We start from the raw sequence: 72,089 nt of genomic DNA, 5'->3' as shown, positions 1-72,089 counted from the left end.
GTCTGTGCCTCTCCTACCGATGAACAAGAAGTCATCCAGGTAGTGCATCACTTCCCCCACCCCAGCAGTCTGTTTTAGCGCATACTCCAGAAATGTACTACATTTTTCAAAATATGCACACAAAATTGAGCAACCCATAAGTAGGCATTTGTCATAATAGTAAGAGCCCAACACCTTGAAACCTAGCAAATGATAGCTCCCCTCGTTGATGGACAGTAACCTGAAGGCTGACTCAATGTCTGCTTTCTCCATCATTGCTCCTCTCCCCATGGCCTTCACCAGCTGAACCGCATCTTCAAAGGTGTTTTATATCTTTAGTAGTAATACGCAGGAGCCCGTGATATGCAATACATATTCTTTTAATTACATTTTCCAACTGGCCCCCTACATCCTAGATTTCCTTAAAACCCCTGTACATTCTTCTATGACATACTACTGTTCTTGACTACAATAGAAGCTATTAACAACATAACAACCCCCCCTTGCTTATCATTTGACTTATATAACTTATGCAAAAATACTTAACTTCACCATCTGAGCATATAGAATAGAATATTATTTAACTTTCTATTTACAGACTGTTGATCTGACATTTACATTTGTTCAATTAAGCGATCTGGCTTACGCACCACTCGATGAGGACGACCTCTCACAGACATGTTTCTTGAATCCCCTTCTCCACTACAGCCTAACTCACCAGCATGTGAAACATCAATTCCAGGACTTAAACCACCACAGCCTCCACCCACAAGTTCAGTTTCTTCTTCATTAGCTGGAAACTCTTCTGAACTCACAGAGACGTTATCCAATATAGAATTGTCAATCATCTTCCCATCAGGATTAGGTCCTGTTTCATTCTCAACATCAACATCAGTATCTTCTTGAAACATCCGCCTGAAGAATGATGCATTCCGTGTAATTTCACAGTTATCCTCATCAACTGCAGTAATCATGGGTCCTTTCACCCTTTTCACTTTCAGAACCACAGGTTTGTATCTTGAATCCAACTTAGTGTGCAGTCTTTGCCGTAGTAGCACAGACTCCCCTACCCCAATTTCATTGTCTTTAGCCTTCCTTTTATAATCAGTCCATTCTTTAACTTTCCTTCTCTTCATCTTGTCCCGTTCTCTTATCTCCTCATCTTCTTCCAGAGTATAATCACTCAACTGTGGGATACGAGTTCGAGGTTTATATTGTATCATTAGTTCTGACGGCGAACACCCAGTCATTTCATGCTGGGTGTTCCGAAAACTCCTAAGCATTTGTGACACTGCTTGTGTCATTGACATATTATCCACAATAGCCCTCTGTCTTGTTCTTTTCAAATTGAGCATAAACTTCTCCACCATACCATTTGCTTGCGGCCAAAGTGGAGTAATCTCTTGATGTTTAAATCCTAAGTATGCTGCAAGTTTCTCAAACTGATGTCCTTGAAATGGTGGACCATTATCCGTTTTGACAATCTTAGGAATACCCCACTCACTGAATAGTCCATCCAAAACACCAGCTACATGATGGAAAGCAGTTGACACCACATGTTTTACCCGCGGAAATCGGGAATATTCATCCAATGCCACCAACAAGTATCCTCCTTCTTCCAGGGGTCCATAAAAATCGAGGGCCACTCTACTCCATGGTCCATCAGGTAATGGTACAATTTGAAGAGGAACAGTACTGCTATTAGAGGTAGACACCTGACATGCAAAACTATTTTTTACCATGTCTTCGATTATTACATCCATACACGGGAACCATACTTGATTTCTCAATACCTTTTTAGTATTTACTATTCCCCGATGCCAGCATTACTAGCATTTTCCTTAAGCTCTTTGGTGCAACCAGTCTGTTTCCTCTCAAGAGTAGTCCGTCAGTCGTTGATGTCAACTCTCCACTTATCCTTGCTAATCTTTGAAGATCTTTCATGTCCACCCCTCCTTCAGCATTTTGCTCCTTCGCCAACCACTTCCATTTGCCAGCCATGGTCAGATGTACTGCCGCTTGTATTGTTGAATCACTTTTACTTTTTTCCACAAACATTTCTCTTGATTCTGTTGGCAGTAGAGCATTAAAAGATAAATATGACACATAGTCTTCTGCCTCTGTTTGCATTTTATTATCAGATCCTTCCCTTGGATGTCGAGATAAATAGTCCACAGGATTAGCTTCTTTCCCTCGTTTATGTACAATGACATAATCACACTCTTGCAAGCGTATTCCCCACCTCTCAATGCGTGGAGGCATTCTAATCCTTGGTTTTCCGAATAGTGAGATCAAGGCTTGATGGTCTGTAATGAGTGTAAATCGTCTTCCAGTCACAAAATGATGACATTTTTCACAAGCCCATACAGCAGCTAAACTCTCTCTTTCCGCTTGCGAGTATGTCTGTTCAATTTTGTTCAATGCACGACTGGCATACATCACGACGTGTCTGGCATCTTCCTTTCCTGGTTCAACTTGCGTCAGAATCGCCCCCAACCCCACAGGACTGCCGTCCACCGTAACTTCAGTTTCCCATTCTGGGTTCAAATAAGCTAACTGCCGGCCACTAACAAGTTCCCTCTTGATCAATTCAAAACTCTCTTTGTAACTCTCATCCCACGCGAACACTGTCTCCTTTTTTAATAGTTGCCCAAGAGGGTCTGTCAGCATTTCAAAATCAGGAACATAACGAGCACAATATCCTGTCATCCCCAGAAATTATCTTAATTCAGTTACATCCTTTGGTGGCTCCAAATTAAGAACAGTATTCACTTTATCTGAGTCTGCTCTTATTCCCTTTTCTGAGAACACATGTCCAAAAAATCGTAAACTTTGATTGTTTACATCGCATTTGGATCCATTTAAAGTCAATACGCTATTTTGTAAAGCTGTACACACTTGCTCTAGTGCTTCATCATGGTGTCTTTGGGCCTCGTTACGAGTATGGAGGCAGCCATGCCCTTAATAAGGGCATGGCTGCCTCCATACGGGGTTCCAGTACCGGGTTCCTCCAATGAGGACTTACCGGGCCATTCCAACCTTGGAGGACCCAGTAAGTCCTCATTGGAAAAACCCATCCCCATTCCCATTGAGCCTGCATAGGGCTCAATGGGAATGGGGAGGGAGCTAATAACGGGCCCGTTAATAACGAGCCATTGATTAGCTCCCTGGTCCCCTTACGGGACCCGCTAAGGACGCCTGGTTTTACCATGCGTCCTTACCAGGTCCCGCAAGGGAACCTCGTAATAGGGCATCCCGTAATGAAGGATGCCGGTCCCGTACCGGCACCCTTCATTACGGGATCGCCAGCCTGGTAATGAGGCCCCTTGAGTAACTCCATACGCTAGTATATCATGGCTATAGTTAAATGCATTGTTCACAGGTGCAATGACTTTTCTTATTGCCTCTTGAAATATTACCGCTGCGGATCATATTCCAAAGCTTAATCGCTTATACCTAAACAGACCATCAGTTGTGAATGTATTTATGTATCTAGACTAAAGATCGGTTTCTAGTTGTTGATACCCTTGATTCAAATCAAGCTTCGTAAATCTAGTCGCTCGATTCAATCTAATGATCATGTCCTCAATATTAGGCCCTGGGTGTCTCTCTCTCTGTATGGCCATATTGAGAATCCTCATGTCTACACATAATCAAATACGTCCATCTGCATTTGGGACCACTACCAATGGAGTTACCCATGGTGTGGGACCACTCTCCACCTTTTCAATTATATTATTGTCGATAAGTTGTTGTAGCTCTTTAGAAACTTTCTCCCGAAGATGGAATCCTATTCTCCTTGGATGTTGAGGAACTGGCTGAATTTGTGGACCAATATGTAGGTGTATTGCATCTCCTTTCAATTTCCCCACTACTTTAAATAAATCAGGACATTTCTCTTTCAGTGTCTCTAGATCCATAGTTTCTTCTGTTATAGCTTTTATGTTATGACTTTGTGGTGGTGCACCCTTTATCATTTCCCTCTGATTATAGTTTACATTGATAAGCCTTAGCTTTGTTGCAGTCTTGCAACTAATAAGTCATCTCCCTTCCACGGAACTATCTATGACAAACATTTCAACAGGTATATGATTATTTTTGTGCACCAAGTCACATTTAAACTTTCCTTTCACAACCAATGGTTGCATTGCTCCCCACTGAGCAATGCAAGAATATATTAACTTGTGATGGTTGTAATAGGTATATTTGAGCTATCTCTTTATATGTTTTGTTGCTCATTACATTCACTGTAGCACCGGTATCCACCAAAAATGGTATATTCCGATCTCCTAGACTCACTGTTACTTTTATAGCCGTATTTCCATCTGACATATCATACATCAATCTTAGATATTCTTTGCTGTACATGTCAAATTCCAAATATTCATTACTCATACCCATATTCATGCTTTTCTCTTCTATTGGAGGATCTTCATACGGATCACTATATAACTCTTTTACTTGGTCTTGATTATGATATACTTGTGTTACTTGAGTTTGTTCAGGTTCTGTTTGTCTTGTGTTTTCTATTTGCAGAGCATCCATTGTCCTTACAAATCCTGGTTGAGAAACCGGTTGATTTGAGTTTGGTCTTATATTTTCATTCAACCTCTCCATGCTTGCTCTTGCATTAAACTTTTTTGACTGTCATTCCTTCGACCTGGAACCGTCTGCACATTTGATCTTTGTATAGGCGTCCATGATATCTTCTCTTGGCACATATTCTGAAAGTGATTTTCTTGACCACATCGTAGACACATGTGACCTAAGGCTGGACATTGACCTCGATGTGGAAATTCAAATCCACACCTGTAACATTGCCTTTCCCCAGGATTTCTGTGATTATTGTTCCAATAAGGTGTTGACCCCAATGACTCGTTTGAATATCTTCTTTGCCATTGTGCCCCCTGATTTTGATTCATAACGGCAATGGTGTCCAGTCTCTTAGGGTTTTCCACGTTAGCTGCTTGTGTGTCTACCCTCTCATAGATTCTTGCCAGCTCCAGTACCTCTTTCAACGGAAGGGACTTTTTAAGTAGGTGTTTCCTAAACTGGGATGACAAACAACCTTCAATGATCCTTAATCTGATTGCTTCATCATCATTAAAATGTGAGAAATCACAATATGTTGGCTTTCGCTGAAGACGTAAAGCAAATTGTGCTATGGTTTCATGTGGGCTTTGAGTGCATTGATTAAAAATGCAACACTCATAATCTCGCTTTGGTGGCACTATAATTCTTGTGTTTATTGCTGTCACCAGGAGCTGATAGGTCACTTTTTCTTCTGCTGGCTTAATGGCACTCTTCATTTCTGTTCCCACCAAGTTTATAAAAATGTTCAGTTTATTGACAGCATTTTGGTTACCAACTGCCCTTAGAAATTCTTCGAATTCATTAAGCTACTCTTGCCACCTTTGTCCTTGATCATCTTGTGACTCTAAATTGAAAGGATTGGGCTTTTGAAGATAATTGGTTGGGTCTGTTGATATGAACGGTGTTCCTAATATGGCCTGTGATGATGTGCTCATGTCTCCACTTGCATTTTCAGAAGATATATTTAATAGTTTCCTTTGTACAATGTTTGAAATGTTCTCTATGTATTTTATTGTTTCAGCTTTGTATTATATCTTTAATTTATCTATTGATGTCATGTAAATATTTGGTTTGTTTACTTTCGTTTCATTATGTTTCACCTTGCTCTTATTTAACTTGCATTTCCCTTTGTTTGTTTGTCTTTATATGAACTATGTGATCCAGTTCGTAATAGTCATTCAACGGTGCTGGGTTGTTATGACAACCTTCTCATATGCTTAACAGTATCCAATATGGTGACACGTTTTTTATGTTTTTCTAGGTTCTTTTTTCTAACGTACACTAGGCATCACCATACGCGCATGTTGCCTGTTGAATGGAGTGCTTGCACTTTTACTTTAAGTGAGTACATTTTCTACTATTCAAAAGATGCAGCCCTCCAAGCTTTGCCTGCCTTTGCTTATAGTCCCACTTTAATATTAAATGTCCTTTGTCAGCTTATTTATGATGAGCTAATCCATATAACATGCGTCTTACCGTTTCCATTTCATTTCTAATCCTTCAGTTTCTTATTCAATTTCTTTTTGCCGTTCATTCTCTGCCATTCCACCTTCTTATTTCCGTCACGCTCTACAGTCTTTACTTTTCGTAGGTTTCGTTTATCCTCGTCGCCATTGTTTATCTCTTTAGTAGTAATACGCAGGAGCCCGTGATATGCAATACATATTATTTCAATTACATTTTCCAACTGGCCCCCTACATTCTAGATTTCCTTAAACCCCTGTACATTCTACTATGACATACTAATGTTCTTGACTACAATAGGAGCTATTAACAACACAACAAAAGGAGGCGTAATTCACCCTACAGGTCTCCTCTGCTATGCTGTCATTCAGTGACAGACCTTCGGGGAATGAGGCAAAACTGCCCTGCTTCCTTCTTCGGAACCAAACCCAAGGGGGAGATCTAAAAGTTCTTCAAAGGTGGGGTAGCAAAAGGACCAGCCACCCTACCTAGCCCAATCTCTTGCACAATGTTCTGTTTCACTACCTCAATCATGTTCAGCAATGACTTTAGGTTGTCTGCTTCCCTGCATTCCGTTGCGGCCTTGTAAGGTATTAAAAATCCCCACCTGAAACCTTACCAAAGCAGCTTCGCATCCGTGGTATTATGGTATGTGTTCAGGAATGGGATCATTTTTGCAAGGAGTACAGGAGTGGGTAAAGAGGTATCAATTACGCTTAGCATTCTCTTTTGGTTTTGAGCTGCTGCTCTCTTTTCCCCCATCGCAAGAGGCCACGCTGTGACTGCCAGCACATTTGCCACATGCGTGTTTGAATTTGCAGATTTTGCAAAGGGGCAATAGCTTTGTTCAAACTTCCAGCGAGTTGCTAGCACCCCCTGTTGGTAACTGGGTCTACTATTCCAGGATGAGCGCCTGTGAAAGGATCCCCTCCAATCCCCATAGGACCATTTCTCTTTCCTATAGTAAGGCTTCACCCCCTGCGCTTTTTCCTTGCTTTCTTTAGCCAGCACCATCTTTTTGATGTAACACGTCACATCAACATTGTCCCATGACATAGCCGGCTAGATCTGCATTTTAAGCCTGAAACCCCTGCCATATTTTAGCCATGCTTCCCTACCATAGGTCAAATAAGCGGTATGGATGTACTGCTCATATGTGAATAGCGCCCCCGCATCCTGAGGGTACTTCTCTATCATAATGGATGCCAACATCTTGAAAGCCGCTAACCAATTGTGAATGTTCTCCACCTTCTTCACCCACTCCCTATCCTTCTTCTCTCTTTCTTTCTCTGACAACTGTCGCAGGTCCAGCCCCACCGGTTCCATATCGAGCAAGCAAAAAATATCAATGTATTCCTTCTGCCAAATGCTCTCCTTGTATGTGATAGGGGTATGCCACACTAAAGCACTCCCTGCCGCCCACACCGGAGCAAAGCCTGGCACCCCTCTCCTATACTGTTCCTCATTACCCAGACCCATACCTTGCCCCAGACTGTTGACATGTGTCCTGGTTGCCTACAGTGGCGGGCTGACCACCCATAGCAAACTGTCCTTAGGCAAGGTGTCAGGTTGACCCTGGCTCCCGGGACTCGTGACCCCTTCCATACCACACTGCTCCCTCCTCTGGACCTCCCGCTGTTGGTGTATTGCCTCATCATTTCTTCCCAACTGATTAAATGCATTGACATTCCCACACAATAATTGACCATTCACACCATTTCCCCATGCTTGCAAGCACTACATAACGATATCTTTGACTTGCTCAAAGCATGCAGGTCCCTCTGATGCTTCTGCCTCCATGATGGCTGCATGCGTGCTAAGTCCACTGCCGGTACACCTTTGAACCTCTGCAGGCAAAGCCGCCGGATTGGCAACAGGCCCCTGCTTTCTCCCCTTGCCTTTGTCTCCCCCGGCTGCTCTCTTTGTCTTGGCTACTTGGGTCTGCTGCATTTTTGCCTTCTCCTTTGCAGTCAAAGTCCTTCTTCTTTTGGACATGGCTCCTCCTCAATGGCCTCCAATTCCACTTCTTCAATGGCCAGTAGCTCCTACACGGCCTCCTCTTCAGTGTATGTGGGAAACAACAAAGGAGACTGTGACTTGTTGTTTGAGGGCCCAGCCACTTCACCGTCGAGCCATGTTGCCACTCTTTGCAGTCAATTCGCCCCATGCCTTGCTGCCACCACCTGAGCCATTTGAATAAATTGTTGCATGTCTTTTGCAGGGCAGCTCCCTGCAGGCATGCCCGACCCTTTAGTGGACATATTGTTTCTCCTGCTCAGTTCGTTTTCCATGTGCTGTAAAAGTGTGTTTGCTGCCCGTTGTTATTTCCCACCAGACTTCAGCTGCAAATGATTGTTCTTCCTTCCAACGCCTCCTTGCGGCGGCCAAAAAACCACACGCACCGCTCGGTAAGCTGCTGAACTCACGAGAAAACGAGAAAAGTCAATTGCAGGTTTAAAAACCCCTGATACTCCTCCCTGCCTTCCTTTACTGCTGCAGGCTTCTGGGTACAAAGCCGAGTTTACATAGTCTAACTAAAGGTGCCCCAAAACACTGCGGCCCTTTTAAAAGAAGCCTGCATGTACTTAACTGTTCACCGCCACGGCCCGGTATGCCCTTTCACATGTTCTCCTTGCTAGACGGCGGCCCGACCGGCACACACACTGTCTTTGCGGCTGCTGTACAATTCAATCCCTGCCGCAGGATGCAGATGCAGCGACGTGATACAAAGTAAGCAGTCGAGCTCTCTTGTTGAATTCACTGCGTGGTCTAGTCTTCCCTCGTGCTGCTCCCAACAGCCGTTGCGGCGCCCCCCGGCACATGCACCACGGGCTGGATGCTACACCGACTTGTGGTAGCCTCAACGCTGGTCCTCCATGCTAGCCTTCCTAGCTGCCGGATACCACACGAGGTGTCCGCCGCTCTGCCCTGCTACCTGGCCTACGCACCACACGCTGGCTGCTGTGGTGTCACGTGTCCCGAGACACAGGGTCACGTGACACGGGACAGAAAAGAGTAGAAATAAAGGTATCACCGGAACTGGCGTTTTAACGCCAGTCCGGGTTTAGGCATCCTAGAGTGTAGTCGTGTCTTATTTCACTGCGCCGCCCCCGCGCACCCCGTTATCAGCGCGAGCACCAGCGAGGCCTTCATCTCGCCCCGCACATCCGCCCGTGCCGGGCGGATGGATATCACACTGGCGACGAGGCGGTAAGTGGGTCGCGAGCCCCGACGACAACGGGAGCCGTCGCACCCACGGACCCGCGTCTGCAACATCGCGGAGCCGGCAGGCATTGACGCCGGCCCCACCCACCATCTGCGGAATCCACCCGCGGCGGCAGATAAGGGCCCCCAAGTACCTCAAGGCCCCAACCAAACCCCGGAAAGCGGCTTCAAGAGCCCAGGCAGCCGCATCCAGCAACAACCATCGCCCACGCTACGTGTGCTAGGCGAACCAACCGAATAACACGCGGCCGACTCAGCCATCACACGCGGCCTGCCCTGGTGAGAAACCGCACGTGGGGCCACGCGCTGCACACTCACCAGGCCTAACGGCCACAACACAGTAAACTGTAACACAGCGCCGCAACACCGAGAAACACAACATGTCCGACCCGACGTCCAGCCCATCAGAAGCCAGCGCCAGGTCCACGTCGAGGAGGAGCCTCACCGATGAACGCACTGACCCCTCGTTAACGACGTTCATGCCACCTTTCGACCCGTTCACTAACGGAGCAGCCATCAGATGGGAAATATGGTTACAACAGTTTGAGATGCACCTTGATGCGAGAGACATTACTATGCCCAAAAAGATGCGCACCTTTCTCCTCCTCAACATAGGATCAGCCGCCCTGCGCCTATTCAACGCCACGCCAAACAGAGGAAGCGATGCCAACTACGCTGCAGCAAAGGCCGCGCTTTCCAACTTGTTTAAACCAGACCTCAACCCAGACTACGAGCGTTTCCACTTCTGCATGGCAAGACAACGAGAAAAAGAGACAGTGGACAGGTTTCACGCTCGCCTTCGCGAAATGGCAGTAGGCTGCGAGTTTCCAGACGAGGAATTCGCCATCCGCCTCCAAATCATCAATGGTATCTCCTCTGAGAAGCTGAGGAGGGCGATACTCTCGGAGAAGAATGTACGGCTATCACGCATCCTCGAGATGGCGCGACTCCGCGAACAAACAGAGGACCAGGTAGCAGTAATGGAAGCAGCCATTCAGAGGCTACCGCTGGACAACCCTGGACCAACAGAAGACGTAGCAGCTATCTCCCGACACCAAAGCACCCGCCCGAAACAGAACCCGAGAATGCAACCACCACAAAGACGAGACCAAACTTGCAAATGGTGTGGAGGCCCATGGCACAAAGGGGAATCCTGTCCGGCGTGGGGGTCCACATGCAGAAAATGCAACCGCCTGAATCACTACGCCGCAGTCTGCCTAAATCCACCGAACAAGAACGACAGAGACGCAGACCCGCGGCCAACACAAGAACCACGAAGGAGATTCGCGCCCAAGGAATCCCGCCAGCCAACGCGGAGAGGGAAAGCCAGGGCAGTTGACGAATCACAAAGATCCCCAGCCACGAGCGACAGCGAGGAGAGCGACAGTGACTCATCCCCCGAAAGGCAAGGTAAAGAAAGAAGGAAAAAAGGGAATCGGCGTGTACACCGAGTGCACCTAATATCAGCAGTGGACCCACGGAAATCACGGCGGAAGAGGAGACCATCATGCACAATCCTCTCAAATGGAGACCCACTGAAAGTAATCATTGACACAGGTGCCACAGTAAATGTCATGCCCGTGACAGCGTTCAACAGACTCAACCCCAGACCCGAGCTCCTCAAGAAGAAAGTCAGGCTATACGCCTATGGATCAAAGAGACCCCTGCCTGTGCGAGGATCGTTCAAATCCGACTTTGCTCACAATAACGCCAGCTGCCGGGCCCGAATATACGTAGTAGACGCAGGGTGCAAAACCCTCCTAAGCTGCAAAACAGCCGAAAAGCTGGAGTTGATACACTTCGCATTCAGTGCGCAACATGATGAACTACACAACCTCTTGGGACGACACAAGAAACTATTCCAAGGCATCGGACGCCTAAAAGGGAGAACGGTCAAGCTACACATAGACCCCACTATCGAACCCAAGGCAGTACGACACAGGCGAATCCCCTTCCATCTGAGAGAGGCCGTAGAGAAGGAACTACTCAAGCTCGAAAACACGGGAATCATCGAGAAAACATCAGGACCAACCCCGTGGGTTTCACCGATGGTAGTAGCCCAGAAACCGAAACAACCAGGCGCAGTAAGAATATGTATCGACATGCGACTCCCCAACATAGCTATCGGCCGTGAACACCATGTCACTCTCACCATCGATGAGCTCATCGTGGACCTCACGGGAGCGACGATCTTCAGCAAGCGCGACCTCCGGTCCGGCTATCACCAGCTGAAATTGTCTAAATAATCCAGATACATCACAACATTTTCGTCCCATCTTGGCCTGATGAGATACAAGAGACTCAACTTCGGGATATCATCTGCGGCGGAAGTATTCCAGCATGAGATCCGAAAAGTCATCACAGGACTCGAGGGGGCCACCAACATCAGTGACGACATCCTCGTATATGCATCGAACAAAGACGACCACCACCAACGCCTAGCAGCGGTTCTAAAGAGACTCGAAGACGCCGGCCTGACCCTCAACGCAGAAAAATGCGAATTCAACAAAAAAGGAACTATGTTTCTTCGGATACATATTCAGTGCAGCAGGAGTATCCCCAGACCCGTCCAAGGTACAGGACATAAAAGAATTTGAACCACCACAATCCGCCTCGGAGGTGAGAAGTTTCATGGGAATGGCCACCTACTGTGCACGTTTCATTCCTGATCTCGCAAGTATCGCAAGCCCACTCAGAGATCTCACCAAGAAGGACCAGAAATGGGAGTGGACGGAGGTTTACCAACAGGCTTTTCAACAAATAAAAGACTCCCTGTCCACCTCCACCACCATGGCATTCTTTAACATAGACCGACAGACCGAGCTTCTCGTCGACGCCAACCCAGTTGGCGTAGGAGCCGTGCTGACCCAAACGGACAAAGACGGCACGATATTCCCAATCGCGTTTGCCAGCAGGGCCCTCACCAAGCCAGAAATGAACTACGCACATATCGAAAAGGAAGCTTTGGCCATTCTGTGGGGATGTCGCCATTTCAAAGTTTACCTGCTAGGAAAACAGGCAAAAGTCTTCACCGACCACAAGCCCCTAGTCCCGATATTCCGAGGCTCCGCCCCGCATCCTCCAGCCCGGATTGAAAAGTGGATGTTGCAGCTGCAACCTTATAACATCGAAGTAGAATACCGCCCAGGATCAGACCACCCGGCAGATTACCTGTCCCGCCATCCGCGGCCAGCTACAGACAAAGAACGGCGCCATGCAACAGAAACAGACGAACAAGTCTGTCACGTGATAGCGTGCGCCCGACCACGAGCCTTAACACTGCAAGAAGTGGTACAAGAAACAGCAGACGACACTGTCCTGAAACATACGGCCGCGGCCATACAATCAGGAAACTGGAAGACGTACCTCATGTCAATGTCTCACCGAACAACCACAGCCCAAGCCAAACTCAGAGCCCTGTTCGGTATCAGACATGAACTCTCTGTAGCTCCTGAAGGAGTAATACTGAAAGGACACCGGATCATATTGCCAGAATCCCTAGAGGACAGAGCGCTCAAGCTGGCCCACAGCGGACACCAAGGGATCGTCAAGTCAACCGCCTACCTAAAATCCCGAATGTGGATGCCAAACATGCACCAGAGGATAACTGAACTCGTAGAATCCTGCACAGCATGCCAAGCGTCACAGAGACCAGCAAACCCAGAACCAATCAGCTGCGCCCCACGAAGCCAAAAACGATGGGATGCCGTCAGTATGGATCACTGCACCATCGCAGGAGAAGGGTACCTGCTAGTGGTAATAGATGAGTTTAGCAGATACCCTGAAGTAGAGCATGTCGCCTCGACAAACGCAGAAACCACCATCCTCACATTGGAGAAAATGTTCGCCACACATGGCATTCCCAGGAAAATAAAAAGTGACAATGGACCATCGTTCACCAGTCAAGAGCTAGGTGAATTTTTCAAAGAGGTCAACGTCAAACATCAACGCATCACCCCAAGATGGCCTCAAGCCAATGGTGACGCAGAGCATTTCATGGGATCACTGAACAAAATTATCAGGATTGCCAAGGAACAAGGGCACCCCTGGTTGAAGGCTGTATATCGGTTTCTGAGGACACACCGACAAACCCCACACTCGGCCACGGGAGTCAGTCCAGCAGCCCTCATGTTCGGTGTACCCATCCAGGCAGAACTACCTGTACACCCCGACTGGACAGCGCCAGACCCGGACATCCTCGGAATGGAAGCAAGACGGGAAAGACACAATGAGCGAGAAAGCATTGCTCGACGAGCATATCACAGAGAAATAAACCCGGGTGACACTGTCCTCGTCAGGAACCGGGCACCACCGAAGAAAATGTCCCTCAACTTCGAAGCACGCCCGTGGACCGTCACGACCACCAACCATAGCATGATTACGGCAACCCGTGGAAAAGAAACTGTAACCAGGAACGTCTCCCACTTCAGAAAAGTGCCCCAAGAAATGTGGGAAGAACAACGGTCACCCCAGAGAGGAGAAGTAGCACACTCACCCCAAAGACCCACGCCACAGCAGAACGTAGAAGCGCCACAAGAAGAACAAGACGAAGTGGAGGCCGCCACTGAAGACGCGCCACAGGAAAGAAGCACCCGATACAGTCTGAGAGAAAAGCCCAGGCCATCGTCCCGCCTCCAGGGATATGTAGTGGACGAGATATGTCAAAGAAGACTGAATCAGAGACAGAGACATTCACCCATTCAGAAGTAAGACTCAATATAAATGTTGTTGTTAAGCCGGGGGAGTTTTGCCTCCAAGTTGGGGAGGAATGTGGTGTCACGTGTCCCGAGACACAGGGTCACGTGACACGGGACAGAAAAGAGTAGAAATAAAGGTATCACCGGAACTGGCGTTTTAACGCCAGTCCGGGTTTAGGCATCCTAGAGTGTAGTCGTGTCTTATTTCACTGCGCCGCCCCCGCGCACCCCGTTATCAGCGCGAGCACCAGCGAGGCCTTCATCTCGCCCCGCACATCCGCCCGTGCCCGGCGGATGGATATCACAGCTGCTACACCGTCCTGCAGCAGATCTCCAATGCTGATCTTCCACGCCCGACTTCTATCGCTGTAAAAGGCTGTTAGGGATGTTCCTGTTCCGTAGGGCGGCCTCCTGGCACATGCACTGTTTCCTCACAAAAATACTCCTGCTTTGCTGCTCCGATGTCTACTGGCAGAAAAAGTTGCTGGTGCCAGTCTGCAGCGCTGTATTTATCCCCCAATCCACGCCCCCTTTCTTTGTTACATTTTTACAGGCTTCATAGCCCGTTTGGCGGTCTTCCAGCCCCTTAGTGTCTTTTCCCGGGTTCCCCCCTGGCTTCCCGGGTTTCACACAAAACTCCTCCCCCTTACCCAGGGGGGAGGAAGGAGGACGCTGCCCTGTAATCTGGGCGCCTCCTTGCGGTTAACACCCCGTCGTCACCTCCATACTTGCTCCTGTGTTTAGGTTTTGGGCACACCGTACAAGGAGGTAAGTGAATGTCTGAGTTGCTCATGGGCATTCCTTCATTTACTCCAGTGCAATCTTTGTGAATGGGCTCCAGGTTTTATGTCGTCACAGGCAGGATGGTATGTGAATGCATCTCTTAAAAAAGGATCAGGCACAGGCACAGGCTTGTAAAGGAAGGGGTGGCATAGGGATAACACTAGCGCCTAGGGAAGGGGTATGTTACTGTGACAGGTAGGGAAATTAAATGTAGCTGGTAGGCTTTCCCTGCTGTCACTTAAGTACCCTTTCTCTGCCACTGTCCCCTTCCAAAATTATGTTCGCATGATTATCTCGTGGGCATGTTCAAGCAATAGGTACACATCAAAGGCTCTAAAGCTCCTTTATTGGGAAGACAATTACCTGCGGGCATAGCTCCAGCTTGGCGCGACGCCGCAGTGTGCAGGCCACCCTGACTAGAAAGAGCTGTGAGAGGCCTGCTTTGCTCCTGAAATGTGTTGTGGTTTGCATTCATTTGTGACGTGGTGGAGGTTTGATGCCTCGTTAATCCAGCATTGTGAGAAATAATACAGTGCTTCTATTACAGAACACAGTGCTTCTAGAAAGTATCTGGCAGCCAGAGCAGCCCCATCGCTTCACAGTCAAGGGATACCTAATGAGAAAGTTACAGGAGCCTGGTGGTGTAGGCGGGAAGCTGGTCGGCTGTCAGAGGATGGCATGGTCACACAATGACGCAGTAACACATTTACGGTATTTACACTATTTACACTGCAGTGCAGATGAGGAGTGGTTTGGGGGATCTATAGGAGGGATGATGCGACAGTATCTTCGGGGTACTTACAAGTTAGGACATGCCCTTTCAAGGTGATCTTGAACAGACACAATGTGGGCATGTGCTTTATTTCAGACCAATAAACTTTCAATCCTAGAACAAAAGCTTCTTGTAGAACATCCATCAAAACGAAAACTTCACACCACGACTAAAGGACAGCAGTACATTTTACCCCACTACAAGGGATAGCGATCACTACAGCACTTGATATAAAACAGGCACACAGTTCAAACGAAAAAAGCAAGAGCAAAAAAAAAAAGCACAATTATCTAAAGCCTTGGACATCTGGCACTCTTTCAATTACTTTGACAGCTGATATAACCAATTACAACTAAGCAACACAGGTAATGTTCACCTTTCAACAAATGAAAAGGCCGGGAAAATGGAAATGGAGGGAACAGGAAAACATCACTAGGGTGGATGTATATTCATACACATTTGCAGGGGCAAGTGGAGGGCCCACGTGGGCGGAAAGGGCGGACACCATCCCCGCTGTGAGTTTAAGGATTTTTTTGGGGAAAAAATAACAATTTGGTGCACGTCCTTGGTGCGAGCAGTGTGGCGCCCAGGAACTGAGCCCATATCATGCGGCTGGGAGGCGAAACAGCCACAGGACCACAGTAATAGGTTATCAGAGGCCACTAAAATGTCATGTGCAGATATTCTGAATGCATGACGTGTTTTGTTAAAGATGATTCGATTTAAAGGGTGCATGCGTTTTATAATTAGCCAGCAATGTAATCAGAACATATGTTCTGTTGGCAAATGCTTATTTGCGCTGCACACTTTCTTCATTTGTGAAAGACAAGTTGAAAGAAATGTGCATGTTTGATTTTAGGATATTTTCTCAGCCCCCGTGACATCACTTCCCAATGCTTGCCTCAGAGTCCCCGCTCTTTTATTTTAGGACTCCGGCCCTGTAACATTTATCATTTTACCATATGAAAGAATATGCGTGTTTTGCTCCATTGAACCATGCAAAATGGCAGCGTCAAATTTAAACAGCGTTTCTTTGTGATAGTATTTTCTTTGGAATAGGCTGAATACTTAGGGAATCTGTGGCTACATGCATGCGGGGGAATCACTGCCACTTCACGCTGAACAGCTGACAAGTCATCACTCATATCATGTCTACAGAAAAGCAGGGTTGCCGGGGATTAGAAAAAGCTGGCTTCAGCCTTCCAGACAAATCTCTTTCCATAATGCCTGCAGGCTGCCGGCGCGTTATAAACAAATACATAAATGAAAATAATTAAAAACGACCTGACTTTTGCAAATGTATTATTATCCTGCAGTTCATTCATGCTTGCTTTGGTTGAACGGCAGGAAACTACGACGAATGTGATTTATTTATTTATTTATTTATTTATTTATTTATTGGCTATTTGTATGGTGCCTATACACAAGTGTTTCCAGGGACCACAAGACAAGTTGGGGTGTGAGGGGTATTGGAAACAAGTTATAGGGTTATATTGGCCTTGTGACAATCCTACTGTGCAAGTGCAAGAACAAGTGGTAAGGGCAGGGAGAGGGGGACGAGGGAGAAGTGCAGGAGTGGGGTGCTCAAGGGATGGGGGTGTGCAAGTGCTGGGGGGCTGCGGATGCAAGAGCCAGGGAGAAGAGAGGGGGGGGAGGATGAGGGCAGTGGACAGGGGGGACCAGGTCAGGGCTAGTCTGGGGAAGGGAGGCCACGGGCAAGTGCTGGCAAAAGAAGCTGGGGGACTGGTAGGAGGGTGGTCTCGCCTCTGTGTGACTCTGAAGGAACCAGGCCCCAGTTGCAGCGGCAGAGGGAGCGTTAGCACTGGAAGGGGAGAGGGAAGGAAGAGGAGAAAGGGAATGTCTTTAGAAGTTTCTGGAATTGAAGAAGATCCAGATCAAGTCTGAGGTGGTAGGGAGGCAGTTCCAGAAGGAGGAACCAGCCAAGGAAAGGGATCTACTTCCCACTCTCTGCATGGAGAAACTTTTGCCCTGCAGAGAGTTGCAGCCAGAGGACCAAAGGACTCGGGCATGGAGGCATTTAGAGATTGTTACTCACTTTTTGCAGATAACTGTGGGCTTCCTTACCTGTATTCCAAAAGGTTAAAAGTAGACAGAAGGGCATATGCACCCACTTGCTACTGCACTGGGACAGTGGGCCTCATTCCAACAATTGCAGAATGTGTTTAATGGCGCTGGTAATGGTGCCGGCGCAGTTAAATGCATTCCGCACTATTACGAGGTTCTCTCGCGGGACCCGATGTGGACGTCTGGTTTTACCAGACGTCCAGAGCGGGTCCCGCGAGGGGACCAGGGAGCTAACAACGGGCCGGTCGTAATCGGCCCATTGTTCGCTCCCGCACCCATTCCCATTGAGCCCTGTGGGGGCTCAAATGAGAATGGGGAAGGTCAGGGCCCGGGTTCCCTGAAGGAGGAATTACCGGTCCCTCCAAACTCGGAATGGCCCGGTAATTCCCCATTCAGGGAACCCGGATCCGGACACGGTTTTGGAGGCAGCCATGCCCTTTATAAGGGCATGGCTGCCTCCAAAGTCGTGATGAGGCCCAGTGTGTTTAAAAATCATGAAGAGATATTGGGGGACTGCTGCATGTCCAGGGGATCAGTGGCTATGCCTCATGCCACTGCAAAATATGAAGCCAGTAAAATGAACACCTGTGTAGGACTCATGCAACGTCCCTGCGAAAATAAAAGGTATCTTCCCATAAACATATTGAAGCTGAGCCAACTAGGTGATGCATATGTCATTTGACATTTTAGTTCATTAGAATCCTTAAATTGTTTTTGACACTACATGTTTTGATCTCAGGGATCTTTTTCAAGGTTGGTTTGGTTTGTTAATCCTATGCAAATCTTTATGTGTTGTGGTGCAGTGTAAGAAAGCATCTAGATGCTCACGTCAGAAAAAGTGCAACCCACTAGGGAAAAAGGCCAAATACAGCTCTTGCAAGGATAACAAGGTTCATTGCCACACAAAAATGGAAAGTGCCAAAAAAGAACTCTGCTGCCATGGAACGTTCTGCCACAATCTGCACAAGCAGCACATTAAGAAGGTACATAGCATCAGCAGTGACATAATCACATAAAGTAGAAACCTGTGCAGCTGAATGGTGAGACCGTGTACACAGGACACCTGCTCCATAGGGGATGCCAGGCCGTTGATCCCAGCACCGTCTGTCCATCTTCTTCGACGGGTGCAAGGCTGCATTCATCATCGTTCACGAGGCGGCTAATTGGCAATTATGTAAAAAATAAACAGCACATCTCTAACTATGTAGCAGTTCACCTGGTACAAGCCGACGGGCCTGAGGGAAAAGGTCATACCAACTCACAAACTCCACTCGCTCACAGACAGACCGGCACCTCTCCAAGGTCTCCCAACCTCGTCGTGGGGTATAATTTTATCCCTCCACTTCTGGGTCACATGATTTGTGCTGCACCTCCCAGCGCAAATCATGTGACCCAGAAGTAAAGGCAAGAAAGCCCTGCTTTCGGATATTTCATTATCGATCGGAGGGTCTAACAGGTTTTTGATCAGTAGTCTGGGACAGGCTGGTACCTGGAATTCAGAGGTCCAAAGATCTAGGGCATTTGGGTGCTATAATTTAGAATTTGGACTGGTGGGGGACAGAGGCCTGTGCCCTCCTTCTCGTGGGATTGTATCATGCAAAGATGCTCAGCCCTCCTCCAGTGGCCTTGCAGGGCGTGAAGGCTGGCAACTTTGTAGACAGTGGGCCTCATTACGAGTCACCCGGTATGGAAATAACGGTGGCGGTAAACCCGCCGCCACCGTTGTTTCCATATCGGGTGATCTCGAGTCCTGGAGTCTGTCCTGGTGGGTTTAACACCACCCGCCTGCAGGCGGACGTGGAAACACCAGCACCATCAGGAGATGGTGCCGGTGTTTCCACTTCCCCATTCCCATTGAGTCCTATGGGACTCAATGGGAATGGGGATTTACCAAATTCCGCCTCTGGAATTCCCAGGTCACCGGGGTCGTAATGCCCCAGTAATTCTGGGAATCACGGATAGGGGAATGGTAATACGAGTTCGGCAATAACCTGCCGTAATTTCAGGCACGGTTACCGCCGGACTCGTAATGAGGCCCAATGAAGGGTTTATGGACCTCTGTAGCTCTGGTCTTTCTCATCAGTGCCCGGGATATAACCTCTCATTTTTGTGGTCTAGTCCTGGGATGCTGACTGCTGTGCTGCGTTTAAGCCTTGTGTTCCAATATGAATGCTAATATCTAAGATGGCTTCTATCCCCGTATGTGCACTACATCTATAAAGCATTCAATAATTGTGATCGTGTAGAAGCATTTGAAGGCACCCCCCCTGGTCTCGTAGATAATGGCCCGCAGTCTTTGCCTTATCCTGAAACACTTTGGGGTGTGGGAAGATTGCGTCCCCTTCTTAACAGCAGGTAGAAGCATTGTTGGTTCCAAAATACTGTGGACATAGTAATCTCGAAATTTCAGCAGATGTGCTTTAAATGCCATTCATTGTATGACAGTGATGATATATGTCTACTGACTCGTTGGTCACTCATGATGTGATAATCCGAAATGATGCCATATTCAGCATAGTCTCGTGTTAGGCAGTCATGACATATATCGCCAACATCATACACCGAATGGAATCTAAAGCACACCTGCTGAAATTGTAAGATTACTTTGTCCATGGTATTTTGGAATCAACGATGCTTCTACCTGAACCACAACACATACATGATTGCTGTAGGATTAACAAACCAAACCAACTTTGAAAAACATCCCTCAGGTCAAAACACGTGTCGGCAAAAACATCTTAAGGATTCTAATGAACTAAAATGTCTAATGACATATGCATCACCTAATTGGCTCAGCTTCAGTGTGTTTATGGGAAGATACCTTTTGTATTCACAGGGATTTTGCGCAAGTACTACACAGGTATTCATCTTTCAGGTATTTCCAAAGGGCCAGCACGGTACTGTGTTATAAGGAAATGTGAGCCTTGGAGACAAAGTCAGTGTTGATGGTAAAAAACCGTGAGCGGCTTGTTATTGGTGGAAAGCTGGGTGTGGAATCCATCAAGAGTCCCATACATTCGTTATATGTAGTAAAAATTCTACCTTTTTTGGGTTCCCTATTAAAACTGGACTTTCATTATGGTTCATGCAGACTGTATAATTTTTTGGAATGAGGGAGAAAAAGAAAACATTATGTTGAGGTATCAGCGGCCGCTGTATGGTTCTTAGTATATAATCATGATCACACTTACATTTAACTAATTCATCGAAAATATAATTCACACACGTGTGAAAAATAATGTAGAACCCATTTTCAACAATCGTGTGAAAGTGGCGTGAAATGAGTCATTGCTATCAAGGATTTCACATTGGTTCTGTTGACCAGCAATGGAAGCGAGCCCAGGGAGATTGCCAGATGACCAGTAAAGGTGAGGGGTCCACCGAGCCGATGAGCAGGATCTCTTTGTTGTCTGTTTAGGACAGGCCGATGCCTGTCTTTGGCCAGTGTTGAGATTGGCTCAGGTAGTATGCCAGAGAGTCCTGGTCCCCAGATACCTTATCCAGGCTAAGGTGACTTTAGAGGGCATCAACCTATATGTGAAAGCCATTCTCGTGTGTTTATCTGGAAAGCCAGAGGCCATGTGAATATTAAAGAGTCTTGGTGAGAGGACTCATCCTTGCAATACCCTGCAGGTGGTGTTGGCAGGTGAAGATGGGAGGTTTTCTAAGAGAGAACCTCAGCTTGACTTGATGTGTACATTCTTGGACATAGGACTGTCACTGAATGACTAATTACACTTATGCAGTACACCAACACCACTCTGGGTCTCTGGACACTGGACATCTAACTGCTTAGGAGAAGAGATGATGTTTCAATTTCCTGAGAAAAGACATAAAGGAAGAATAGGCTCTTAGAGTGTTGAAAATTATTCCAGATCTTTGCAGATTGAAATCTTAAACAACGGCTACCAATGGTAGAGATGCGTATTTGCAAAATCATAAGCAATAATTCAATGGCACTTCTAAGTGAGCTGGTATATATTTACCACACGTAGCTACAAGGTATTTGTGGTCGTATTGGCACTTAAAGGTGAGGCAAGCAATCTTAAAATAGATCTGATCTTAAATTTCCAACCAATGGATGGATCGTCAAGACTGAGATATATGCTTACATCCAGAGACTCCACAGAGCATACGTGCGGCAGCATTCTGCACACATTACAACCAGCCTATTCGACCTGCAGATAACCCTGCATAAAGGGCATTGGCATTGTTTACTCTAGAGTCAATTGATGCCCCAACCAGAATGGCTCTGTTACATTGACTAAAGGAGGGGGGAAAGGTGTTCGAACATTTTCAGGTGAGCGAAGCAACACCTCATTAGGGAGTTAAGTTCAGGCTTTAAGGCCATACATTCGTCGAAAAGGGTGCAAACCTTTTTTACAGTGTGTTTCAGTGGGAGAGTTTGATTCAAACAAGGGGGAACGGTTTAGGGTTGTGAGTTACTCGGTCTTCTGAAAAGAATAGTCTCTGTCTTACTGCTGTTAAGTTGGAGGAAGAAACAAGCCATTCAGTTAATAACAGAAGCAAGACATTCTTGGAGAACTAAGAGTTCCCCTTCCCTTCCCCTCAGCGTATTGTAAATCCGAGTATCATCCATGTATGGCAGTATCTTGACCTCAAATTGGTGTAAGAGATGGAACAGCCGGACAACATAGATTTTAAACCGGAAGGATGAGAGGGGAGAGGCCTGAGGAACACCACATGATGCCCCAGCAATGGAGGAGGAGCAGAAGCTGAAACTGAAAAGCAGCATGTTAATAATATCTGGTAATTGACCGTGGATTGAGAGACCAAGTGAGAGTGGTGCCTTCTATTCTGCTGATGTTTCAAGGTGATTGAGCAGCACTTTATGGACATTGGCAGGAAATCTAGCTGAGAAATCTACTCAGAACAATATTCACCCCTTTCTTTGGTCCAGAGCTGTTAAGAGCTCTTCCCTTGTGTTGAGCTTTGTCCCCTTGCATTGGCTTAAATCCTTAGTGGAAATCAATTAGCAATTTGATGTCAACCAGGTGGAAAGAGAGGTGGGATGTTTTCAGAGCCTCTGCAATGCAAAGTAGCACACAATGGGGGAAAATGTTCCTTAGGGCAAGGGTCAACTATCGGTTTCTTCAAGGAAAACATGATGATGGCTAGCCTCGATTTCTTGGGAAGATGGTCAGAGGCAAGGGGTGCATTAGTATGTTTTCTGAGAAGGCGGGCAAGCACAGTGAACTCTATTCACCCGTTCATCAGTTCTTTATAAATGTGTAAGAGTTTGCTGATGAAGTCTCTGCTTCTGGGCTGCAAGCCTGGATATGCATCTTTTTGGCACAGAGCAGGCTACCATCAAGCTTCAAGAGTGAATGAAATCTTCAAGGCAGATCTGCGGACTGTAGTGATTGATATATACATCTTTCAAGGGGCCTGCCTTTGTATTTTTCCAGTCGAAGATCTTCACTGAATAAATGGCTTTCTTTTGTTACTGGTGTGGTTGGGTTTGTGAGTCCTGAGGTGCCAATTTTTTAAGACCACTTATTACTATCATTTCTAAGTGAGCCGGGTCATCTCTTGAACGTGTTCTTAAGTTGCTATAAGTGCTTACATTAAGAGTTTGTGTTGATCTTGCTCATATTTCTGAAGAACACGATCAATCCTTGTTCAGAGTTTGAATTTTGTTGGCTGTGCTGATCATTATGTGTGGTAACGCTAAACATGTTCTGCTCACACCAGGATAGGCACTAGTCTATAGCCTGTAGAGCAAAAAGAATACATTGGTAAAGTTCAGAGTTCATGAGGGGTTTGCTTTGGTCATATATTGGGTAAACCACAATTTCTAGGCGGCTTTGAGTATTCCTGGATTGTAGATGTTTGTATGGCCATCAGCCATAACGGTCTTATCGGGCATGATGAAAGCCCGGTCAACTATATTCAATATTAACTGGGCAAAGCCAAGGATGTCTCTGATGGGAAAGTAGATTGACCTTCAGCTATGCCCTAACTCGTCCCAGATACCCAATGTGGCCAGTGGGTATGGCTTGCATCCATGCTCCGGACTCCACCTAGATGTCAAATGTGTCCACGGGGTTGCCGCCCACCATACCCTGTGCTAAATTTGCCCCGGAAATGGCTAGCTACCCAGCATGTCCCAACAACTTCTGGAAACCCCATATGCCCACTGGACACAACCTTCAGCTATGTCTCAAGCATAATGATCCTAATTCCAGGGTACGCTACGCATGACCTGTGAACTTTTGAAAACCAGCCCCAAAAATATCTCTATTTTTTCCCAACTTTTTATTTACAAGAATCTGGATGGGTTTCACCAAGGAAATTGGGCTAGTTACTAAATGTAAACTTCTCATCCAAGTTGGCTGTCAATTCGGTTCAGTGTGTTTTGTGCTGCCAGTGGTTAAAGATTCTCTATGAGAAATTGAATGGGAAAGGTTTTTGGCTCCCACCTTTTTGTAACTTCATCCCCCAAGATGGAGCTAAACAACTCTTTCTGAGTTAATTCCGATTGGCTATATATTTATTTGGAAAGTTTCATGCAGTTCTTTTAAGTGGTCTGAAGTTGAAGTGGAAGTGTTTTGTTTTGGATCCCCCATATATCTGTGCGTCTCTCGTGTGTGTCAAAAAATCTTTCAAAAAAGATTTAGAGGTTACTTTATAGTATGTTTGCATAAAGTTTGTTAAGTGCGACCAAAAGTAAAAATGCCTTTTCTTATGTGAGTGCAGCTTCCATCTAATTTTATCAGTGGGTGAAAAAACGTGCACCTTCCCACACGCAGAAACGCAGCGGCTAATATTCTCCTTAGTCATTCTCAATCCTTTCAAGAATTTTCTCAAAGATCCTTTCGTAAACTCTTTAGATTTTGGTAGATTTTTTTCTCTTTCACCTTCTGCTCACACCCCGCTCTTTTTTTCTTATTTAATGTAACGGGCTGGGTATACATAATGACAATAGGACTCCTAAGCTTGCCCTATGAATGCAAGTCTTGTTGAAGCTCAACAGAAGGCGACTGGAATATGTCAGGTGATGCACTTAAGTGAGTAGCATTCAAAACAGTTGGACAATTCGTAAAATTCGAAGCTAGTTTGAGGACTTTGCTGTAGTTTCTAGACCCAAAACCCTTTTAGGGGTCCCAAATATAGGATAATCATAACAGGAAGCTTTGTTCATTTTTTCCGGTCGATCCCAAATTCTCTTTAGAATGGGTATTCTGTGAAACAGAGTCCTTCACATTGTCATACAGCCTTAAGAGTGATTCTTAGACTAAATGTAAAGTCGCAATAGACGATGGGCCGACTGTGTTAACATTTGACTAAGAGTCCATCCTCTTTCTTGAAAATGGACTGTTGGGCGTAGCAAAGAAAGTCTCTGTTGGTGGCTCTTTTAATCTGACATTAGAAGGAATAATTTTAGCAGTGACTTCACCCCGCCACCCCCCGCTCACCTGAGTTATTAATTTTGCATGCAAGGGGGTTAGCACACATTTCTCGGCATAAGTGGAGAAAAGATTTGTCCAACACTATCGAGTATGATAGGTCAAGATAAGTGCATTAGAGACTATGGCCAAAGTAGGACAATGGATTATTAAGGCTGGCATCTGGGATTAGCCCAGAAAGGCTGTACTTTTAGCCTGCTTGTGTTTAGAAGTATTTTTATTTGGTTGTCCGACCCTCTTTTTTATTGGCACTTGAGGAGATTAGCTCCAACGGACTGTTGGGCAGTAGAGATTCTGCTACAATGGAGCTAGGAAGAGCCTCCGAGGATAACTATTTCTGTCTATTCGGAGAAAGAGCACTTTATAGGTTGTAATGTAAGGTTGCCATACTGTAGAATATGCAGAGGAAGTAACTGCTACCTGACGCTGCAAAGAGGCTCCTCCTAGTACAAGTTTATACAAGCAGCAAATTCACTAACTCTAGGGGTCACGTCTCTGATCTGCACACCTTAATCACTAAAGGCACCTCTATCTTTATCTCAACAGGTGAAAATAAGGTAATCCCAAAATTCCAAACAACATCGAATGATAGCCCTTTGGCTCCTGCTGCCAGCAAGTTATGCCATTTCCAGCACCCAGAATTCCAGGTTCTTAGTCCCAATAATTTAAATCTGTGGGTCAAACAGAATTAACTGGGGAATTCTCCTGCTTACTGACAGCGTCTCATGCAGAAGTCGGAGGCCCGGTCCACGCATAACTTAGTCTTATGAGGAAACATCTCTTACCAAAATAGTAACACAGAGATCTTTGATCTATACCACTCCACTCCACCAGAGAATCGTCACCCCCTCCAGCTCCACCACAGACTGCCGTAGGCTGTACTTTGGCGGTAGTTCACGCCGGCGCTTTGCACCAGGGAGGGCTTTTAAAGGACACCTTCAACAGGAACCTAAGCGCACACGCAGGCATCCAGGTACGATCACCAGCTCCAGGAGACTTCTGCACACGAATAATACTGCCACAGCCTGTACTTTTTCATGTACTTAGCACAAGACTTTGGAAAAAAGTACATGTAAAAGTGTGCATGGGAACCTTTTCTTGAGTCCCTTTGCCCAATAAATTTGATCCCACAAACTTCTCTATATATTTTACTGGGAACGTTTTGCACAGTTAAGTCCACATGTGCCAATAATAATCCTCCTAAAATTGCCTTTTCCTATGTGAGTCCAATTTAACCCTCAGTGCAGAGGTGCTAAGGCAGCCAAATCTTTTCCAATGTCTTATCAGTGGTCAGCTGCACAGTATCTGTCTTCTAAATTTCACATTTATAAAAGTCTAGTGAGACGATGAAAATATGTCAATTAAATGGCACTGTACGTCTTGGTTTTTGTTTAATGTAAATCATGTCATGCACAGTGTGTTGCAGGGGTATCCGCAGAAATGTTCACAGGAAGACAAATGAATGGAGAGATGATCACATCTTTTCCCCAACCTTTTTGGACCCTTTTTACAAATATGTATATGGGGTCGGGGAAGGGTGATCATTAAGGTGGGGGAAAGAGGTGGGTCTCCCCCGCATTATTAAAAAAAAAAGATGCAATCATTTCTCTTCCATTCGTTATTATCATGGACATCCTGTTGCAGGTGCTGCTTGAGGATGAGTTTCCTCAGATCACAGCCTCTTCCTCGTATATGTGGAGTGATGCTGTCTTGTCATGTCATGTCCGTCTCATTCCTTGCAGCGAATGGCTGGCAATGTGCTCTCCATGTGCACTGTGTGCATTACTGCTAATGTGAGTAACGTGGAAGCCCCCGACTACTTATCAATGTAATCTGCATACTACCTATTGGGAGTTAAGTTATTACGCGTTAGAAGTGGTATCAGGTCCCACTCATAACGTAGTCAGAGAAGCTTCCCACTGTCAAAGCACATGGCACTGAAATATCGTAAGCAACTAACGCAATAAGACAAGCACTTAGAGTGAGGAGCATAACTATGTGGCTCATTCCAAGTTTGACGGTATCCTGCTGGTAATTCCGGCGGGATACCAGCAAACTGCCCCTACAGTTTCCACCACCTGATATCCCGATATTACCCGGTATCGGACTCCATGGAGGGGATTGCTCTGGAATTCACACCAGTGCCGGCAGATTCCAGCATTTATTTGCCAGTGAGGGCGTAATTTACCGGCAGGTCAGGCCTGGTGGTTAGTAAGTGCCCCCACTGGCAAACTTGTGTTTTCCCGGTGCAGAAAAATTGCTGGTGCCAGCAGTAACAGCAGTTTTTCCAAAGCGGGGAACATATAATGACCCCCCTATGACTTCAGAACAAGTAGTTGAGAGGATCATGAAGCAACAGAACAAGCCTGGCAACCTGCAGCGGATAGCCGGGCGAGTGAAAGAATACAGGAGTAACCTCTTGAACTTAACCCTTTCCCTTCCTTACTCGGGGGTAAGGGGGTGTCTGCTGGGTCATTAGCAATCCTCTCCCAGACCCGAACCCACTCAACAGCCTATGGTCTTCACTGCATGGGTGTAGCACTGGCAACTGTTCTACATCTGTCCGCACTTACGTTCCCTCCTCCTTTGCAAAGTTCAAGTATCTCAGTATAACAGCCAATGAACATAGCAGCGTATAACATAACATAACCATGAGCTCCTGGGCCGCTGGGTCCCTGGTTGCATCCCTTACCGTTCTGAACACACTGCATGGCCATGTACTGTTTTGCCTTATGAATTGCACCTATTGTCCCCTTTATCTTTACCCCTCCCCCCCCTCCCCAGCTCCATCATGTAAATGTTCCATTTGCTTCTATCTAGGAATATGCTCCCAAGCACAGTTATCAGATACACACCATCTCCTTAACACCTGTACAATTTCTTGATCCTTTTTCCTAGCCCTGGACTCCGCCCCATGCTTCGAAGTGGATGTAGTGCAATTTGGTGCTGTACACATATTTATTTTATCGACATTTTGGAGAGCACAGCATTGCAACAGGTTGTTCAAAGCACTTGAAGGGAAAGAGGAAGAATGGCAGACTGATTGCGTGAGACTGTGCCTTCGCTTGAGGTCTGGCTGAATATTTAGGCTTTGAGGTTGAGGGAAACCAGAGCAGAGAACGAATGGAAGGAGGTTGGAGGCCTGCAACAGGAGGGCTTCTCTCGGCCGCAAACGTTACTCAAGCACTGGACCTCCAAAGAAAGTCTGCTTCATGTCTCTCATTGCCACACACAGAAGCAAAGGGGGGGATTTCTGTTCAGCCCCTAATTGGGAAGAAGGCAGAAGAGGAGCTAGAATCAGGGGAAAGGCAAGCTGCACGGCATGAGGGCACTGAAAGAAGCCGAGGAGCTCTTTGATCAGCGTTGGGGACCTAGATAATTAGACGCTGTGTGGCTATTCGCTTTTTTCACCAGATAGCAGGACTCAGGGGTTTCAAGAGACAATTATTTTCGGAGTTGTAAGAACCTAGAGACCACCTGCAACTTTGGTGAAGGAGAATATTGTGCTCCTGAAGAACGCAGCCATATGGAGAATACAAGATCTGTGAAGATGGGCAGGCAGTGGTTTTGAGAAGCTGAGGTAATGGCGGGAATGCCTAGCCATTGGTAGCTGTGCGGCACTCTCCAAAAAATGTGAGCCAATGGCAAAAGTGGGCCACCGGGAGAAATGAAGCCCACTGCAAGCGGACGGTTGCCACGAGGAGGGGCTAGGTCAGCGGTAATATTTTAACTCTCACAGGCGAATTGACATTTTAACTTCCCTGCTCCAGACAAAATAGATGCTGCTTATGGCATGTCAACATATAGAGTACACAGAGAATCCGTAAGGCATGCAGAGACACGGAGAGGGCTCAGGACATTTGCACTCCCTGAAAGCAGGCACAAGTCATCTTTGGAGGCACTATAAAAAGGCCAAAATAGCAACACACTGGAGACCATGGGAGGAGCAGCAGTGCAGTGCGGTGCATTACAGAAGATTCCGCCTTGAATAGGAGCAGCACTTCTGGAGGAGCAGCACAGCAGGCAGCCCAGCAGGCAGCCCAGCAGGCAGCCCAGCAGGCAGCCCAGCAACAGCCCCCATGAAGGAAGTTGGCCAAAGGCTGCAAAGGCCCAAGCTATCAGTGCATGATTTCCCAGTCCTGACCATAGAGCAAGGCGTTGCTGGGGGTGAGGGTGCTGAGGGGGCTATAGCCCCTTACCTTTTGGTTGTAGCCCAGATAGAAGTTCAAAGGCTACAACCCAAAGGCTACCTAGCCCGGAGCCCAGACAGTCCCGACATTAGCATAGCCCCAGATCTTTTCCAGCCCTAGCAACACCCCTGCATTTTTTAGAACAATTAGTATGAATTTCTACCAAACAGGGAGATTGATACCACCTATCTCTTCTGCAAAGCTTGCTGACCAGGCTGAACTGCTGTGGAACTGGACGATTCTGGGCACAGTGTCCCTTCCCTGCAGCATCACTCAGCCCTGTTTCTGTTCGATTTTAGACATGTTTCTGGATGACATGCTGCATCACATTGAGCAGACTATAACCTTGCCCATATCCAACTATTCCAAATGCTCTGAAGGCTAATTCTATGCCATTGCCACTTTCCTGAATGTTGTAGGTGCACTTCACTGCATCCATGTGTCCCTCCTACCACCTAAGCAGTGGCGTCGCTAGGGGAGTACGTGGGGGGCCTGGGCCTCTCCACTGAGATCCTTGGCCCGCCCTTTTTTTAGTTTGGTGTGCACAAAAGCTATCTGCAGGAGTGCTTATGATGTTACACATTGCCTTTTTATAGGCCCCCCCCACACTTTTGTCTGTGCCCCCCTACTTTTGTCTGTGGCCCCCTCTGTGCCCCTCCTAAATTTGATTACTGGCAACGCCACTGCACCCAAGGCATAAGCATCCAGATGGTGTATGATGCAGACCAACATGTCTGCGTCCTGCCGCTGGGTCACCCCATGACTCCGTGATCCTGAGAAATGGCTGCCTGCCACTGATTGCAGAGGGACCGAAGCAGTGCTGGGTGTGGCTCCCAGGTACACGTGTGGGTATCACACTGGCACAATAATGCGTGTCCGAAAGAAGGTCTAGCTGATTTTAAATAGCCCGCAGAAACGTTCACATACTTTTTACTGGAAATGAGGCATGATCCTTGTAAGTCTTCCTGTGCTGATGAGTTTAAACCTATGGGTGACGATAAACCAACTGCACCACAAAGTGGCCGATGGAAATTACAATTACAAGATGTCCAAACATTAACTAACATAGCCATCAGGCATGCCCGTTGGGGAACACAAAGTGTGCATAAACTCACATGGACAAAATCAAATATACTAAAGGCCTTCGGTACTCACAACCTCGATGACTCAGCCACTTTCTCCTTGCAGCAGAAGCTGGATAACCCACACAGCTCTGACTGACGACACCTGTACACTAGGGCCTGGCAGCAAGGTGTACAACACTCAAATTCAGCACCATTACTACTACACAGCATGCTTTAGGTGTGCTCAAGAACGATTTCATTTCTTACACTGGATATGAAGAGAACTACAAAACAAACCAATCAAAGTGTGCCACGTAGCAGTGGTGTGCTGCATATTGAAGCCCAGGGAAATGGGGCAGCCGGACAGCAAGCAGACAATGCTGACAAGGGCATGCAGAAGGATGAAGTCATTTACAACTTTTTCAACAAAGTCACATTTACAAATATTTTTTTTTTTTTTGCTGTCGCCAACACAAACCTGCCTCTGCTCCAAAACACCAATGATGGCATATTGTTTGCGCAAGAGATATCCCTTCCATAGCCCTCAAAAGTCCATGACCGCCAAAAGTAATTTTTTAATATCAATTTTGGTGGGGGTTCAAATGGTGAACTGTGGGGCTTAGCTTTTCCAGCCACTGTCACTGCGAGCCTGTCGCCTCCTGGGGCTCACTGAGGAATGCTGTGTGGAGGAGTGATGGGTGAAAAAGGAAGTGACGTTGATGTTGTCTTGCTGGGGCAACCCTGAACCCACCATGACTGATGGGGTTAAAGGCGCCTACTTATTTTTCTAATCTACTTGCTGTTGATAATCCCACAGAGGTAATTAGAGTGTATTAATGGGCCCAGACAGCGACTGGCCCTGTATCTGTATCCCATCTATCGTGAAGGATGTGAATTGGGAGTTGAGCTTCTTCAACATAGCAGATGATCCCACCAGGAGGATCTCTGTCTTGTCGTCATTGAGGAGGATATGTGTGTCATCGGCATAGTTAGTGTAGGATATGCCAGTCGAATCCAGGAGGTCGAAGAGGGGTTTGGTAAATATTTTACAGAGGGAGGGGGAGACACAAGAACCTTGTAGGAATCCACATGGAATAGGGATGGGTGCAGCGCTGGCAGTGTTTAAGAAGACTCTCATGGATGTTCCTTCCAGAAAGGAGGCTACCCATTTTGTGACTTCCTGGGAGAAGCTGGCAGCGGCCGTAAGGTGGTGGCACAATGTTTTATGATCCACCAAGTCAAAGGCAGCCGATAGATCAAGGAGGAGGAGGGGGACTGGCTTGCCCTCATCTTTGAAGAAGTCAAGCTGGTTTTTCAGATCTAGCAAAGCTGATTCTGTGATGTGACCTGGCCAGAAACCTGATATGTGCATATATAGGATGTGGTTGGTTTCAAGGAAGAGTTGAATTTCGTTGTAGACTGCCCTGTCCAGAATCGTTAGCAGAAACAGGACTGTTGTAATGGGGTGGTAATTGTTGGGTGTTGACAGGTCAAGTATGGGTCTTTATACTAGAGGGAGGACCCATGATTCTTTTAGGCTGTCGGGGACCAAGCTCAAAATGAAAGAGGCATTGATGATTCTTGTAATAAACAGGACTAGGGCTCCTGAGCAGTCTTTGATGATATTAGCTGGGCGGATATACCCTTTACATCTTGAGGGTTTTAGTCTTCTGAGAATGTTGGATGTGTCCACTTCCGAGACTTCTCTAAAGTGGAAGTGTGTGGTCTGTGGTTTAGTGGTGAGGGGGTGGGGAGTGGGTGTTGTGATTGAATCTGGTTTCCTCACTATTTTCTGCTGGAGGGAGATTGTTGTCATCCGCATAGCGTTCTGTATGTTTGTGCACCATGACTCATCTTTCGTAATAATGGATGGGGGGATAGATGGCGTTTCTAGCTCTCTATGAATTCTGAAGATTTCTTGAGATTTTGAGCTAGCTTTAGGTATCCTAATGTTATAGGCTGCCGATTTGACTGCAATGATGCCCTGCTTGTATTCTCTGGCGATCATGTTAAAGGAGGCTTTGGTATAGTTGGTAGGGGCCTTTCTCCAGAAGACTTCTGCCTGCCTTTTCTTTAAGCACAGGGCCTGGAGGTCGGGGGTGAACCAGGAGTTGATGTGCCCTGTCTGCCGGTTTGGCCCTCTGGGCAAGTAATAGGACAACCGTGTTTACTGCCTTGGCCAAGGTGTTCATGTAGATGTCTGCTAGGACCCTCGGGTCTGCTGAGCCTAGGTGCTCGGGTAGGAGTGGTGAGAGATGGGGGGAGATTGAGTATTTGGATATCTTCCGGGAGCTGCAAGACCAGGTGGGGGCAGGGCTGGTGGGGCAGGTGACTACCTTTTCACAGGGGGAAAAGTGAAGATCAGGATATGGTGATCTGACCATGGGCAGGGGGCGTTGGAGGAAAAAGTCATGTGGCTGTTCAGGACGGCTACCCAGTCCAGAGTTCTGCCCTTTTTGTGAGTCAGGGCTGTGACACAATGATTGAAGCCGAGGACAGAGTGCGTTAGCCTCAGCCGAGGTGGTGGTGTCCGAAGAGCCATTAAAACCTAGATTTAAGTTACCTAAAAGTATGGTTCTCGAGGTTGTCTTGATATTTTCTCCTACAGTACAAATTATGTCTTGCTCGAAGGAGGCATTGGGCCAGGAGGTCGGTAGATAATATGGATGGTAATGGAGTGAGCAGGGGAGGAAGAGAGCTTAACTGAGTGGAGCTCGCAATTCCCTTCCATTGATCTGTTAGAGAGTCTAATTTGCATGGAGAGTCTAATTTGCAGGGAGTCTGTAAAAATGAGTGCAACGCCTCCACCTGTGGAGTCAATTCTGTCACTTCTGAGGAGGTCAAAGCCATCAAATAGTGCTAGGGACAAGGCTTTGCCTGAGGCTTCACAGAGCAAGGTGTCTGTATGGCGAGCAGGTCCAAGTCTTGGCAGGTGATAAGATCATTTATGTCTACTGCGTGGGATGGGAGCGATCTAGTATTAATGAGGGCTCCTTTTAGGAGGGGGGAAGTGAGGCTACCTGTGGCGTGGTTATAGTGTCGGGGTGGGGGGCCTGGATCACCGTATTGTTGGGGATAGAGAAGTTGCATGCAGTGGCGCTGTTACCCATGGCCCTGGTGGGCTGTGCGCCAGTGTTCCTGTTAGTGGGTATGATGGTAGGCAGGCTGCAGTGGGGTACTACACTAGGCTGTAATTCTTCTTGTCTGCAGCTGGGGCCCCTGGTAGGCTGAGCAGGGGGGTGGCCTGCTTCTTGTTGGCCCACATTTCAGTGTACCCTTAATACTCTTTGTCAGCAATTCAGGCTTAGAGCGCGTTTATGTGCCTAAGCTAATGTTCCTCACTGAGGTGATGGCTGAGAGGCAGGTTGGGGTAATTCTAGCTACTCTCGTGCATAGCCTGCCGTTTTGTTTAAAAGTGATGGCTGGGAGCGTAGAACACACTAAAGTTGTCTTTCGGGTGACTGGCAATGGTGGCATCGCAAGGATGGAGTCTGCTATGAGTGTCATGAGTTTAGGCCCTGGAGTAGTTTGCTAGACAGGATTAGGACAGGGGTGGGGATCAGGTGATGGGGATAAGAGAGATTTAGAGTTGGAATGATTCAGGACTGGATAGGAGCATTCCAGTAGGCTGGTGCTGTGTCCGGTAGGGCAATGGTGGCTGCACTTGGGAGGCTTATCATTAACTGGTATCTGGGGGGCAGAGGAAGCCTCAGGGTGATGTGGTCGCTTCGTGCATATTTCTCAGTTGCTTGCAAAGGTTTATGAGACCGGAGGCGTTGACTGGTGGGGTGTGGGTCATGCGTCCGTCTGGGCCCTCAATGCCATGACCTAAGGCCAGTTTTGGAGTGGGGCGGTCATGCAACGCTGGGCCGCAGATCAGGTCCAGAGGAGGGACATTTCTAGCAGTGCAGGCCAACTTGGAGCTGCCATCTAGGTAGCTACAGGTCTTGAAGGCTTGGAGGCTCCATCAGAGCACCTCACTGTAGGACAGCAATGGTGCTGGGATGAGAGCTGCACTAGCAGTGTCAGGGTGACAGGGACACAGGGGTAAGGTGCATGAGGCTCCGGTAAGAAGGAAGGAGTCAGGAACAGGGCTGGGATATCCAAAGGGCAATGCAGTTGGATGTAACGTGGAGGATCGGTTACTATTGAGCCAGCTGTATAAGGCATTCATCAGGCTTACCTTTAAGAGGGCGTGGGTCTGCTCGGTCAGCATTCGGCTCGGTCCACGGCAGCAGGAAGCAGCGGAGAGCTGCAGAGAGTTAATAGGTCTTGTTTTTCTGCTTTTGTGGGCGGCCGGCTCCGCCATCCGGCTTCGGGGGACAATGGCCATTTGTGCATCCCTCGGCTAATCAGCTTTCCTGGGTGTTCTTGGTGCAACACAAAGGTAGCTGCTGCTACACGTGGCAGCCATCTTATCAGTTTTTTTTTTTCATGGTTGCAGGTGGGCTTCTCCATGCTTCCTGTGATCCTGGGTTCTCAAGGCGGACTGGTGTTATTTAAGATAACAAGACAAAATTACATATAGTGCTAATAAATCTAAAAAAAAAAAATATCATGGCTGTCTCTGAATAATTCCACATTGTGACATGTTTCAGTTCGCTTCTATTTGGAAAGTTCTTCAGGAGGAGTAATGAATCGAAAGAGCAAAAGACGGTGGTGGCCTAAAGCTAAAAAAAGGATATCTGTCACTCCTAAGGAAGACATTGTTTAAATGTATCAAATGTTTTAATGCAGTAAAATACCTGTGTAAGATACAGTGTCGATAAACGAAATATGTTGGTTTAATTGGGTGTCTCCTTAATCTTTCTTCTCAACTTTGCCTTCAAATAATGAGATATCTATAAGCCCCTTTGCCTTGGAATTGAGAGTTAACAATATTAAAAGCATCCTATGTAGAGAATTGCTTCCTGCCTTGATATGTGTATTAAAAGGGAGTTTCTTGGTTTTTTTGTTTGATAATGCCACATGCAGACAAAAATATGTTGTTCTATAAACTGAAAAAGGGGTGTGGGGTTTGATTGTATGTTTCAGTTATACATGCAGTGTTATGGCTTTTATTTAAAAAAATGCTTTCAATGCGGTGTATTGCCTTCCTTATGATATTGTTATTCGCCTGCAAATTACACTGTGCTTACTACATCTGCACTTTTAAAAAACTGCAAAGGTGAGTTAAACACTAGGGGCGTCATCATGAGTTGGGCGGTATCCTGGTGGTATTGCTGCGGTATATTACTGCCAGGATACCGCCGGGGCTAATAGCATTACCGCCAAACACCCGGCGCTAATAGCGCCGGATCAAGGGTTTGACAGAACAGGAATTCCCCATTCCCCATTGGGCCCAATGGGGAATTGTTGGCGTGACTACCGTCGGTGGTATTACCGCACGGTAATTGCACTGAAAATCGGCAAATTCGCTGCAGATTTACCCCCAGTTCATTACTGGGGGTAAAACCTGCCAAACCCGTGATTTGGCGAACCCTTAAATGTGTCGGTAATAGCAAAACAGACAAAAATGTAATCCAAAACATTCCTTTTACTACCCCTTTTCCATATTGCTTTGGGTGGTATATCTCCCTTGGTCTACCCCTTCAACAGGTGTATATTCCTAAGGCTCAGCTCTTCTCCCCAAGCATGCCCTCTCTTTTCAGAACTTGTCGATGACACATGGATATCATCAATCAAGATGGGCCTCATTACGAGGTCGGTGGTAACCCCGAAACACCGTTTCCGGCACCTGACTTCCCCGTGCCACACGGAAGTCCCGGCGGCGTGGGAAGTCAGGTGTTGGATTTGGTAAGTCCCCATTTCCATGGGGTCCCATAGGACTCCACAGGAATGGGGACTCGGAAGCACCGGCACCGTTACTATTGGTGCCAGAGCTTCCGAGACAACTCTGCCTGTGGCGGCCATTGCGCCCAGCAGGGTCAGAACTGCCAGGCACAACGGCGCTGCAGGCAGACCTGTACTGTGGTGGCCCAGAAACAAGGGTGCCGGTACACTTAACATCACTCTAGTTTCTGGACCACCACACTCGTTATGAGGCCCATAACAGTTTCAATCAAAACAATGAATATTTAGATCACCACACAGTATTATCACTGGATTAGACCATACTTCAAAAGACCTGTCTAGTAAGCCCATGGCTATCGACTGGAAATTTGACTCTGCCTCATCATCATTGTTATAATACAGATTAAATAAAACCACCCACCTTTGGCTACTAGGTCGTGATCCATTAACCCGTATTATTAGTATTTGTATGTGGGCATTGGGGTTAATCGTTGCCATCACACTAAATCCTCTTTCATTTTTAACAGCTGTCATCAGGCATGCCCTTTCAAAGCCTGATTTAAATAGATAGTATAACCATCTAATACTGGGGTCTTTCTCAACCAGGACTCTTGAAGGCATACAATGTCAAATAAATCACTATCCAAGTCACCTTTCCCAAACAAGTGACTAAACCCTGTAGTGTTCCAACTTCCTAGGGTAAAGTCGTTTAACTTGTCCGACTGAACCAGTTATGCTCTTCTTTTTTTCACAACTAGAGATTCAGCTAACTAATTCAGCTATCGTGCTCTTTGTTGTGTCACGTCTCCTGCTGGATCGCCACTCTTCTTTTAGTCACATGGCTGTTACCAGCTATACTAAAACGAGCGGTTGAGGCAACCTCTTCCTTTCTTCCTTCTTCCGCATCTTTTGATGATTTTCTCGACCTCGTCCGATGCTCATTAATGGGAGGTTTTGGTCCGCCAGGCAGTTCCATCAAAGTCAAAGCCCAGCAGTAATAGATACTTTGCCTCTGCTATCAGCGAGTGTTTGACTACATTAGATACCAAGTCAATAGCAACCTTGTCCAGCCGTTCCTCTTCCAAAAATGCTATCATCTGCAAGTCATTTGAGGATAGTAAACGCACTTTAGGAACATGATGGAGCAGTCTAAACACATTTTCAAGATTCAGTGTGAAGCTGTCATCAATTCGTAAAATTAGCTCCACCAGCAAACGATTTGTAATACGCCTGATTTCCTTGAATCTAGTTTGATTATTATTCCTTTAGGATGATTTTCATCCATACAGTTGTCGTGCCTTCAGGTGTTATCTCGCGTGTTCAAGTTCTGCCGCTTTTCATCCAAGGTTTTAAATGGGGGGATGAGGTCTGGGAATGACAGGTATCTTCTGATCTTTGCCACTTCAAACAGGAGGCCTGAAACGACCTACTGATTGGGTGAGCTTCAAAAATCTCCCTACCATTTAAACGTGGACCTACAGACCTCTCTGTGTGCCCCGGAGCATCCTTAGGTGCAACCCGTTCCCCCCTTCTTTCAGGCTTGGAATTATCATGAGGAAACTTGGTACTTCTGCAATTCACCGTCCCTTGTTTTAAGGTATTGATAGGTGGAGTAAGAGATGAAGCCTGGCTGTTTTAGTTTTCACAAACATGATGTAACAATTGGAATACATTACATTTATGGGCTGTTAATTATAAAAGATAAACAAACATTATGTGCATTCACGCAACTTTTCAATATCCTCATTCAAACCAGTTATTGGCTTTGGTGTTTGTGCCCTGTATAAAAGTGCTATTCATTCAAAGGTGTTTTCATCATGATTGTTATTAAGAAAGTGTGTTACCAAAGGTGCTGTGGTATTGCCTGTTCTGATAAAACTCCTATTTTCTGTGATACAAGATTTTTTTACCTGATGTGTGGTCATACTAATATGATGTATTCTGCAAGGAATAGAGAAGGTGCTTCCGCTAATACCTCCACACTTATGCCCCCCGTTGTTGCAGCCCTGGTACTTAGTTGCTTAGATTATTGCAACTCATTATATCTGGCCCAGCCAAAGGGCCTAGTCTAGTGGCTTCAGCGCCTACAGAACATGGCTGCTCCGGTGGCTACGGCTCCCTTTACGGGGCCCACATTTCGCTGGCGCTGCGCTCTTTACATTGGCTGCCTGTCACTCAGCGCATTTTTTTCAAGGCCCTCTGCTTGGTACATTGTGCCCTGCATGATCAAGGGGCTGAATATCTTCGCAACAAGTTTACTCGCTATCTTCCTGGGCGGCCATTGCGATCTGTTGCCGCAGGTCTACTTGTTGCTCCTTCATTTCGCTGTTCCTGCAATGGAGGCCGAGCTTTCTCAGTCGTCTCAGCTCGACTATGGAATAGTCTTCTGTAGACTTTCAAAACATTTTCAAATCATTTGGCTTTCAGGAACGCGCTAAAAACATATCTGTTTTGGCAGTGCTTTAAGTGGGGTAAGAAATTGAGGGGGGGGCCCTCGTTTGGAGGCGTGGCCTCCATTGTGGGCGTGGCCTAAAAGTGCACAAATCATAGTAAGGTGCGCAAACAAATATATAAATGTATTTGAGCATTTATATATTTGTTTGAGTACTACTATGGTTTGTGTATTTTTCAAGCCTTCTTTTATATTCATAGCAATGTTACATATTTCTATGTTTATAAAAGGTGGCTTGAAAGTGCACCCACCATAGTAAGTTACGCACACTTGTGTGCTTACCTTACCTTACCTTACTATGTTTATAAAAGGCGGCTTGAAACGTAGGCATCTTTTATAAAGCGTTGAGGACGGACAAAACCCAAGGTGGCTTTGTCCGTCGACAAAGCTTTATAAAAGTTGCTTTGAATTGTGTACGATTCAAGCCATCTGTTATAAACATAGAAATATTTCTACGTGTATAAAAGATGGCTTAAACGTACACAGTTGAAGGCATCTTTTATAAAGCCTTGCCAAAGGAGAAAGGCGCCTCGGGCTCAGTGATCTCTGCTCAGAGCACTGACCCCGAGGCGTCTTTCACTCTCTGCGAACCCGCGGGCTCCGTGATCTAACCTACATGTTAGATCATGGAGCCCGCGGGTTCGCTGAGGGTCAGCGACCTGGTGAGGGGAACTAAGGGATTGTAGCTTCCTCTGATGGCCCCTCAGATGAGGGGTCATCAGAGAAAGTTACAGAGACTGACGGAAGTGCCAGCCAGCCACAGCGTCGCTGTGACTGGCTGGCACTTCTGTCAGCTTGCCTGAGTTAAACTGGCGGGCGCATCTCTCGTTGCGGCTGCGGCCACAGCGGGATAATGCGTCCTGCCATGGCGTGGTGGGGCTGGGGGGCCCCGGCAGGGCCCCGGCTCAGCCTCACTTTTTGGAGACTGCCGGGGCCCGGCCCCGGCAGGCCCCGGCCCACTTAAAGCACTGTGTTTTGGTAACATTTGATTGCAGCTGATCTTCTTTTCTCCTCTCCTCCTCCAGCGTCATGATACCTTCGGGTGACCGAGCGCTTAACAAGTTCCTATAACATAACAAGTACAAGTGGTCATATAAATGACCATAAAAGAATTGCAGTTACCAAACTGTTTCTGTTTCCATAGAAAGTCTAAGCCGATATAGACCTCTGTAGATATCTTTGTGAATTGGCACACTGCAATTGCTGCATTGAAAAAGACCACAGACCTTTGAAATTCCCCATATTTTGGTGATGGAGTTTGTCTTGACATTGGGTTATTTATGATATCTGTATGTACCAATGTGTCCCTGATGTTTTTACTTCTCTTATATTAAAATAATGGCTGTTGATATGTATTAGGTCTCAATTTGAAGGATAGATCTGAGAATGTAGGAACTCACATTAATTTTTCTACTTGTCTATCTCAGTTATTTTGATCCAGTAATACTTCCCTGGAATTGTTAATAGCTCTTCTGTGTGCTTGATGTCTAACTTTCCTCCAATATCCTTTCTGTTGTATATTTTTTGCTGAATTATGATCGGCTGTTTCAAAATGGTCCCCGTCATTACCATTTCTCCGTAGACACTGCTATTATGGCTTTACTTTAAATCGACAGAGTATTGGCCGAGTGTTAGTGTGCTAACAAGCTGGTGGAGAAGTCTGGCTTTCCTGCCTATTGAGAGATGGACCATTTTCAATCCTCAAAACTGCCTCTGCCAATGCGGAGCGTCGCAGAGTGTTGGTAGAGTGTTATTAGAGTGGAAGCGGACACCATGGAAGCCCTGTCGAAGGATGGCTGCCCTCAGAGTACCAGATGACAAGTCCACCTCCAACTGATGGGCAAACTCAGAGATTCCATATCCCCTGTGGAGGGTCGAGTGCCTTCTCTGGCAGAAGCCTTGAACTCCAAAGGTAATTTCCCTGCCCCAAACCATTGAACCTATTGAACCTATTGAACTGCTGATACTAGTATCCACTGTGTGTGTACAATCACCACACTCCGTGAACATTTTGCTTGGTAAAAAGTGGACTACAAAGGCTGCTAACCCATCTTAGCAGCACGGATGACAGGATGGAGGAGGGCGGGAATACGAATGCCAAGGTGGCTGGCGTTATAATTTTCAAACACACCTCTAGTGTTATGACTTTGGAACCCTCCAAAAATACAGTAGCCCCTATGACTTTGATCCCAGCAGCTGGAAGATCGTGGGAATATAGGGTGGCTCATTTTAATCAAATGGAGAAGCCAATCGCTGGCTGACGCCGGCAAGCTTAAATGGCACTTTAAGCGACAGGAGCCGCCGGGTGCATTTGATATGATCCCTTGCACAGTTGAAAGCTCCATTACTGATGAGTGGGAACAGGTGGAAAGCCAGAGAGGCGTTGGACTGCCTGAAACAACAGATGTTGTAACAAACAGTGCAGCCAAAGGATGAGGTGACCTTACTGACGTGGATCTGCTGGAAAAAGTTCTGCTACGATCAGTGCATCTTCCCCCCTTTCTTCCAAAGTCCAACATCTTCAGTCTCCCCAGGCTCCATATCCAAATGAGGTGGATCCCATTGTGCAAGTCAAGGGTGGGTGTTATGATTTGTACACCCAAGTTGAGGATACCCAGCGTCCCTGCTCAAAGTATTCATGACCCATCCTCTGAAAACCATTCTGAGGACTGTAACTCTGCCATGGAGCCGCACCAATCCATACTGGCAACCACCCCTTCATTAGATGGAACTCAGTCTGCAGAAGAAGGAGACTGCTCTCACAACAACTCCACGCTGGCTGCAAGGCTCACAATGTATATTGGAAATCTGGCTCTACGCCTATGTATGGATTTCTGATAGGCGTACAGGGAAGCACCAAAGTTCTGAGATAGGTGAGGAAAGTCACCTGGTCCTCACCATGCATGAAAAAAATCTTCCCGGGATTGAACTTATCATGTGGAAGCCTGAGAAATTCAGCCTCGAAAATTAAAACAAAAGTCGACAAACCAGGTCCACCATGGTGCAGATGACCGCAGTGAGGCCTCATGGACAAATTATTTGCAAACCAGCATTCTCTCAGCAGTTACCATCACACAGGCTCCTTTCATAAAACTCTATGAAAATGTAAGCGACAACTACAAAGATCAAACCACTTTGATTGCGTTAATGCATACCAAATTAATTCATGTGGAATAATTCATAGAAGCTATTAGAGAAAGGAGAATGAGGGAAAAGGAAATGGAGAGGTGATCCCAAAAACCCTCAATGACCTTACGCAAGAGGCCATGATTGATAAAAGAATCTTCTTCGAAGGAGGGCAGGAGATTGCACTGTGGTCAAAACTCTGGCACCTTGACAGTGGCACAAAACCACTTGACTCACAAAGAGCCCCTTACTCAGACCCCAAGCCCTCGAGTGCCTCGTTGAGTGTCAACTGCAACTCTCAGACGATTTGTTTGGAGGCCTTGAAGTCTGTTCCATTGATGGAAATCAGGGAGAAGGCCTAAAGTGACCAGGCCAGAGACCTCCATCCAGTGCCTACAGTGGCCCTATACATGCTCATTGGTCAGCAGACACAGAGCCAATCCAGGCTTTGGACGCCCAAACACCCATCAGTGTTTCTGAGCCTGTAGTTTTAATTGAAGACAAATGTGATTATGATTCTGGAAAATCCTTTGCAAAGGCAAACAATTTTTTAATTTTTGATCAAAATACAATCAAGAAAAAACCTCTAAATGAAATAAAGAAAACAGAGCAACTCAGGAAATAAAAAAATGGAAAAAAGCACGCCCCTCAAAAACACCAGTGAGCGAGACACTGAGATCATCGAAAATACAACTATGTGATCAGATGATCCTACTTAGTCAGCAAGCTTTGAGGGCCCGTTGTTCAACCTGTCTTTCATATGAAGAGAGCGAATCGGTTGGTCCTCAAGTTGAGATAACTGTAAACACTGCTCCCAAATCGGACCCCCAAATGTATGTAAGGCAGAGAGATCGACCAGCAGCAGGAAACCTTAATATTTCTCCTTTTCTCACCCTGACACAAAGGCAAGTAGGGTGATTGGAATGGGGGACGGATCATTAAAAGAAGCAACAAATATAATGGATACAATCATCTCAAAATCTAGATTGGATCGATCTTTGGTCTTTCTGGGTAAGGAACCCTCAGAGGGTGGAGAAAGACGCAGTTGGAAACAGTATGGACAAACTCAACTCAAAATCAATGGACCTAACAAAGTGAACAATGTTGACCATTCCGCAATTCTAGAAAGGATACTTAGGGCAGATGACGGAATAATCCTAAATTGCTCCAACATTATGTGTCTATTCCATCATATACCTAGATCACAGCTGATTGATTCAAAGGATATTAAAATTGTTGATACCTTAGATGAGAACGAAAAAATGAGCTAGTATACCTGCATATGGGTTCTGCCTCTCTGAGCTCACTGCTCTTGGACGCTAGTGATGAGCTCCGCTCTCTAGGTTTTGATTTAAGGGCGAGTGAAAAGCCATCGAGAAAAAATGCCTGAGAGGGGTGAAGCAGCCTTAAAACGTGAGTCGCCTGTGAGGAATAACAATATTGGAGGGGTATGAAAGAACTGGATAGATACTCTTGGGCAGGACCTTCAAACAAGCCCTCTTCAAAAATGGCAGAGCCTTTCAACGGCCAACATTTGATAAAGGTCACCATAAGTGGGGCAAAAAATAGAATTGGGTCAAGAGAGTGGTCCATCAAGTACGGTGTGAAAAGTCATCCCTGGAGGAAGTGCAATCCTGGGGCTGGTTGGCAAAGGCCTTGGTCCCTAGGGGCAAAGAATAGAGCCAGAGGGAAGGGGGTCTCTGCAGGCTAGACATTGGCTTCTGCAATACACAGGGCTTTGACCACCTTTTTCATAGCATGCACCTGGTCGTTGCTAGGCTAGACATAATATACCTGCAAGAAACATGGCAACTGGAGACCCCATTCCTGGATGGCATCTCCATGTGCTTGAATAAAGCCTAAAAGGGAAGGTGTGGTAGGCCCTCCTCAGATCTTTTGATAGTACTGAGAAATGGCCTAAACTTGTAAGTGATCAAAGCAATCAACCCTAATCCTTACATTCATAAATTGATCATGAAATTGGTGGAGCCCACGCACGGTGGTCAGAGCTGTTTGATTCTATTCAATTTATATTGGAATCCAGACACCTGGGAATAAGACAGATTTGTGGACACCATGATGTTATGGATTGACAAAATGTATTGCATAACTACAGAGCCACTGTTGATAATCTGTGGAAACTTAAATATAGACTGCCTGAAAGCAAGGCAGAGGAATGAAAAGCTCCTGGTTGAAGGCATTGGGCCAAAGAGAAGAAGATGTCATGACTGGCTAGAGGAAACAGAGATGAGAGGCATTCATATGCTAAACGGGCAGACGAGGGGAGATATCCCGGGTGCTATGACCTGGTCCAATGGGAAATCTAGTGCCACTTTGGATTACTTTATTTATCTCCAGTAATGTGCTCTCCCGAGTCATAGCCCGTGGTGTCTCCCCCTCCACCAATAGCGATCACGACCCGATAATACTGTCTTGGTTTGATTCAGCACTAGAACAAAAACAAACTGAGGAATCAAAGATTGGAGGTGGAAGTGGGGAGAAGCAGAGTGCGTATCAGACCCCAAGAAGTTACTCAACTAACTAAAATCTTCTCGCATGGCAATCCCAGGATGAAGAAGGGTTAGAATGTGGCAGCGTTCTGGCCTCCTTCAGAGAACAAAAGAACAAGGGAAATAGGCCACATTTTAAGACCACACATAGCTACGATAAGGATGTGCTAGCCTAGAAAAGACTTCTATATAAAGGCCTTCGAAAATGTAGGGAGCTACCATTAGTCGCCAGTGGGGAATTTGTCAGAAAAAGAAAACAGCAATACAAGAACGGGGTATAACTCATAAATCGATGATCCGCCAGAAAGACGATGAAGCAATGTTACATCCTCTGAATGCAAATAACACCAGTAATCTGTGGCATCTCCTATCGACCTATCGTCCTTTTGGATGTGTTGGGTAAAATATTTGCTGCACTCCTCCTGAGACGCCTCAATGAATGGGTGGAGAAATCAGAGTGCTTTGAATGATGGAAAATGGGGTTTATAAAGGCGGTGGGCTGAAATTTAAACCTCCTCCCGAATAGTCTCCTGAAGATGAGTGCAATAAGGGGAACTGCACACTATACCTCGCATGCATTGATATGGAGCATGCCTTCGATAGTTATCAACCGGGAGACGTTATGGAACAAACTAGCAACACGCAGTTGCCCTTGGGATTTGTTCCTGGCAATCAAGAATTTGCCAGGAACCTCGATGAAGATCAAGCTCGACCAAATGGGACATCTAACTAAAGAATTCCTACATTCAGGGGCTTAAAGCAAGGATGTCCCGCTGTGCCTGTTTAATTTAACATGTTCATTCTAAACTGTTCTGTTTATCCACCAAAAATTAAAGGGACCTCTGTGGGCTGGCTCCTGTATGCGAATGGCATGGTGATATTAGATCTTACAACGATCAGTCTGCTAAGGAAATTGGATATCATGCAGGAATATGCAAACCAAAATGGTCTACAGATCAACGCAGCCAAGTCGGAAGTATTGATCCTGGAAAATCTAAAGGGACGGAAAAGAAAAATGCCCAGTTGGGTACTGAGTAGAAAGCAGATATGGCCTGTTGACTCTATAAAATACTTTGACACCATGATAAGCTCCAGCGCCTGCGAGTTGTAATCGACAGAGTGCCTAAGGTGTAAAACAAAACTTCTAACCACCAAGGGGATCTTCATCGGGAGAAAGTATGGTAAATTATCGCTTCTCCAAGTCCTAAATATTTACAATCAAAAAGTCACACCGGCCCTCAAGTATGCTGCAGAGGCGTGCCTCGTTCTCCCATAGGAAACATGGGAAGCACTTGAGAGGCAGTTTTGGATGACGGTCTTGCGCCTGCCGAACTCCGTACCGATGGCGATAATAAGACATGAGGTCAGTCTGCTGTCATTATACATGAGGGTGGTGTGGAAATCCTTGCTCCTCTTCAGGAAGTTGAACCTTCCTAACTGCCTTCCCCAATTCAGGGTGATAAGGGTAAACAGACAGGAAAGCTATGACTGGCCCCTGAGCAAGTGACTTGCAAGATGCCAGGATATCCTGTCAAGTTTGGGTATATCGATTGATACTCTTTGCAAAAACCTGCAAAATGTAAAAGGATATATGGGCGGATGATTGAAGAGAAACAGAGCAAAAAAGATGTAGCTCTAACCTGCACACGCTCTCAAAGAGCATTTTTTCCCTATCAGATGTAATACCAGAATACATGAGAAGGTTCTCAAGTGATAGCTATAAGGATCTATATCTAAGATTTTGTTTAAATATCCTCCACACAAAGATTACACTTGTCAGATATGGAGGTGAAGCGGGAGATGACAAGTGCTGATTTTGTAATACCCACCTGGAAACTTTAAGGGGCCGATTCATGGAACAAACGTGCGCCGAAAATCTTCGCGCAAGCAGGCGCAAGCGCAAAAAAACAGGCACACGCGCACGCGTGCGATTCATGGAAGTCCCTGCGCGTGTTTTCCTCGGGATGTGCGCCAAACCCGTGCATGGCGCACACGTCACTGCAACATCCCGAAAGACGTGCGCGACGCGCACAGTGAAAGCGCACAACCTCGGCACATACACTAGAAAGGGCGGAACACGGGGCGTAACGCGCGGAATGGGGAACAACTCGCGAAAACAAGGGCGTAACTGGGGATGTACTGCAGGGAAGCAGACGGAACGCCCACACGCACCCGAACCACACGTATTCATGGAATCGAATAGGGCAAAGCCACGCACAGCGAAAGACACGCACAAGCCGAAACACGTCCGCCACACGAAGGCAGGCGGTAGCGTCCCTGCGCATTACAAAAGTGGCAACATACAGCAATTGTGCCTGTGCGAGCGGGGCACGTGTATATCGGGGTTGCGCGGGAAGTTACACACGCGATTGAGCGGGGTACGTGTATTCCGGGGGTTCGCAGGAAGTCACACACGCGATCTGGCCTGGGGGAGCGGGTTCAGGGGTTCGCGTGAACATTTTCACGTGATCGGGCCTGGGGGAGCGGGCTACGTGTATTTCAGGGGTTCGCGTGAACATTTTCACGCGATCGGGCCTGGGGGAGCGGGCTATGTGTATTTCAGGGGTTCGCGTGAACATTTTCACGCGATCGGGCCTGGGGGAGCGGGCTACGTGTATTTCAGGGGTTCGCGTGAACTTCTTCACGCGATCGGGCCTGGGGGAGCGGGCTACGTGTATTTCAGGGGTTCGCGTGAACATTTTCACGCGATCGGGCCTGGGGGAGCAGGCTACGTGTATTTCAGGGGTTCGCGTGAACATTTTCACGCGATCGGGCCTGGGGGAGCGGGCTACGTGTATTTCAGGGGTTCGCGTGAACATTTTCACGCGATCGGGCCTGGGGGAGCGGGCTACGTGTATTTCAGGGGTTTGGTTCGCGCTTCACACGATCGGGCCTGGGGGAGCGGGGTACCACTCATCGTCTGCCTTGCGTGTAGAAGAACGCGTAGCCAACACCCGCTGTGAAGTAATAGCGTGTGAACCCCAACGGATGGAAAACACACGCACCGCACGAAAAGCACGTACAGAACAGTGTAAAGGCACGCGGGATCTCCAAGCCCTGCCAGGGCAACGCCCGTGCGCAAAACGTCACAGACGCGCTTACGCTGTAAGGGCCTTTGGTCCAATGAAATCGCGTACGCGTGCTGACGCGCTTACGCGCTAAGGGCCTTTCCTCGATTTTCACGCTGACGTGCAGGATTTTCACGTGCCAAATCACTCCGTATCAAGCTGGCCACGCGAAAACACACGGAAGACCCCGCTCCTGCCCAGAAGGCCGAATTACTGCCCCCCAGTGCCCCGAGCAGCCTCCCACGTGCCATCTGCTGCTGCCTGCCTGCCTGCCTGCCTGCTGCCACCGTGCCCTGCCATTTGGTGCCTGCACATCAGCCATCTGCAGGGGTCCAGTTGCTGTGTCCACCCCTGCTGGAACAGAAGACTCCCGACTCAGATAACATCGCTCCACAGCCCAGCCCCAGGACCCAGTTGCCCACCCACTCCTGCCCCTGGGGTTGCCATGTCGGGCACATCCACATCTGGCACCAGTGGCAACCCCCGGCCAAAGGGGCAGAGGGGCACCAACTTCACTGCCACCGAAGTTGGTGTCCTGGTGAAGCAAGTCCTGGGGCAGTATGATGCCCTCTTCGGATCGTCCCGCACCAACAAGGAAGGACGGGAGTGGATCTGGTCCGACTGTGTGGTTGCCATCAACGCGCAGGGGGTGGCAACCCGCACCATCCAGAAGGTCACGAAGCGCTGGGAAGACTTGAGGTCCAGGACCCTCATAAAGGCCCGGCGCCTCGTGGAGGGGGGCCGGGGCCGCATGAGTTCCATCCAGATGAGGGTCCTGGAACACGTACACCCAGCGCTCCACACCCAGGTCCTTGAGAGGGAGACCCGTCTGGAGTTGAGCGGTAAGTGGCCAAGCATTGCTGTGTGAGACAGGGCATGTTGCAGTGTGCTGGTTGTCTGATACTTGCCTGTATGTGTGACATAGGCCATGTACGCATGTATGTGTGCAGGGACATCATGGTAATGCATGTGCGACCAGTAATGTGTGAACCGCACGGTTGTTGTATGTGTTTAAATGCGACATGGGGAGCCCTATGCAGATTGTACACATGAGAGCATGGCAGTCTCTGTTCCTGGACATGGGTGGGGGTGAGGGATGGGTGCTGATGCCAGGTACATATATGGTATCCATGTCTGTGTGCCTGACCTGCGTGTCTGTGACTTGTGAATGCCATGGATGCATGACACATGTCTGTGACAATGTACAGATTCACTGATGCAGCCTAGTCATCCTTGTATCCACTGTGATTGGGGTGTACGGGGCCAGATGGATGTGACTGAGGTGAAGTGTGTGCATGTGATAGGCATGACCCATGATGCATGTGAGTACCATTACATTGTATGTTTTGAGAGTCCATTGGACATGTATGGAAATGTCCATGGAATGCACCATGACTGTCACTGTGTGTGTTTTGCCTGGACGGACACATGTGTTGTGGAGGGACATGATGTAAGTGTACTTTGACAGTGGCACTCATCTGCTATTGCTTCCTGTCTAGGGGACCATTGTACAGTACCCTGATGCTTGTGTTCTATGTCTCCCTCTACGCAGCGGCTAGTGAAGAAGAGGGCGGAGACGGCGCTGTGGAGCAAGGCGGCGGGGTTGCCCCCACGGCTGCAGCGGAAGGGGTGGGTGAGCCCCCACAGGGGCCTGCTACGGCGGAAGACGGTGAGGAGCCATCCAGGTTGGTGGTTTCCACAGAGGAGGAGGAGGCCGCCACTGAGGCGCACATGGGGCCTGGTGGGGGCCTCCTTGCTGGTGCAAGTGGTGCAGTCCAGGGGCAGGGGCAGGAGGCAGCACAGGTCACCGTGGAGGGGCCTGTGCATGTCGCTGTCCCTGACCCTGTGGGTGCACCACCATGCACCAGCAGGGATGCCCCGTCCCAGGCCCGTCCGCAGGTAGAGGGGATGTCCATGTCATCTGACTCCCCTCCACCTGCGGACGAGGGGACCCCTGGCCGTATGGAGAAGGTCCTGATTGGGGTCGCGATGCGCACGGCTGTGATTCGTGATGCCGTGCGTGCTTCCCAGGAGGAGCATGCACGTCATCACGAAGAGCACCGTGCCGACGTGGCCCAATTGGGATCGTCCATGTTCGGGGATTTCCTGCATGTGTCGGCCAATCTGGCGGCCCTCTCCTCCTCTGTGGAGACTATACGCCAGTCGTTTTCCTTGCCGTCTTCTGGCCCAGATGCCACCAGGGCCCCCTGTGGACCTGCCCTGACCAATGCAGCCAGCTCGGTGGGGATCCCATCCCTGCCACAGTCGGGAGTCAGAGGTCCAGCAGGGGTGGACACCACAGCAACTGTACCCCAGCAGATGGAGGATGTGCCGGCATCATCAGGCAGGGCACGTGCACGACGGCGTCGGTGGATTCCATCAGCCTGGATGCCGTCGTGCTGGCAGAGGCAGTGGCGTCGGAGGCAGCAGCGGAGTCAACGTGGGAGGCATGATGGCTCGGGGCCATCAACATCAGAGGGGCAGGCATCGGGAGGGACGGGAAGTGTCTTCCGTGTGGCAGCGGTTGGGCCAGCAGATAGGTGCGGAGCGGCGGCGGGCGGAAGAGGCACGGCTCACAATGGTCAGGGCGGAGAACTCCATGCGGAGGGCCCTGAGGCGGGCCGAGTGCCTCGAGGCAATCCGCAGGGGGTTGTAGGAGGAGACGGTGTCGTCCCTGCGGACCCTCGGGGCCATGGAACAGGACCGCCTCCGGGACATCGAACAGGAGTTCGATGATGCCCTGGCCCGGAACACCACGGAGTGAGCCGCTGGACTTGCCCGCCGCCTTTGTATATAGTTATATAGTTAGTGTTAGGTTTCCTTTATTTATATTCTTTATTTGGTTGCGATTGGACAATGCGCCACATTTTTGTATGTAGTTCAGTTTTTAGTTAGTTGTCATAGTTAGGTTTCATTTGGTTGGGCTCATGGACCCGGGATTATCTTGTAAATAGTTCTTCAATTGATTTTTCTATTTTTTGGATTTTTTTCATCGCCATGGAGCAATGGTTTTTGTTTATCATTTACACTTGGATTACTTTTCTGACTGTGACTTTGGACACCATTTCTTGGATTGTGCTGTGTGTTTTTGATTTTTTTCCTTGGACATTCTTCTTCTTTTGGTTGTTTTGCTTTGTGGTTTTTCTCATTTCATTTCCATTCAAGTTGATTTTAAATACATTTTTATTTTCATCCTTCAATGTGTCGTATCATCTCATTGCTTTCATGCATGTCATGTTGTGTGTTTTAAATTTCACTTGCAGCCATTGTGTGTGACAGACATGTGTTCATTTGCATTATTTACATTGGGTGTGTAACATGTCATTGCCTTTGATATGTGGGTGGATGTGATAGTTGGTTGGGCCTTTTGGCAGGGGAGGATGGCCATTACGGACATGATTGGGGTTTGGTGGGACCCAAGTGCAGGGGGGCATGGATGGGACATGGGTGGGGGCCTGGTGGTGGGTGCCCCTGGTGGCTGGGGGTGGGGGTGGTGGGAGACATGGGTGGGGGCCTGCTGGCAGGTGCCCCACAGTGCTGGGGGGTGGGGAGGGGTGGGGAAGATGAGTTGGACATGGGTGGGGGCATGCTGGCAGGTGCCCCACAGTGCTGGGGGGTGGGGGGGTGGGGAACATGAGTTGGACATGGGTGGGGGCCTGCTGGCAGGTGCCCCACAGTGCTGGGGGGTGGGGGTGCTGGGAGACATGGGTGGGGGCCTGCTGGCAGGTGCCCCACAGTGCTGGGGGGTGGGGGGGTGGGGAACATGAGTTGGACATGGGTGGGGGCCTGCTGGCAGGTGCCCCACAGTGCTGGGGGGCGTAGGGGGGGTGGGGAACATGAGTTGGACATGGGTGGGGGCCTGCTGGCAGGTGCCCCACAGTGCTGGGGGGTGGGGGTGCTGGGAGACATGGGTGGGGGCCTGCTGGCAGGTGCCCCACAGTGCTGGGGGGTGGGGGGGTGAGGAACATGAGTTGGATATGGGTGGGGGCCTGCTGGCAGGTGCCCCACAGTGCTGGGGGGTGGGGGGGTGGGGAACATGAGTTGGACATGGGTGGGGGCCTGCTGGCAGGTGCCCCACAGTGCTGGGGGGTGGGGGTGCTGGGAGACATGGGTGGGGGCCTGGTGGTGGGTGCCCCTGCACTGCTGGGGGGTGGGGGTGCTGGGAGACATGGGTGGGGGCCTGGTGGTAGGTGCCCCTGCACTGCTGGGGGGTGGGGTGCTGGGAGACATGGGTGGGGGCCTGGTGGAGGCTGCCCCTGGTGGCTGGGGGTGGTGGGAGACATGGGTGGGGGCCTGGTGGTGGATGCCCCTGCACTGCTGGAGGGTTTGGGTGCTGGGAGACATGGGTGGGGGCCTGGTGGAGGGTGCCCCTGGTGGCTGGGGGTGGGGGTGGTGGGAGACATGGGTGGGGGCCTGGTGGAGGCTGCCCCTGGTGGCTGGGGGGTGGGGGTGGTGGGAGACATGGGTGGGGGCCTGGTGGTGGGTGCCCCTGCACTGCTGGGTGGTGGGGGTGCTGGGAGACATGGGTGGAGGCCTGGTGGAGGCTGCCCCTGGTGGCTGGGGGTCCAGGGGGACATGCGTTGGTGGGCAGTAGTGCAAGTTGACATGTGGGTTGGCTGGGGGGCATGGCCATGGTGGATGGGGTGCCTGCAGGACATGTGCAGGGTAGGCCCCTGTGGTGTGAGCCACCTGCAGGGGCCGTGGAGGGTGTAGAGGGAACACCTGGGAGGACCCACACGTGCAATTCACGTATGGTGCTCCCCGCGCACCCCTGAAATACACATACCCTGCTGAAATCGTGTGTGGAACTTCCCGCGCACCCCTGAAATACACGTACCCTGCTGTAATCGCGTGTGTAACTTCCCCTGCACCCTGAAATACACGTACCCTGCTGATATCGCGTGTGGAACTTCACACGCACCCCGAAATACACGTACCCTGCTGTAATCGCGTGTGTAACTTCCCCTGCACCCTGAAATACACGTACCCTGCTGAAATCGCGTGTGGAACTTCCCGCGCACCCCTGAAATACACGTACCCTGCTGTAATCGCGTGTGTAACTTCCCCTGCACTTTGAAATACACGTACCCTGCTGATATCGCGTGTGGAACTTCACGCGCACCCCGAAATACACGTACCCTGCTGTAATCGCGTGTGTAACTTCCCCTGGACCCTGAAATACACGTACCCTGCTGAAATCGCGTGTGGAACTTCCCGCGCACCCCTGAAATACACGTACCCTGCTGTAATCGCGTGTGTAACTTCCCCTGCACCCTGAAATACACATACCCTGCAGATATCGCATGTGGAACTTCATGCGCACCCCGAAATACACGTACCCTGATGGAATCGCGTGTGGAACTTCCCGCGCACCCCTGAGATACGCGTACCCTGCTCGCACGGGCCCAATCGCGTGTGGAAATTCCCGCGCACCCCTGAAATACACGTACCCTGATGGAATCGCGTGTGGAACTTCCCGCGCACCCCTGGAATACACGTACCCTGCTGATTTTGCGTGTGAAACTTCCCCCGCACCCTGAAAAACACGTACCCTGATGGAATCGCGTGTGGAACTTCCCGCGCACCCCTGAAATACACGTACCCTGCTGAAATCGCTGTGGAACTTCCCGCGCACCCCTGAAATACACGTACCCTGCTGTAATCGCGTGTGTAACTTCCCCTGCACCCTGAAATACACGTACCCTGCTGATATCTTGTGTGGAACTTCACGCGCACCCCGAAATACACGTACCCTGATGGAATCGCGTGTGGAACTTCCCGCGCACCCCTGGAATACACGTACCCTGCTGATTTCGCGTGTGAAACTTCCCCTGCACCCTGAAATACACGTACCCTACTGATATCGCGTGTGGAACTTCACGCGCACCCCGAAATACACGTACCCTGATGGAATCGCGTGTGGAACTTCCCGCGCACCCCTGAGATATGCGTAGCCTGCTCACACGGGCCCAATCGCGTGTGGAAATTCCCGCGCACCCCTGGAATACACGTACCCTGATGGAATCGCGTGTGGAACTTCCCGCGCACCCCTGGAATGCACGTACCCTGCTGATTTCGCCTGTGAAACTTCCCCCGCACCCTGAAATACACATACCCTGATGGAATCACGTGTGGAACTTCCCGCGCACCCCTGAGATACGCGTACCCTGCTCGCACGGGCCCAATTGCGTGTGGAACTTCCAGCGCACCCCTGAAATACACGTACCCTGCTGTAATCGCGTGTGTGACTTCCCCTGCACCCTGAAATACACGTACCCTGCTGAAATCGCGTGTGGAACTTCCCGCGCACCCCTGAAATACACATACCCTGCTGTAATCGCGTGTGTAACTTCCCCTGCACCCTGAAATACACATACCCAGCAGATATCGCATGTGGAACTTCACGCGCACCCCGAAATACACGTACCCTGATGGAATCGCGTGTGGAACTTCCCGCGCACCCCTGAGATACGCGTACCCTGCTCGCACGGGCCCAATCGCGTGTGGAAATTCCCGCGCACCCCTGAAATACACGTACCCTGATGTAATCGCGTGTGGAACTTCCCGCGCACCCCTGGAATACACGTACCCTGCTGATTTCGCGTGTGAAACTTCCCCCGCACCCTGAAATACACGTACCCTGATGGAATCGCGTGTGGAACTTCCCGCGCACCCCTGAGATACGCGTACCCTGCTCGCACGGGCCCAATCGCGTGTGGAACTTCCCGCGCACCCCTGAAATACACGTACCCTGCTGAAATCGCTGTGGAACTTCCCGCGCACCCCTGAAATACATGTACCCTGCTGTAATCGCGTGTGTAACTTCCCCTGCACCCTGAAATACACGCACCCTGCTGATATCGTGTGTGGAACTTCACGCGCACCCCGAAATACACGTACCCTGATGGAATCGCGTGTGGAACTTCCCGCGCACCCCTGGAATACACGTACCCTGCTGATTTCGCGTGTGAAACTTCCCCTGCACCCTGAAATACACGTACCCTACTGATATCGCATGTGGAACTTCACGCGCACCCCGAAATACACGTACCCTGATGGAATCGCGTGTGGAACTTCCCGCGCACCCCTGAGATACGCGTACCCTGCTCGCACGGGCCCAATCGCATGTGGAAATTCCTGCGCACCCCTGAAATACACGTACCCTGATGGAATCGCGTGTGGAACTTCCCGCGCACCCCTGGAATGCACGTACCCTGCTGATTTCGCCTGTGAAACTTCCCCCGCACCCTGAAATACACATACCCTGATGGAATCGCGTGTGGAACTTCCCGCGCACCCCTGAGATACGCGTACCCTGCTCGCACGGGCCCAATTGCGTGTGGAACTTCCTGCGCACCCCTGAAATACACGTACCCTGCTGTAATCGCGTGTGTGACTTCCCCTGCACCCTGAAATATACGTACCCTGCTGCTATCGGGTGTGGAACTTCACGCGCACCCCTGAAATACACGTATCCTGCGGAAATCGCGTGTGTAACTTCCCCTGCACCCTGAAATACACTTACCCTGCTGATATCGCGTGTGGAACTTCACGCGCACCCCGAAATACACGTACCCTGATGGAATCGCGTGAGGTACTTCCCGCGCACCCCAGTGATACACGTAGCCCGCTTGCTGTGCTGGTACAGGGTTAGCGCAGCCCTTTGCGCTGGATTGGGTATATTGATGGCTTTTCCCTGCGCGAGAGGCGTTCTTGGGGGCGTAACTGGCGCTGCTGCAGGGTCGCTGCGCCACTGTGCGCCACGGCTGGTTTTGGTGGCTGGAATCCATGAATACGCTGTGCGCGGAATTGGATTTTAGCGCACTCGGCTGGCGCAGGGATTCGCACGCGCACACTGTGCGCCAGCCGCGTGCGCCACTTGTGCGCTGGATTCTATGAATTACCCCCTATATCATTTAACATTGCTCTGCCCGAACCTGAGAATTCTGAGAAAGTTACATCTGTATAATTGCATAAACCTGAAATTTGGAACTGATTCAGAGGCATGGTCGGAGTCTCTGTATGGGGGGGCAAATGTCAGATTGATATATGCACTTGTAACATTTTTATAAGCAACGTTTGAGAAATGTAAAGAGCTGGAATACTTAAAATGAATCGAATTCCAATTTTCAACCAAGGAGAGATTGCAGATGATCAGGTACTCTCCTAGCTTTTCTTTTTAACGATCGCTCTGACTTGCCTAATGACTGTCTCCATTGATTCCCCCCACCGCATCTCTATTTCTTTCACCTCTTTTTCATGGACTTTGTATTTTATTTGATGAGAATATGTGTTTTAAAGTTTGTAAAAGTTTGCAATATCGCCAAATAAATTAAAAAAAATTAAAAACGACCTATTTCTACATACTTCACTACATCAAGAAAAATAACATGCTTACTGATGGGTTGTATACGAATTGACCGAATGAGAATTGCTCGTGGGAGAATTGCTCGCGGGAGAATTGGCTGAATTTCAAAGGTCATTTTGGACATATATGCGAGGGGGCAACACCCCACAACCTCCCACCCATTCACTTTAAATAATTTAATTAACAAAAACCAACCCAATATATATATATATTTATATAAACGTACAATTGTGCACAAGGTCAATTAGGACCATTGAAATTCGGTTAATTCTCCCAACGATCAATTCTCCCCGAACAATTTGGTTAATACCTGCTGATGTGGTGTGATAATCTCAATTGTTCATGCCATGCATTTAACCAACCTACAAAGTTTTGGCTTCCTCTTGTCTGCCATCCCAGATGAAAAGTATATCATCAATATATCGTTTCCACAATATTACATGTTGTTGATATTAATTATCTTTTGGATACATGTATGTTTTCTCAAACTCTTCAACAATTTATTTTTATTAAAATGCTTTGTTTGAATTAACAAACTTTTCATTTATATTTACATACATTTTTACAAAAAATTCAGACAGGTATATTCTTATTCTTCATCTAAAATTCTTTAGTAATCTCACTCCATAATTTAATCACAGTAAATATCAGACGCTGATTCTTGCCTTCAAGCAGTTCTGCCCATCTTTCATCAGTTGTTGGCTGTTTTTCAGCGATTTTAAAGATATCTGTATATAAGTCTCTTTTCGCTTTCGCTGACAAATCATAATCAAATGAAATAGAGTTTATATTCTAGTTTGATCTTTACAAAATCGACAAACCGCATACTTTGTGTCTGTTTTATCTATCAAAGCTTGGTATTCTCGGGTGGGCAATATATTTAGGGGGAGTGGCACCTGGGGACTGCAGGAAACTAAACAAAGCACTGTCCTTGGCCCAGGCAAATGTTAAATTAGGGGGGGTCGTAAATGGCTTCCTCTTGGAAGGAAACGGGGAGGGGCACTGCATCTGTGAGCAAGCTGAGCTTGGGGGAAATGGATAAACCAGAAATTCCACCATGTGCTTTGGAAAACCACACCCCTCGGGGCCAGAGCACAATTTTAAAAAGATGGATAATTCATAGTGCTGACTTGTAAAAATTATATAAATAACAAAAATAAGTTGTCATTTTTGAATGCAAGCTCTTAGAAACATCCGAGTTGGAACAGAATGTACCATAAGTAATCTGTAATATGTACATGTAATGTCAACCACTTGTGTATCTGGGAAACATGTATTTGGATCAGAAATAGATTTGTGTGCAATTTGACACGGGGAGGATCCTCTGACCATAAACCTACCTCTGACTCACAACTCAGTTCCCCCAATCAAGGGAGAGAGGAGATCTGGGCTAATGATAAGTTGAGAGGGTTGGGCATGCAGAATGAGCCGACCCACCCACTTTCTGAACACATAAAAGGAGACTGTGCAGGACAGGTAGGGACATTCAATTTCCATTTCCTTGCAGAGCAGGCTGACAGATGACTTCACATCCAGAGATCCGGACTACTCCAGCAAGACAGAGACCAGAACTTAGAACTCTGACTCCAGAACTCAAAGCAAAGGCCTAACCCAGAAGCTGAGTTTTCTTCAGCAGGCCGCAAAACCTAACCAAACTATTCACAGCCGGGCGAGCTGTTTGAATTCTTTGCTAAGAACTTTTGCCAGAACCGGTAGCAGACCCAGAAGGCAGAATTATCCAGAGAGACCAGAGATCCAGAGAGACCAGACGCAGACCAGATCGCTGAGAGCTGACCCAAATCGCTGTGCGCAGAACCAGTACCCGGTGGCGAGAGAACCGCAGCCAATCCTGACCCGATCCGTGACGAAGTCGCATTCCTGTCCAAAATATAGTGTGAGTACTCAGCCAGAACTGTGCAAAACCAATCTCTTAGTTTAAAATAATCTAATTCAAACTATTTTAACCTATCTAGAACTACACCATAGCATTGTGTGTCCTTCTGTGACTTTAACGCTGCAAAACTGTCGTCTGTCATTCTGAAACTTTAAAATTTCATTTCTGAAAATCTACCTCCACAAAATCATCCGTATCTCTTGAACCGTTTGTGATAGAAGCGAGACTTTTACTTTAAAGCTGAGATTCTAAGCTTTCCAAAAAGCTCTAAACCGACTTGCTACTCCGTATACTTCCTCCGTAATTGCGCTCGACGCACGCGACTAAATTGCCGCGATTTGACATTTTGCTTCATTTCAGCCACGTGTAAAAATATTTGTCTTTTGGTTTCCTTTGCTGAAATTCGTTTTCAACCTGACAATCATTCATAGAGCATTGCTAAAGTGATCCTGAGCTAATTTAAAGTAGCTATCACCCACCCTGAATCTCTTATAGAGAATTAAAATCATCTTTAGCATATTTTTCCCTTCTTTACATACCACCTTTAAAGTACTTTGCCTGTGTTTAAAATCATCCCTGTTTCTCTAAGCTTGCTAGGGGGGAACTGAATTTGTATTGTACTGTGATTGTATTCCTGAAGACTGTGTGTGTTACTTCCACCTCCTTACATTGCATGGGGGGGGGGGGGTGAATTGCCAAAAGGGGAAAAGTGATTATATTATGTTTTGCTGGCGGCACAGATGCAGGCTCTTAGTCAGGAAAGGGTCACCTTAGGCCAGGAAGTCTGCCAATTAAAAGAAACAATTGAAGGAAATCACCTGGCCCTCCAGGGGATGGGTGACCTCCAAAAAGAGCATCAGAACCTGTTAGAGCACACCACGAGGGTGGAAGATGCTCGGGCAAGAAAGGAGCAGGCCAGTAGGGATGGGACTCAGGAGGTAACCCTCCTGCAGCAAAGACTGGCCCAGTATTCCAGGACCAATCAGGAGGCACAGAGAGAGAATGAGGCTCTCTGTCAGCACCATGATAGGCTCCAGCAACAGGCAGCCATGCAGGAGAGACTGATAGAGTCTAGTAAGGCCTTAACTGAGGTACTGAAAGCGCAGGCTCTTGCATTGCAACAGGGAGCAGGGGCTGACAGAGATGAAGTTTGCTGGGAAAGGGAAACACCTGAGCATAACCTCAGGAGCCCTAGTACCAGAGGCCTTCATCTCTCCCAGTCCCTGGACTCTGCCACCCCCACGTCCCCTGGCGCACATGAGCACAGGGCCACAGGGATGGCAGATTACTATCCAGCCAAAAGGATGGGGCTCATAGGCCAGTACCTCACCAGGAATGGATGGGCGGGCATCCGGGTATGGGCACCTAAGCACAGTGCAATTTAGTGGGGAAACCCAGGAAAGTAGACCCACTAAGGGCATCCTAAAAACCTCTGCCCAGTTAGGTCAGTGGGGGGGGTACCCATCAAATCCTGGCAGCAAGGAGAGATCTGAAGACTCCTCTGAGCAGCCCGGACACAGGAGACCAGGTCCCCACATTCTGCCAGCCATTCCCAGGCTCGCAGAATCCGGAAGAGCCTGGAAGATCAGACGGGCACCTCTGGGAGCAGTGCTTCTGAGTCAGAGGATGAGTGGACCAGGGTTACCCGAACCAAAAAGGCCAATAAGGCAAAAAGGGCCTTGCTTAAGGACCCCTTAAAGCAGATCAAGGCAATAAGGAGTGTCATCACCCCTTATCACAAGAACGCCAAGTATTCTGTTTGGGAACACTTGGAGCTCTATGAGCAAATGATGGAGACTTTCCATTTGAAGGACAGCAGTAGCTGCATTCAGTATGTCAAATGGACATTCTCCAAGAATACTCCAGTTTCTTGGAGGGGCTGGAGGACCAAAACCATTCAAGATGGTCCACATATAGGGCGGCCATCTTGAAACATTTTTCTGTTCACCGGAATCCCCAAGAGGCTCGCAAGGCAGCCTGCAATTTGCAATGTGGGGAGGATCAGGCCCCACAAGAATTTGTGCAAGAATTGAAGCGTGCCTTTGGCAGACCACCAGAAGGGTGCGCACGGACAGCAGAGAATTCATCAACACATTTTTCCATGCTCTCCCCAAATACATAATGACCCAGCTTGTGAGAGATTTTCACGAGAAAAGATCTTTAGACTGGGTTATTGAGCAAGCCACCCGCATCTATGAGGTGCAGAAACCGGTGGAAAATAAGAATCAGCCCAAAAACCCCAAAACCAACAGCACCCCTGCTGCTGCCAAGGTGGCAGAGGTAAAGGTTGCCCCCGTTTTAGATTTGGAGATGGGGGGCCTAAAAACCTGCCTGCACCGAACAATTCACAGCCCAGAAGGCCCTCGAGTCAAGGAGGTAATCCCACGAATGGGGTCCCTCGCTCCCCTGACTATGTAAGTCCCCGCTACAAGGGAAACAGACCAATCCTGGGTTATGTGTGGACTCCTCCAGCCCAAGGGGGGGGATCCAGTCAAGCACCTGACCCAGGGAACTTCCCTTCTAACACAGGAGGGCAGAAAATCCCCAAACACTCGGCAGAACTTTTTTCCCAGGTATCCACCCAATTTCCAACCCCAAAACAATCCATCCTTCTTTCCCCAATTCCCTGAGCCCAGACAACCTAATCCGGGAGAGGGGAGGCCAAGGGTGGAGGGGTACCCAAATCTTCCCAGCCCGGGGCACTACCAGAGAAGGGATAGCTACCCTTCCCGGGATCAGCCCAGGGGAGAAAACAGAACCCCGTATCAGCCTGAGCGGGTTTCCCAACTTGAGCGCGAGGTCCAAAATATGGCCCGGGATCTGGGTCACATACTGAGGGCTCAACAGAACCCTCAGATGAGCATGCCACCACAGAATGCCCCAAACTCTGGGCCTGGTGCACCAGAACAATGACGGGGGCAGCACCCCGATAATCCACCGGTTCCCACGGAGGAGGCACAAGGGGAAGGGAGGTGTAAAGCCTTGGAGGAAGTTTCCTTCCCAACTTGTAAACAGCCCCTGGAAAACCAGGAACCGGAAACAAAATCTCCTGCCCCTGAAAGTCTGCCTCCCAAGGAGAAACAAAGTACCCAAACAGACCCACTTTGTGGAGGAGGTACAGATCTTCCAATTTGAGGGAGAGGGATCCTCAGAGGATCCTGGGAAAAGGATCTTCTCCTTCAGAGATGGGGGAACTCCTCCCAAGAAAAAATGGGTCCCAAGGGATTCCAACCCAGACTGGGCAGATGTGGGTATTGAGCTGTCGCCGCCCATCATTCTATCCCAGAACCAACAAGACCGAAAACCTCTGGTTCAAACCAATCCTGGTGACTGCCTCCAAAAAGGGGGGGGGGCGGCCCAGAACCGGAACCAGGGGAACCAAAAACCGCATCAATATCCAGTTGCAAACTTTTTCTTTCAGATTCCCAAGGCTCTCCACAGAATTCTGCCCAAATTTCTTCTCTCTCAATGTCCAAAACCAGAAAATTAGCCCACCAGTTGTCTAAAAATGTGCATTATCTGTGCCCCCTTGAGGAGAAGGAGGGAAGATGTTATGCCCCGGTACAAGTACAGGGGCAGGGTACAATTTTGACACTGGTGGACACTGGATCCCAAGCTACCCTTCTGTCCAAAAGGGCCTTTCATGAACTAAATGCAGGAAGGGGGGAGAATTACTGTATTCCTCTCACCTCTCTTCCTGGACAACTCCAGAACTTTGACGGGAAGGAAATTCACATCGAGGAGACTGCAGATTTGGACATCAAAATTGGGCGACACAAGGTGAAACACCCGGTCATAGTAGTGACTCCAGAGGGCACCCCTTGTTTACTAGGGAATGACCTCCTGAGAAGGTTGTCACCCCTAATAGATTGTGTAAACAAGGTCCTCCGCACCCAAACTAGCCGACCAATAAAATTAAAGCAGAGTGTCAACCATGTTAGTTTAAACGGCACATGCCACATGGTTGAACAAAACTCTGACCAAGTAGAATTTCACTTCCAGAACAACCAAATTCCAGACGTGACAGTAATAGCAGTAGGACAACAGACTAGTGATGGGGGCTCCTCTCTATTTCTGAAAATCAAACTACCTTCCAGTTTAAGGTGGTATTCCACACTGGAAGGAAACACTCTGAAATTCTTTACCAATCCACAATCAGACACTCCCACTCCTATAGTCCAGAAAGATGTGAAATCAGCTCAGAGCCTGGCTGATATTCAGCAAATTGGAGAGCAGTTGTTCATCCCTGTTCAGTTAAATGATGGGAAGGACTCTGTTCTTGCTCGAGTGTGTGTGAACAACGGTAAGAGCTTCATCAGCGAAGCCATGTTCCGCCAACTCCCAAAAGATCCAACCATTCCCACATTTAAACTGATAGACAAATGGGAAATGGATCTGGAAACACCCAATTCGAAACATCTCCTGCCAAGCAGGTGTATGCTCAAAATCTCCATTGGCAACAAGAGCATAGTCCATAATTGTCTGGTCGTGCGAGACGTCACTGCCGCCTTTTACTTAGGCAGTGACATTCTCAATCGCTTTGCCATTAGTTTGGACCTAATAAACTTCAAATCTTGGTCCCGATCAGCAGATAATCCCATGGGCTTTGATGATCCAGAAAAAGCATATAGGTCAGCTCAATTGCTACCTTATGCAGTTGAAATTCAGATTAAAGAGGAAGTCACCATCCCAGAAAGGACCCCACAATTCTCCCTGGAAGTGAAAGTTAAAAGAGGACAAAAATTGAAAAACCCTGATGCTTATATTTATCTAAATGCTTTCCTTCAACAGCAAGGGTTAGGGGTAAACCCAACTCCATTAGTCAACATAGAACATGACACCATTCCAATAGAGGTGGATAACAGCGACTTAAAGAGTATTACTCTAGCCGCAGGCACCATTATTGGAATGGCAGTTGATGACCGACATTTTTCCAAAGATTTAGGAAATGAACTGTTAGGACCAATCCCCAAGGACTGTTTTGACAGTGACAGTGAGGACAATACAACACCAGACAGGATCTTTACCCGGCATGGGGGGAACTTCCTGGTGTACACTTCTTGCCCTTATGGTAAGGAAGACTTGACTTGTGACTTCAGGAGGGATGAGGTTATTTTCCAAGTCCATGACGGCTGCCTTTCCCACCTGAAGCCTCCAGTCCAAATCAGCACTCTGACCAGGGACTTCTCCACCCAGCTGGAGGAGGCCGCTGAGATAGCAAAACCAGAAGTCTTTCCAGGCTTCAGGCAGATGGTGGAAGAGAGAGTCAAGCTAGCTGATGCCTGTGTGACTCTGGAACAGAAGCAAAAGTTGAAACAAGTTTTCTTGGATTTCCAAGATCTCTTTGCGGTAGACTCTGTGGTCGCACCGACATCCACACAACAACGATTCCCACAGACCCTGGCCTGACTCCAGTGTTTGTGAAGCAATATTGTTTGCCCCTCGCATCCATGGAGTCCCTTACTGAAATAATTAAGAACCTTGAGTCCCGGGGAATAATCTGTCCAGTCTACAGCACCTTCAATAATCCGGTGCTGGGAATATTGAAGCCAAATGGCCAGTGGAGACTCTGCGCCGACCTAAGGGAGCTCAACAAACAGGCCCATACTTCCCGATGGCCTCTGCCCTACATTGACCAAGGGCTGGCCCAGATTCAGGGGTCACATGTATTCACTGAAATAGACCTGACCAATGGATACTGGACCGTGCCTGTCAGTAGGGAGGACCAATACAAACTGGCTTTTAACTTTGGGGGCCAGCAGTACACATGGACCCGGACTCCCTTCGGATACCTCAACTCCGGCAATGAATTCAACATTTTCCTACACAAGGCCATGCCCGACCTGGGTGCGAGGAGTACCTGGCTTATGTAGATGATATCATCATCAAAAGTTCATCTGTGGAAGAACACATAGTGGAGATCCGTTATGTTCTGACACAGTTGAGGGCCGCCGGAGCAAAACTTTCCTTTCAGAAAGCACAGTGGTGTAGAACCCGTGTTAATTTCTTGGGGCATGAGATTACTCCTCAGGGTCTCTGTCCCCAGGAAAAGAAAGTGGAAGCACTTCAGAAACTGAAAGACCCCACAACTCTGCGGGAACTAAGGAGCCTCCTTGGACTGACTAATTACAGCAGAAAGTTCTTTGAGGGCTACCCAGAGATCACCAGACCCCTGATTCATCTTTTGAAGGGGGGGTCAAGTGGGAATGGGGTCCAGAACAATCCGAGGCAGTAAGACAACTCAAAAGAAGCCTCTCAAAAGCGCCTTGCCTAGCTTACCCTGTCAGAAACAAGGAGTTCTTCCTGGAGACAGGGTTCCCTAATACGAGCTTGACGGCAGTATTATACCAAAAGCATGACAAGGTCAATAAAGTAATCTCCTATGCGAGCAAAACTTTATCCTCTGTGGAGGAAAAATTCAATGATTGTGAAAAGGCACTCCTGGCAACGGTGTGGGCATTGAAGAATTACCGCCCGTTCATCCAGGGAGAACACATCATAGTGGAGACTCCACACCAGCCTCTGCAATACCTCCAAAGCGACAGAATCCAGGCCGGAAATGTGAGTAATTCCCGAATTACTTCCTGGATTCTGTCAATGCAAAGCTTTCCTGTGGAGGTCAGATATGGCCAAAACAAGAAGAGTCCCCTCGCGCAAGGTCTGGCTGACTTGCATGATTGTGCCAGAGAAAACTGTCTCGAGGACGAACGTCTAAAACTCAAGGACAACATGGAGGCATACCTTAATTCCCCACACAAAGTCTTTGAAGAAGACAGGTGTGAGGGAATGCCCACTGTCTATGTGGATGGATGCTCTTACTTACCATGTTGACAACAACGGGGAAAAAGAACTGGTGGTCGGCGTAGGGAATGCATGGGTGAATGAGTCCCCAGAACCCTCCGCTGGGTACAAAATTGGTCCCCGAAGTAGTCAAGTAGCAGAGTTGATGGCTGTGCATCAAGCCATCCTCACTGCTGTCCAACATCGACTCCACAAACTGGTCATAATCACAGATTCGGATTATGTACGGAACGGGTTTGTGGAGCACCTGGTTAATTGGAAAACCAGAGGCATGTTATGTGCTAATAACAAACCCTTGAAACATGGGAAGTTAATCCAAAACATTGATGACCTGGTCACCTCGAATGGGATGACCATCTACTGGAAAAAGATCAAGGGTCATTCCAAAGTAGAGGGACCAGACAAAACTGGAAATGACTTAGCTGATCAGCTGGCCAAAACCGGGGCCATCCAAGGGGATCTAATAGAGATAGAGTCCCTGTTGGGGGTAATCCAGGTCACTGCTATCACTAGGTCCCAGACAAATGCTCACAATGATCTTTCAACTGCACAATGGAGTAAGGAGACCCCTGATGCTGATTTGATTATGGCTCAAAAGGGGGATCCAATAATTGGTAAGTTTTACCAACACATTGAGGACCCTGAGAACTTTCCCCTGACGGATACTGATTACATTGGGAAGGAGGACCTTAGAGTCTTGATGAAATGTCCAAAAATGTTTTGAATCCAAGACCATTTGTTGGTAAGGAAATCCCAAGCTGGCCATGATCAGTGGGTGGTTCCTACCTCATTCCGAAGCCTGATGTTAAGTCACGCCCATGATGCGGCCACCGCCGGTCATAGGGGGTTTCACACAAGACTGGAAATCGTAAGAGAGGTTGCATACTGGCCACACATGGGGCAGGACCTCGACCAATACTTGAAGGGGTGTCTTGTGTGTGCACAATTTCAGCCATCATCCCTCACACACCAGGCGCCTCTCCAAAAGAGGGGGATGACACTGCCATGGTCAGATTTGCAAATCGACTTCATAGACCCTGTTATTCGCTCATCTAGAGGAAACAAGTACATGTTGACGGTCACATGCTTGTTTACCAAGTGGGTGGAATGTCTCCCGGCCCCAAACTGCAAGGCAGAAACAGCAGCTGCCCTGATGATTAACCACATCTTTTCCCGTTTTGGTCTACCTCAAAGGATTGAGTCAGACAGAGGTAGCCATTTCACCAGCGAGGTAATGACAAAGATGTGGGAGATACTGGGGGTCAAAAGGAAGCTACATATTGCTTACCGACCAGCTTCTTCTGGGGCAGTAGAACGCTATAACCGAACCATTGTGAGCATCTTAAAATATTTTGTGGTAGATTCTGGGCCAAGTTGGGATATCCGATTACCTCTGGTCCTAATGGCCATCAGATCTACCCCTTCATCTGCAACCAAAATGTCACCATTTGAGTTGATGACTGGACGCAAGATGTTGCTTCCCCAGCATTTGCTCTACAGGACCCAAGAGCAGACGTTGATCAATGCCTCCACAACTCATGAGTATGTGAAGAATTTGAGGAAACACCTCCAACATGCTTTTGCCTATGCTCAGCGGAATCTAGAAAGATCAGCTGATAGCATGAAGACCCATTACGATTTGAAAACTTCCAGGAAAGTATATAATGTGGGAGACCGGGTCTATCTATACAATTTCCAAAGGAACCAGGCCAAACAGCAAAAAGTTTTGCCTACATGGAAGGGACCGTTTGAAATTATAGACAAGATCTCCCCAGTAGCTTATAGGATCCGCATCCCCAAAGGTAGTCTGGCGGAAGGGGAAGACAAGTGGGTACATATAAATCAGCTAAAGTTTTGCCATCCCAGGCACACTCTGCAGCAACCGGAGGAATCCTCTGGAATCCCAGAGGGGGCCACTCCAGAGTAATTCAGTTCCAACCCTAAAATATCCCACATATTGGGCCTCATTACACGGACGGCGGTAAGGGTTAACGGTCACCGTTAATGGCAACGGTGACCGTTAACCCTTACCGCCGTACTACGAGGTCCCTTTGCGGGTTGGAGGATTTAACGCCTGCTTCTTGCAGGCGTTAAAATCCAACCCGCTAAGGGACCTCTGAGCTAATTACGGCACCGCAGAATTGCGGTGGCGTAATTAGCGCCTTCCCCATTTCCATAGAGCCCTATGGGGCAGAAATGGGAATGGGGAAGGGCAATGGCGGAAAGGGGAATTACCGCCCCTCCAACCTTGGAATGGGGCGGTAAATCCCCTTTCCGCCAAGGCGGTGCCAGTATTTTACCGGCATGAGCCATGGCGCTAATAGCGCCATGGCTCACCGCCTACCGTGTAATGAGGCCCATAGTCTCTAAAATATCATGATTCTGGTATGAAAATGTTTCCTGTTATATCTTGTTTTTTTAAAATAAGACTGAAAAATGTATCCGGATGTATAAAATGTATATGTTCACCACACAATTAATAGTGGTGGAAAAATGTCTAGGAATGTGTATTGCCGATTTGCTTTATCATCCTAGGAGAGATGAAACCCGGAGACTGACCACGGAAGATGACCTGGAGACCGGGAGCAAAGATCTGAGGGGCCCGGGGTACCGCCCAATATTCCCATCAGGACAGGCGAGGAGAACCGATCGATCCAACTGGATGGAGGAAAAGATGCTGAACTGTGCCATCTGCGAATGGGAAGAAGATGATGCGGACATACCAGCGCGTGGATCAAAACATCCTTTGCACCCGACTCCCCCTCGACTCGAAATCAAAGTGCCGTCGGGCGGGGGGGCTTGTCAGGGGTATTGACCCACGTTTGGACTATTATGCTGCAACATTTGGTGCTGTGGGCTTAGGAAATCCAAGAGGGCGGAAAAGCCCACGTTTGTGCCAGAATCCGGGAGAACCGCTCAGTCTTTGCGCACAACAAAATGGTCCCCTGACCTGCCAAGCACCAGCGCGCGCGTGATGGGCCAGGAGTGCCGTGGGTGAAATGTGTGCCAAAGGAAAAACAGCAGTGCCGGTTACCTCAGAAAGCGCTTTGAAATCACCTTTGTTTCTCTGAAATGCAAGCTAAAAATGCCTATTTTAAACATTGCAAGATATTCAAAAATCTCACTGAACACCAGCAGACATTTGGCAGAAGGTAGACTTGTGTGCATACAAAATCTGGAAAGAGAAAGAGCCTAAAATAATGTTCATAATGAAACTGGCTGAGCTGTGGATGTCAGCAGCCTAAATTAAATTGGACTGAAAGACGCTAAAATATAAATGTTTAAAATAAATGAGTGACCTACTGTGGAGTGTCATAAAATTTGCAACTGCTAAATGTCATAGTTTTGAACTTAGAATCAGCGTTCTAACTGCATGTATAAAAATTGCAAGTTTGGTTTGAATGTAGAAAACTGGGAACCAAAGTAACATTTAGCTGAAGCCCGGTTGAAAAAGATTGAATTCTGCCTGACAACTGCCCCCGACAAGAGTTGAAACTTGATCAGCAGCTGTGTTCCCAGGCCTGGCTGCATTCTGCTGCCCCTGACAAAAGGAGATGACACCTCTCTGATTGAATTAGGGGAGTGGCACTTGGGGACTGCAGGAAACTAAACAAAGCACTGTCCTTGGCCCAGGCAAATGTTAAATTAGGGGGGTCCTAAATGACTTCCTCTTGGAAGGAAACGGGGAAGAGGACACTGCATCTGTGAGCAAGCGGAGCTTGAGGGAAAGTGGATAAACCAGAAATTCCACCATGTGCTTTGGAAAACCACACCCCTCGGGGCCAGAGCACAATTTTAAAAAGATGGATAATTCATAGTGCAGACTTGTAAAAATTATATAAACATCATCATTCTTGTGATTTTTCTGTGCACATTTTAAGAGGTGTTAGAACTCTGTACCATGTTCTGAGGCAAAACCCCATGAATTATGGAGATTGCAGACACGGGGTTCACGCTAGAAAAATGAAAATTTACTGGAATATGGGTAGAAAGGCGGTGTACATGTGTGCCATTTTTGGTAAACGTCCGATATTGGTAAACCAACTAAAAACGAAAATAAGTTGTCATTTTTGAATGCATGCTCTCAGAAACATCAGAGTTGGAACAGAATGTACCATAAGTAATCTGTAATATGTACATGTAATGTCAACCACTTGTGTATCTGGGAAATATGTATTTGGATCAGAAATAGATTTGTGTGCAATTTGACAAGGGGAGGATCCTCTGACCATAAACCTACCTCATCACTCTGACTCACAACTCAGTTCCCCCAATCAAGGGAGAGAGGAGAACTGGGCCAATGATAAATTGAGAGGGTTGGGCATGCAGAATAAGCCGACCCACCCACTTTCTAAACACATAAAAGGAGACTGTGCAGGACAGGTAGGGACATTCAATTTCCATTTCCTTGCAGAGCCCACTGACAGACAACTTCACATACAGAGATCCGGACTGACTCCAGCAAGACAGAGACCAGAACTTAGAACTCTGACTCCAGAACTCAAAGCAAAGGCCTAACCCACAAGCTGAGTTCTCTTCAGCAGGCCGCGAAACCTAACCAAACTATTCACAGCCGGGCGAGCTGTTTGAATTCTTTGCCAAGAACTTTTGCCAGAACCGGTAGCAGACCCAGAAGGCAGAATTATCCAGAGAGACCAGAGATCCAGAGAGACCAGACCCAGACCAGATCGCTGAGAGCTGACCCAAATCACTGTGCGCAGAACCAGTACCCAGTGGTGAGAGAACCGCAGCCAATCCTGACCAGATCCGTGACAAAGTCGCATTCCTGTCCAAAATATAGTGTGAGTACTCAGCCTGAACTGTGCAAAACCAATCTCTTAGTTTAAAATAATGTAATTCAAACTATTTTAACCTATCTAGAACTACACCATAGCATTGTGTGTCCTTCTGTGACTTTAAAGCTGCAAAACTGTCATCTGTCATTCTGAAACCTTAAAATTTCATTTCTGAAAATCTACCTCCACAAAATCGTCCGTATCTCTTGAACCGTTTGTGATAGAAGTGAGACTTTTATTTTAAAGCTGTGATTCTAAGCTTTCCAACAAGCTCTAAACCGACTTGCTACTCCTTATACTTCCTCCGTAATTGCGCTCGACGCACGCGACTAAATTGCCGCGATTTGACATTTTGCTTCATTTCAGCCACGTGTAAAAATATTTGTCTTTTGGTTTCCTTTGCTGAAATTCGTTTGCAACCTGACAATCATTCATAGAGCATTGCTAAACTGATCCTGAACTAATTTAAAGTAGCTATCACCCACCCTGAATCTCTTATAGGGAATTAAAATCATCTTTAGCATAGTTTTCCCTTCTTTGCATACCACCTTTAAAGTACTTTGCCTGTGTTTAAAATCATCCCTGTTTCTCTACGCTTGCTAGGGGGGAACTGAATTCGTATTGTACTGTGATTGTATTCCTGAAGATTGTGTGTGTTACTTCCACCTCCTTACATTGCATAGAGGGGGGGTGAATTGCCAAAAGGGGAAAAGTGATTATTTTATGTTTTGCTGAAATCATATCAAGTTTATTCCTGTGTTGCTTCTTGTCCGCCTTGCATTTCCTTGTACCATATAAAGCATTCTCAGCTACCTTATCCTCTATACTACTCCTAAGTAATTAAACCAGTGTGCTAGTATCACATCATCCATTGTTGATTACTCACTGTCATATGTCTAAGTGTGATATCAAATATTAATTTATTATAAAAGTGTGATATATATCTTGTTTAATTTTTCAAATAAATCTTTTAATTTGCAAAACAAACCTACTTCTTGGCTCAGTGGGGTCAGGGGGGATTCTAAGAGAGGGGCGTTATACAAGGGTTCATCATCCAGATTATAACTTGTCATAAAAATATATAAATAAGGGCTTCCCTTGAGCAATCCCAGACAAGGCACTGACTTAGTGGGAATGTTTGATTGGAGTCATTAACAGGTTTTCTTGATTCAGTGTCAAAAACAATCAGCAGTTGTGTGTCAGAGTCAAACTCAAGTCCTTCCACCATGTACATGATGTGCGTGGTATCTTTTATTCATGGTTAGAATGTGCTGTTTAAAGAAGTAGTCTGCATATTATATTAATGGTTCCAGAGCAGAATTAACAACGGAAACAATCAGTCTTCCTGTGGAATGTAAAAGATTTGAATTTATTTTTGGAAGTGCATAAAAAATGTATATCTAAAGTCTGACAGTATAAGAAACCCAGACTCTAGCCTCAATATGGTACCTGATTCTTCTTGCCTTTTGAATTCTTTCTGAGATTACATTTTTATTCTTGGATAAAGGGTCCTGAACTATATTAGTGTAAATCTACTTTGCCACCTCTCACAAATAAAAAAGGTTCCCTTAAATTTCTGCGATCCATTAAGGCACAGACGGAAGTATTCTCTGATGATCCAGATCTTCCAGATGGGTTTTCCATCTCCAAGCCACATGTTTCTGCTCTTAAGGTGGCTGGTAACCATAAGAAGGGCAAGGCTCGCTCACAGACGCAGGCAGTAACTTCCGCTCAGCCTCGTTCTACTGAATGATAACTTAGCCCTAAAACGACTGTAGTAATCGATGAGGGCGTAAACGTTTCCTCTCTTTCCACTTATTCAAATGAATCTGAGGAGGAGGCCCTTTTGGCTACCCTGCCGCTGGAAGGTGGTCCCCTGCCGCAACCTATGGCATTAGGGGCTAATAGTCTAAGAGTACCTCATACCCATGTGTCTATCAATTCTGCTTTGCTGAAACTGCAGCCTACTGCTAAATCATTTGATCCAGTAGGGATTGTTGCCAATTGGGTCGGGTGGCTTGCCTATAGAGCCAAGTAGATTCCCCAAGGGACCATCTGGGGGCACTACCTTTATACTTCCGGTGAAGGGGGAGGATGTTGATGACACTCAGGCGCTTGTGCTGTCAGGTCCGGTTCTGACAGAGGAGGATCAGTTGAGATATTTGTGTTTGAGTCCAGCAGAGTAACTTTGCTGAAAATAATGGGGGGGACATGGCATCTCAAGAAAGGTTGCCCCAGCCAAATGAATGGGGACAAAATAGTGTGCCATGAAAGTTGGGGGGACAAATACCCCTGTCCCCCCTAAAATTACGCCCATGTTTGAGTTGCACCTTCAGGGTTAAAGAGCTTTAACTGCCAAATTGTCAATATATTTTAGCATTATTTGGTCAAATAACCAGCCTACAATCACTTTGCTCAAAGGACATTGCTAGAATCTTCTTTTTGGAATTTAGGTGTGTCGATTCCGTTAAAATTGGCTTTTATACTAAGCTTATTTACAATCTAGTTGTTGCTGAGTCTGAATGTTTGCTAAATATGGGGTAGTCTTTATCTGAAGATTGGCCGCATAATATTCCATAGGGACCTATTCAGGGGGGAGATGCTAGACCAGAGCTTAACCTTTGAGAACCCAATGCCTCCAATGATGTCTCCCTTCCGAGGTTGAGCCGTCACGTGACAAATGATTGGTCTCATATTATACATTCTTTACACAAATGTAACACTTTGCAAAAGGGCACCCGATGAATTACTCCAGTCATGATTGTTTCCTGGAATACGCGTGGGGTTTGACATCTTCGCTCAAATAGGAAACTTTGGAAAGAGGCCGACTTAAGATGTATTCAAGAATCTTTCATGCTTGACACTCCCCTTGTGGATGGCTTCACTGTCACATTCGAGCCTGCTAGGAGGGGATTAATGGACAGGCTGTATGGTGGCTTAATCTGTACCTGGCATGTGCCCACTGGTTCTAATACTTAAAATCTATCAATAGGCTGTAA

The sequence above is a fragment of the Ambystoma mexicanum genome, chromosome 6q (assembly GCF_040938575.1).
Source record: "Ambystoma mexicanum isolate Mex_15411 chromosome 6q, UKY_AmexF1_1, whole genome shotgun sequence".
NCBI lineage: Eukaryota > Metazoa > Chordata > Amphibia > Caudata > Ambystomatidae > Ambystoma > Ambystoma mexicanum.
This window is presented reverse-complemented; position numbering follows the sequence as displayed.